This window comes from Mizuhopecten yessoensis, unplaced genomic scaffold (assembly GCF_002113885.1).
Source record: "Mizuhopecten yessoensis strain PY_sf001 unplaced genomic scaffold, ASM211388v2 scaffold357, whole genome shotgun sequence".
In the NCBI taxonomy this organism is placed as follows: domain Eukaryota; kingdom Metazoa; phylum Mollusca; class Bivalvia; order Pectinida; family Pectinidae; genus Mizuhopecten; species Mizuhopecten yessoensis.
In genome coordinates, this window is record NW_018403506.1 from 243,672 (window position 1) to 315,760 (window position 72,089).

At 35.4% G+C, this 72,089-nt stretch overlaps 3 protein-coding genes across 6 annotated transcripts in view; 1 reads left to right on the forward strand and 2 right to left on the reverse strand.

Moving 5' to 3' along the window:
* Positions 1–7,505: 7,505 nt before the first annotated feature.
* On the reverse strand, positions 7,506–21,886 carry LOC110446544 (FAD-dependent oxidoreductase domain-containing protein 2-like). Its single transcript, XM_021491744.1, has 10 exons — positions 21,700–21,886; positions 20,733–20,916; positions 18,116–18,262; positions 16,564–16,694; positions 15,745–15,865; positions 11,555–11,785; positions 10,269–10,435; positions 9,713–9,878; positions 8,514–8,758; positions 7,506–7,806 (listed from the first exon to the last, which is right to left on the reverse strand). The coding sequence occupies exons 1-10, from the start codon at positions 21,884–21,886 to the stop codon at positions 7,550–7,552; spliced, it is 1,836 nt and encodes a 611-aa protein (XP_021347419.1). The 3' UTR covers positions 7,506–7,549.
* A 21,891-nt stretch (positions 21,887–43,777) lies between these two features.
* LOC110446618 (bifunctional methylenetetrahydrofolate dehydrogenase/cyclohydrolase, mitochondrial-like) lies at positions 43,778–50,167 on the reverse strand. Its single transcript, XM_021491864.1, has 7 exons — positions 50,016–50,167; positions 48,503–48,690; positions 47,013–47,288; positions 46,401–46,508; positions 45,287–45,505; positions 44,818–44,973; positions 43,778–43,927 (listed from the first exon to the last, which is right to left on the reverse strand). Exons 1-6 carry the CDS (start codon positions 50,102–50,104, stop codon positions 44,855–44,857), a joined length of 999 nt encoding a protein of 332 aa, XP_021347539.1. The 5' UTR covers positions 50,105–50,167; the 3' UTR covers positions 43,778–43,927; positions 44,818–44,854.
* Positions 50,168–50,188: 21 nt separating this feature from the next.
* LOC110446600 (RUN and FYVE domain-containing protein 2-like) overlaps positions 50,189–72,089 on the forward strand; it is a 64,460-nt gene continuing 42,559 nt past the window's right edge. Inside the window, exons 1-7 of one of the 4 annotated variants that reach the window (XM_021491849.1) lie at positions 50,189–50,418; positions 64,178–64,348; positions 65,426–65,543; positions 66,090–66,194; positions 67,443–67,566; positions 68,831–68,901; positions 69,437–69,511. In XM_021491849.1, the coding sequence (XP_021347524.1) occupies positions 50,247–50,418; positions 64,178–64,348; positions 65,426–65,543; positions 66,090–66,194; positions 67,443–67,566; positions 68,831–68,901; positions 69,437–69,511 (836 nt within the window). In that variant the 5' untranslated portion in view covers positions 50,189–50,246. Of the gene's footprint in view, positions 50,419–58,782; positions 58,957–64,177; positions 64,349–65,425; positions 65,544–66,089; positions 66,195–67,442; positions 67,567–68,830; positions 68,902–69,436; positions 69,512–72,089 lie in introns of those variants that run through there. The other 3 variants (XM_021491823.1, XM_021491832.1, XM_021491840.1) reach the window with 3 other exon arrangements.

Genomic DNA, 72,089 nt, shown 5'->3' on the forward strand with positions numbered 1-72,089 from the left:
TAATAGTAAAAATAAAAGACAATTAAACCGCATTCTTAATGTTACCAATCATATTTTGTTTGAGTTTTGTCAAGGAGGAAGAGAGTCGTACTTCAACCGGTAAATTATTCCAAATCTGGCTCCCTTGTACCAAAAAGTGTTTGGAATAAAATGTGGTACGGTGTTTGGGTACCTTGACAGAGTTTTGGGATGCTGATCTGAACGTTAAAGGGACTTAAAAAAGGAATCAAATTGCAGACAGTGCTGCGAGTGTCATCTTATGCAATGACTTTCAAATACATACCATTTTATTACCAATCACTTTATCTGCATAAGCAAATTCAGTACCTCTCGCGCACTGACTTTATTAATAAAAATACACAACATTTATATAGCGCCCTACATAACTTGTAAAATTACTCTAAAGCGCTTTACGACGTGTTGAAAATAGTATTAGTCGTAATTGTGAAACAAAAATGGCTTACAATCACCATTACATATTAAGCAATACGATAATCATCACAATGTGCACATGCATGCAAATAGTCTAAAATACAGACGTGAAGAGGTGAGTTTCGATGTCCTATGATGTATTTGACTTGCTCTGGCAAATTACGAAACCATTTCGAAAGTTATAAGACTTTGCGACTAAAATACAACTACAGCTCGTTAAACACGAAGTTTGAATAAATTCTAGTCGCTGAGCTTACCTGATCCAAAACAATCTTTCCAAAACGGATTCAATGTTCCAAAAAGTATCATGGTCATAGCGATGTGATGGTTATTCATTTAAATCCAAGGTTGAAAAGTTCTTCTAGAAGTAAGATACTCTACTTTATAAACTGACTGAAACACTCCATTTCTTCATGAAAATAATATATACAAAATTCACTCGATGCTAACAGCTTCATCGACTGTTATTACAACTTTATCAATGCATCGTGAATATTTTATAATCGTTAAGATGGTGGTACAAATCTTTTGTCATGTGTATCGATCTCTTACCTGCTAATTAGTTGATTTACATACAGCGAATCTTCTCCTTTTTGTATCTCTACCTAATAACACCTTACTTTATGCACCAGTTGCCGATACAATGTATACGCATTACCTTCTGAAAACATAAAAAGAGTCACCCGTTATTCTTTCTGCAATCTGTGTCGAATTGTATTATTAATTTTATTTGATACGTTCGTATCAGGCAATATAAACTGTTTCAACTTTCTTTTCCATCATCACAGGCAAAATCCTGAAAGTCTCATTAACAATCAATATAATACATCAATCATACATTGAATGAATCTTTGCCAACAAAACAACAACAATGACCCTTGTAGTTTTTGTTATCGTTCTGAAAACGCAATAATTAGCCGAGCCAACGTCTGAAGCGGCATATCAATAATGCGCTTGTAATAATGCTCCTTTCCAAACCGCTTTCGTGAGAGTGAGAGGTCATCAGTACGCTTGAATTCATGTTGATCTTGAAAACTCTTTGTTGGAAGCGAGAGATCGTCTCTGCTTTTGTTGTGCGGTTTATTATAGTTGTTTGATGAAAGTTCTTTTGTCACAGTGAAAGTCATTTTATACAACGCGAGAAACAGGCATACGTGCTCATGAAGTTGATGTTAGCGAAAAATTGACATTTTTTTAACACGCCCCAGATATTATAACAGGCGATGTAATGAATACACATTATATTTCGTAAACATAAACCAAATTAACCGCTCAACTTCCTGCATTCCGTGATACATTGTATTTGCTTTGTGGTTATTGTACATTTTTGTATTTGCAAATGTGATAAAAATATTAACTACTTTGATATCTATGATACGTGTTGGTCATTTTGCCGATTTTATTGATTTCATTCCCGACTCCTATAATATCATTAAGGTTGTGGACTTGCGCCATAGGTAAAAAAACAACAACGTACCATTTTACAGAAATTGTCAACCTTCGGGATCAAAATACATAAAAGGACCTGTTACAGGAACAAAAGAATTTTGCCCACAAAGCAATGTAACCATTACTGGGTTATATTTGTAGCTCCCTTAGACACGACCCATGATATTTTTTTTTTTTTTAAAAGGTCCCCTGGGCCTGTGCTACGAACTATTTTGTGCCGCCTTCCAAAGGTGTACGACAAGGTTCACTTTTTTGTCCAAAAAACTATCAATACAATGTTTTTCACTTTCAAACAATATTCTATTATTTGAAGTAGGATCTGCTGCAAATTATGAACTCAAATATGTAAAAAAAAAACATTGCATAATAAAAAAGTTAAAAAAAATTAAACTCTTAAAATGTTGGTATTTTCATTCACTTTTTTGCTACATCAATTGTTTTACGGAAGTAAAACACCAATTTCCGGTTCGTGTACACCAAAAATCTTCTATTATTATTTGGTGCATTATGTTGAGATATGATAGTGAAAATTTCAGAAAATTTGAGAAGCGGTAAATTTGTCATATAAATGTCAAATTGTAGCAACGTCTATTTCCAATAAAATCCAACAACCTTATGACCTATAGTCATGTTTGATAATTTAACAATACGTCGCACCAATTTATTATCGCAACTGATCAAATTTTCATCTATAAGATCTGCTGCTCATGATGAGCCCAACTATAAAGCTAGATGTTGCAAAACAAAAAAGTTATGCAGTCTCACACACATAAAAGTTTAGTATGTTATGTTCATTTTTAGTTGTTTCGCATCTTTACGGAAGTGATAGACATATTTCCGGTTTGTGTACACCAACATACTTTGGATATTATTTGGCACATTATGTTGACTGGCGATAGTAGAAATTTCGAAAATATCGTTATTCGGTTAATGTGTCATCTTAAGGATAATATGTTGTATGACCAATGTCAAAATAAATCAAACAGGACACATAGATTCATATAAAAAGAGTGAAAAATTGAGCCAAATACACACAAAGTCTTTATGATTAATTTATTTTACATTTAACAATAATTTTGATCCGGATGAGAGTTGTCTACCTTGAAAAAAATCGGAACTTTTTGTAGAGGGATAGATTTTATACAATGACACTTATTTTCTTTACGACGGAAATATATTAAATTACTATATTTAATCGTCAATTTACTGTTCTTTTGTTGAACAAAATTACTCTCAATCATGTACACTTTGGACATCATTCCATAGTCCGCTTACGCATGGTAGATTAACATATCAGGTACATGTGTAACCNTGTAACCATAGGCTATCGCATGGTATGCCGTTATTACGTGCACGCACATGCACTTCCATTTTATAAGGATCTTGATATTTTACAAACCACTATTTTCATAGAATTATTGGAATTGCATTTGTGAACCGATTTAACTGACAGAGCGTAACTCGCTCGACAACAAAAGTCGTAGCGACCAAAGCTTGTGAACTACTGTTAGCACGTGATACGTACAGGTGAGGTCGGTAAACAAAACACATCAGTCTGCATTCCATGCGCCTCATATACGACCTTCTTGAAGTCGTCTGATCGTATGTCAGTGTTTTCCCGTGAGTTAATTAATGTCTTTGGATCATAAGCTTTATTTCTGAAGTACGTGTGATTACACATTTCAAAGTTAAGTCTCGATATCGGGTGTTGACATATCATCGTCACACACGTGTACTATTGTTTACCCGGTGTTACTATAATTTACACTACGGTAATGAAATGCCCGATACGCAATAGTACGGAAATGACGACACGAAAATACGACAAGAAAAACATGTGTATTACGAAGGGTGGGAAGTCCTTAACGCAGGGAAAATACCACGTGCACACAAATGATTTATTATACATGTATTGGGAAACACGATTATTTGTTTCTAAATCATGTTCCACGAGCGAAGCAGTTCATGTTGACGGAAATCCGCTGCTATTTTGTCGACGAGATGGTTGCAAAATAAGTTTTCAATTTCTGTTTGTGTTCAAAACAAACTAAGCCTTTATTATTCATACCAAACTGATGAATCTTATTCCGATTACACAGACATTGTTTGCTTTTTCCGACTTCTGCTGTCCTTTTAATTTCCAGTTCGCCTATTTGAAGAATAGGGGGCTTACTAGTCCGAATTATTCTGACGTTTTATCGACTTTTTTCATATCGGTCTGTCGTCGATTAACGTCAGAACTCCGGCCCTCTATAATATGCGGGAAATATGCGCCCCGCGCCCGGAGCGCACTTCAAACTGATATTTTAGAAACAAATCGTCACTTTCACACACATGTTGCACATGGATCGAACGATCTATTCTTTATGCACAAGATGAACATACATAACATGCCTCAAACAACTAATACAATCACTAAAAACATGTTTTTTCAAACTTACTCTGTTTTACTCTAGTTTTTTTATAGCCCCGCCTTCCAATGCCACGTGACTAAAATCTCGCCGGCCTACGTCATAACGTTGGGAAATACCTTCGGTAACGCGAGATCTCGTCAAGTCATGTGACATTACTCATGGCCTAATTTCCATAAAAAAAAATGGGTTGGTATAGAAAACGTTGGAAAATACTTTTCGTAATGATCTTTGAAACATGTTATTGATACCACCTAGTGCATAAAGAATAGATCTTTCGATCCATGTGCGACATGTGTGTGAAAGTGACGATTTTGTTTCTAAAATATCAGTTTGAAGTGCGCTCCGGGCGCGGGTCGCATTTTCCCCGCATATTTTAGAGGGCCGGAGTTCTGACGTTAATCGACGACAGACCGATATGAAAAAAGTCGATAAAACGTCAGAATAATTCGGACTAGGGGCTTATGTAGTCACCCCGGCGTCGGCGTCCCACTTACTGCGGTCTACTGAAGTTTTTGTGCAAGTTTTTGCCAGACAGTGTTGGATCATCACACTCAATACATTGTTGTCTATTATAAAGTTGAAGCATTTATATGGAGTTTAAGCAATGTGCTGAACCATATTTTCATAGTTTAGGGGCCATAACTGGTTAATTGGACTTGGTTAAAGTTTTTGGGCAAGCTTGCAGTTAAAGTTTTGGGTAAGTATTTTTGTGAAGTGTTGGACAACCACCATCAATAGGCTGTTGTCTTTTATAAAGTTGAAGTATTTATATGGAGTGTAAGCAATGTGCTGAACCATATTTTCACATTTTCGGGGACAAAACTAGTGATACAATGTTGTTTTATTGCCACCATTTGTTCAAAGAAATATTGACATTATAAAGGGGTTTGGCAATGAAAGAAATTCCTAATAAAAACATAATTAAGGGACCTGAAATATGTTGGCGGTAAGCGAGGTGGCAAATGATATGACGGGCAGTATATCAAGGTTGTACTGTACATGTTATTCTATTGATATTTTCAATCTTACAACATATATCACCAATAGGCGAGCTATGCTGTTCTCAAACAGCTCTTGTTCATTTTATATGTTTCATATTTATGAAATTTTATATTCCTATACCACTTCCCTATGTCGTGATCTTAACAGTCTGTGTCATTTTGGAATAATAAAATATACAAACACCTTTAAAAAAAAAAAGAAAAGATATTTCTATCATCGCAATATTCTGTATCCAATTTTCATCGTAATCCAAGGTGCTATGTGGTTGAAACAATGACGTCACATGCTATACAAACATAACAAGAAGTAATTCAACAACATTGTGGTATTTGAGTTTATTGTGTCTTTCGGGTTTGTCTTGATAATTACTTGATGGTACATTTGAAGGAAAGTCAATAATATTTACATGAATTTGAAATATTCACATCACACAAATTGTATGTGACATGGCATATCCCTTTAAATGTAATATAAACCACATGCATAACGTGTAAGGTAGCATATACCCTTAACTCTTACACAAACCACAGGTATAATATGTGAGGTAGCATACAACCTTAACACTAACAAAAATAACAAGTGAAAAATATAAGGTAGCATAAAGCCTTAACCCTAACCCAAATAACGAATAAAATATCTAAGATGGCATATATTTGTTAGGTTAAATGTGACGTTACCCTCAAATGTTGTGCGTTATTCCCGACTTTTCTCGTATCAAATGATGTAAATAGTTTAGAAGTAGGGAAATAAACTGTTTTCTTTGAGTGATATGAAGGTCTATGTTTTTATAATTCATTCATTCATTCATTCATGTATTCATTCATTCGGAAAATCACTTCACTAAGAGTTCCTAATAACAATAAGGTTTTGACTTTAAGCTTATTGGAAGATTATTATTAAATCTTTGAACAATAATTCTTTGTTCGGTTCGAATCTTGGAGCAATTAAGGCTTTGAAATATTTTCTAAACATTGTTTAGTACATGTATATACAACGTAGTTTCATAAGGGTAACCAGTTACGAAGATAACTGGTACTGGGTTCAGCCATCCATTCATTTGCTGTTGTCATTTATACTGTATGTTTTAATGACCTATATTTGAGTCTTGGTTCTCTAGTCATGAATATTTTCTGAAAATTGTTTGGTATGCTTGAATAAAAACAGTTTCATAAGGGTGACCAGTAGCTCAGACAACTGAGTTTAACCATCAATTCATTTGCCGTTGTCACAGAAACTGTATTTTTGAGTGACACATATTTGAGTCCTGGTTCTCTTGTTCATGAATAATTTCTAAACATTGTTGGAATGAAAAGGTTTAATGGGAATGACCAGTTATTCAGACAATGACCCTTATGTAATGAAAGGAGTATACATTTATTACTGAGTCAGTTCACCATTGATAAAAACTAATGTAGCAATGGACTAACATAGTATTTTAAGTATACGCAAAACAAAAGCAGTTTTAAAAAGCAAGTTTCGGTTTCTCGATTCACCCAAATATTTAAAAAAAAAATGTTTCTTTTCAATAAATTGCATTTTGGCATATCAGTTGATACAGAAATATTGCCATATTAAAAAAAAAAAAAACACTAGAAAAATGAACGTATTACACAAGTGAAATCTAAATTTTCCTCCCCCACCATTCTTATTAGATGCATCTGATAACCTTCTTCTGTTTCTATTCGTTCCGAATTCCTCTCGACTTTCTAACGCATGCGTTTTTTTCTTTTGTTTGTGCTTAACTATAACAAGCTGCAATTCTATTTCATCACACTCACAGATTTAACCTTTCATTTAGAGATAAGCACGTTTTATAAGCTCACCTGACCAGAAAATCAAAAACAGTATCCTGATATAAATTAAAATATCAAATGACATACATTTGTCCTACATCCCTATTGGTTGGATCAATATCACATGGGGATTGGTTACCTGTGATATTGACACGGTTGTTACTTTTGTTAAGAAACAGCAGGTTAATATGCACTTTTTGCCGTTATTTGCCAAATGCAGTTCTTTGCTTCGTACACTTTTCATACGTTCCATCTTGTTTAATGATTAAAAAAATATTTAGCATCAAATATAACAACTTAATGCTTTCATTTAAGTGAATATGTGGTTATATGGACAATGAGACAGTGATGTTGACCTCGACTTCGTATCGGTTAATATCCCTTTCTTAGGTTCATATAACCATATATTCACCTCATCAAAAGTCCATAACTGATCAATATTTTTGATGTTTGTTGTCTTCAAATCACTGAATGGCCATCAAGAAAATATCTGCAATTCGCTGGAGTTTTGTACATTGTTAAAGACACCAGAAGGCATTCTTGGTGGGAAATTTCGATTTCTAAAGGAATTTTCAGAAATTCTTCTAGGAATATGTAAAGAGGTTCCACGTGAGACTGTGGTCTGTTCCATTGTGTTGTGAAGTCTTCTAAAACATGATGAATCTCATTTGGTACTGGGAGAAATTCCGGATTGGTAATTGATGCCATGTCTTCTTCTAAAATTAGAGATGAAGTATCAGATACATATAGCGTATACAAAAAAAGAGCGTTTTTTCATTTATTTATATATATCTACAAAAGAAGTATATGTTAATACATAAAATAAAACCTCGATATAGTGTCCCTCCTTTCATTTTACTTCTCACACATCGTCAACATACTGTATTTCAATGTCCTTTTTCTCTTTTTCTTAAAAAAAATATATCTTTATATGGTTACCTCGATTTATTGTCAAACCCCCCTATAACGTCAAATCTTCTCTGGATAAATAGTGACAGTATAACGAAGTTTTACTGTATAAGCACAGTACATGTATAAAAGTCAAAATTAATATAAATTGACGGAATACAATGGACAAATTCCTGTTCGGGATAAACCCTATAGTCTCGAAAATAAGCCTTATTTCAAAATAGGCCAGCTCTGAAAATAAGCCTGGAATTCCTTGCAGTCAAATGTACTTTGAAAGTAAGCCGGCTTCGAAATAGGCTTGCCTTGAAGTTTCCGTCTTTCTAAGATGACGGTCTTTGCAAATCAAAGATCTCTTGCAAAAAAATCTTACTACGCAAATAACTCTCAGATTGATTGATTATCGTTGTTTTATCATCCTGAAAAACTGCAGTTATTAACGGAAAGGACTTGATAAAGTATTGATATAACACGTCTGATGAAGCCCTAGAAATAAACAATCAAGTTGTATACATACGTGTCGGCAGGACGTCGTAATAGTAGAGCACCGGATGAAGGAAGTTCGACAGTTCAGCGTATACAGGGTCGGTACTAGCTCTGTCTACTCGGAACACATCTTCCTGGGGCCCGTGATAGTCATGCCCGTACTGTAATACTACGACGAGTACCGAGGAACTCCCAACGGTTACACCCGTCAAATACTCTAAGTTGTGCAGCATTCCAAGAGAAAACTCCTCTAGATACTGAAAGTTCTGTTCCTCGCTGAAATTGTCAATCATAATATGGGTGAATAATATTGAGTATTAACTGTCTTCAAAGTATTAAGTGTAAAAAGTGTCTTGCTTTTAATTATTTACTGAAAACGTGTTCTTGCTTTTAAGTAAGGACTATTATATCGTCTTGCTATTCAGTAAGAAATGTTGATATTGTCTTGCTATTCAGTAATCAGTAATTAGTCTTTGTATTGTCTTGCTTTTAAGTAAGAACTGCTAAAAGTGGCTTGCGATTGAAAAAGAACTGTTTATATTATCTTCTTTTTCAGTAAAAGCTGTTTACATTGTTTTGCTACTTTAAGTAAGATATGTTTATATTTTCTTCTACTTAAGTAAGAACTCTTTATATTCTCTTGGTTTTAATTGACTGTTACTGTTAATATTGTCTTGCTATTAAGTAAGAACTGTTGTTATTGGCTTGCTTAACGAGGATAGATATGATAAATATTGAAAAACTGTATGGTTAGTATATTTCAAAAAGTATAATTACTGTAATTGATAACCATGGAGAAACGTTTCATTGAAAACATTTTTCTATATTCACTTTTTATTGCTAGAAATAAAATACGTCTGGTTGGCCGATGGAAGTGGCTCATATACAGAAATTAACGGAATATATCAATGGAATTATTTCGTATATGATAGCAGATTCAAGATAAAATAATCATATATAATCAGCTTGTCTTTTTTCATATTGCCACTTCAACATTCTGATTGGGTAAGCATAAGTGTGACAAGGTCCGTCAGTGGCACAAGGTCCGTCAGTGGCAAGCTCACGCTTTACTATGACTCTTTTAGCATTTTATTTAAGTCAACATTCAAGCTTATATACGAGATAAACCATGTAAACGTGTGCATATACAGGTATGCTATTTTGAAGATTGTTTTCTGATTCCTCTGCTCGAAATGATCTAAGTAAGACTTTAAAAAACCCAATACCAACCGATTAATAAGTACAATGTCGCCAAGGATACTAAACATCTGGTAGAGCCCGGATGCCTCGTTGACACGCTTGAGTATTGTTGTGGCAAGGTCCGCCAGTGGTAAACGCACACTCGGCCATGACTTATTCTTGTATTTTTGTCTTAGAATGTTGTATAGAGCTCGAGCTAAAACAGACATAAAAGAAATGAAATTTCTATTGAAATGTTTATTCGTATCCGAAACCACTCCGAAATCACGTTTCATACCGAAACACTTATAAAAGTTAGAATATGATATAAATGAAATATAAACGAAATGTAAATTATTTCACATATATTTTTCCTTATGTCATGCAATTCTGTTTGCAAACTTGAAATTAATCCAAGTGTGGTCTCCGATGAAAATCGCGCCATTATAAAGTAGAAAAAAGGTTATCAATGAGAATTATTTTCTTATTTTTTTGCTTACATATTTTTCTCATCTGTAGAATTTCTTGACGATCAATTTCTAAAAGATTCTTTATTTGGAAAAAACCCACTTTCATTTTGATTTGAAATCCTGCCTCAGACTTTTACCTGTGTATCTAAATCCGTGAACAAAGCCACCGGCGGACTTCCGATAGTCCAGTGAGTGAGCAAGGGTCCCAGCAAAGAAAAGCCCACGGATAGCGGATGCTTGGTAGTCAGGTCGTATTCGGGGGTACTTGGCCAGGCGTCCACGTCCCAACGGCACACAAGAGTCGCTGAGCATGCCACGAAAATTAGTATCGTAAAGTTATTTAAACATACAACAGAGTGATACACTTTCTACTAAAATAACGGTATGTAACATGAAACATCACATATTCAGGATGTGCAAAATGTACTTTTACAGTGGAGAATTACTAAATAAATTATTACTTTAAGCAACACAGATTCGATGAAACATCAATGAAGTATATCTTACAATAACAATATATGGGGCAAAGAAGTAATTCCAACAGTGTGGACAAGTTTAGGTTGTCAAATTTTCGGAGCGATCCAAATTTGACAACCCAAACTTGTCCCCACTGTTGGAATTACTTCTTTGCCCCATATATACTATTTTAAGTAATTCGTATCCTACGGGCATACCTCCATTAGGATCCAGTGTTGTATGGGATTTTACCGTCTATATTACTTCTTTGAACCATTACAATAATAATAGATATAATACGCGTTTTTGAAGTAGTGATTTCTTTGGAAGTATAGATATGACAAAACGTCATTCAGGTAATTTATTTCTACAGTATACATGTAAGTATAAGTAGCCACTATTCAGGTATTGCACTTCTATTTTCTAACAATCAAATATATGGTAAAGCGTTATTCATTTCTTTATTTTGATTTATGTTAATATTCGCCACAAAATATATTCTAGGCGTTGCACTTTTACAGTAATTTTTTTATAATATACAATGAGTTAGAACGTCATTTTAATCTGTTATCTTTATAATGTTAAGATGTCCTAAAATTCATTTATTCTACCCCCAACGTTAAAAATAGGAACAGTTTATTTTAAGATATTTATCAATTATAGACTTTTGTTGAGGTGAATCATTAAACTTAAAAAGTGATGATGACCCTGACTAATAGACGCTAAATATATTTTGAATCAATAAAAAAGATAGAAGTATAAATATTGTAATGAGGAAAGTACTTAATTTGGCAGAAAGCATTGTGACATAACAATTGAAATGACGTCATAATATGAATATTGACCTGCTGTTTCTAAAGATGGTTAGACCAATATCACAAAATACTGACCTTCACGTTATTAAAATACACCAAATGAGGATATGGAAAAAAATTGTATCGTCACACATTTCAAGTTATTTACTCACTTGTTGAAAATGGACTTATCAAACGTAAAACCGAGACACCTGATGATCTTGTCGTAGGGGGTGTTCAGGGGATCGTTGTCGTACGGGTGTAACATAGACGTATTACTTCGATCTCGAAGGAACAGCTTGCCTCCCTCCGCCACCACCCGAAACGCCGATACGTTATTGAACTCCATCAGGCCGTCCAGTGACTTGAGCTGGTACGTATCAAGTAAGCCATTGTTTACCGCCCTGTTCACGAAAACCACAAAAAATAACCAAATTACGTGTCGAGTAAGCCATTGTATGCCCTGTTCACGAAAATTACTAAAAATAACCATGGTACGTGTCGAGTAAGACATTGTATGCCCTGTTCACGAAAATTACCAAAAATAACCATGGTACGTGTCGAGTAAGACATTGTATGCCCTGTTCACGAAAATTACTAAAAATAACCATGGTACGTGTCGAGTAAGACATTGTATGCCCTGTTCACGAAAATTACTAAAAATAACCATGGTACGTGTCGAGTAAGACATTGTATGCCCTGTTCACGAAAATTACTAAAAATAACCATGGTACGTGTCGAGTAAGACATTGTATGCCCTGTTCACGAAAATTACTAAAAATAACCATGGTACGTGTCGAGTAAGACATTGTATGCCCTGTTCACGAAAATTACTAAAAATAACCATGGTACGTGTCGAGTAAGACATTGTATGCCCTGTTCACGAAAATTACTAAAAATAACCATGGTACGTGTCGAGTAAGACATTGTATGCCCTGTTCACGAAAATTACTAAAAATAACCATGGTACGTGTCGAGTAAGACATTGTATGCCCTGTTCACGAAAATTACTAAAAATAACCATGGTACGTGTCGAGTAAGACATTGTATGCCCTGTTCACGAAAATTACTAAAAATAACCATGGTACGTGTCGAGTAAGACATTGTATGCCCTGTTCACGAAAATTACTAAAAATAACCATGGTACGTGTCGAGTAAGACATTGTATGCCCTGTTCACGAAAATTACTAAAAATAACCATGGTACGTGTCGAGTAAGACATTGTATGCCCTGTTCACGAAAATTACTAAAAATAACCATGGTACGTGTCGAGTAAGACATTGTATGCCCTGTTCACGAAAATTACTAAAAATAACCATGGTACGTGTCGAGTAAGACATTGTATGCCCTGTTCACGAAAATTACTAAAAATAACCATGGTACGTGTCGAGTAAGACATTGTATGCCCTGTTCACGAAAATTACTAAAAATAACCATGGTACGTGTCGAGTAAGACATTGTATGCCCTGTTCACGAAAATTACTAAAAATAACCATGGTACGTGTCGAGTAAGACATTGTATGCCCTGTTCACGAAAATTACTAAAAATAACCATGGTACGTGTCGAGTAAGACATTGTATGCCCTGTTCACGAAAATTACTAAAAATAACCATGGTACGTGTCGAGTAAGACATTGTATGCCCTGTTCACGAAAATTACTAAAAATAACCATGGTACGTGTCGAGTAAGACATTGTATGCCCTGTTCACGAAAATTACTAAAAATAACCATGGTACGTGTCGAGTAAGACATTGTATGCCCTGTTCACGAAAATTACTAAAAATAACCATGGTACGTGTCGAGTAAGACATTGTATGCCCTGTTCACGAAAATTACTAAAAATNTTTTGACGGTGGACCTCTCGTATCCCCCTTGCGGGCGGGACGCCAAATTAGGTAATAATGAACAAGTCCCCTGTGGATTCATACATTTGTCATCACCAGGTTGCCCCTATAATAATACCATCTGACTTCTAAAACACGCTGTTGATAGAGAATTTGAATCGAAACTTTAATTTTCTTTCCAGTACACAAAAAAAGTCTTTAGGCCATACTTAAAATATGTTTTTTTTTCTTCTTGTTAATAAAACATAAAAACAATCCTCAGAACACGGGAAATCGCTTTTTTTGGGGGGGGGGATCCCCCAAAACCCCTTAAAGGAGGGGGATGACCCCCTCCCGTACCCTCCCCCTCCTCGCGCTACGCGCTCGGGGTGCTGACTATTGAGAAAAATTTCTCGAACCCCCCTTTTAGGAATTCCTGGATCCGCCCCTGATTGTTTTCCAGCATTTTCACCAAAACCACCGAGTTTAATGACTCTATCTACAGTCACTGGCCATAAGTATGGGCGCATTATGGCGACGTCATTAAGTGAATAAAATGTATTCCTATCGTTTTCAGCTGTATCTTTGCCCAAATAACACGTTTTCTTACAAAACCAGTACCGGAACAATTTGTAGGAGGTAGGGAATTGCGTATACACTCAAAAAGAGTTATTCCCCTTCTTATGTGCTTATATTGTCGTCTGCCCGTATATGGCTCAAAAAAGCCGTGAATTAACCCCAGCCGTTAAAGAAGACACTATAAAGCTGTCTAACAGTGGTCTTTCGGCTTGAAAAATTACAGGGTTGTTAGAACTTAAAGCAAGATCCGTACAAAATTTTTTGAAGCGATTCCGTGAAAGGGAAAGTGTCGAAAATTTACCAAGAAGTGGGCGGCCCAGAAAATCGTATTACAGGTCTGATCGTAGTATCATTCGAATTGTTAAAAACAATAAGAGGGTAACTTTAAATTATGTTACAACACTTTGTAATAATGACGCAATAGTTAATTTGTCATCAAGAACTGTTAAAAGAATACTCTTTGTGTTTGGATACCAAAGGAGAGTTGTTTCAAAGAAAATTACTATCGGAGCTGTGAATCAGGAACGGCGGCTTCGTTTTTGTCGGACAAAACTTCATTGGACAGTTGCAAATAATTGGTCAGATCATATTTAGTGATGAAACAAAAATAGAAATCGGGACTGACAGGAAAATGTATGCATGGGGTCGGAACACTAAGATATGTTGATGGAAACATAAACAGTGATAAGTATATTTCCAGTTTAGATGAAAATGTATGCCCTGTTGTCGCGAGACATTTTGCAATTACACCCTTGATTTTACAAGAAGATAATGCCCCGTGTCATGTCTCGAGGAGAGCTAACGAGTGGAAAACTGTAAATAATATTAGAACTTTAATATGGCCATCCCAAAGTCCAGATCTCAATGTGGTTGACATTTTTTGGAAAACAATAAAAACCCGTCTTTCGAAACGTTTGGGAGAGGTTCAAAACAGAGCAGATCTGATCAGAGTTGTGAACGATATATAGTAAAGTTTGCCTTTGTGCTATATTCGGAACCTGTATGATACACTACCAAAGAGATTACTACGTGTAATTAGAGCTAGGGGACAGATAACAAAGTACTGACAATTTCATGTAAGTACCTTCTTTATTTATTGAGATATTCCACTTTTAAATATTTCCTCCCTTATAAAATCTTAGCATAAACAAATATGACGTCGCCGATATGCGCCAATACTTATGGCCAGTGACTGTAAGTCGGGTGATCTACGCCCTACATCAATTTAATAAATTATTTTTATAAGAATCATCAAAATTCATAATGATGGTTGTAATCTGCGCATTGTCTCACAATTTCGTTTCTATTAAATATGCATTGTAATAGATATTCATTTACCATAGAAAAGAATTTGAAGATTTAAATGGTGGAACTGTTTTCACTGATACTGTTATTCTGAGAAACATATACTTGAGTCCTGGGTCTCTATTCATGAAACCGTTCTCATAATCAAGCGTGGATTCTATTCTAAACCCCATTTTCTTATAACTCACTTAAATCATGAAAAACACCAAACTGAATTTTCAAACCATGATAAAAAAGTTTTTTTTGTTTATTCATTTTTCGACATAACAAGATATTTAATTTAACCGTAGAATTTGATGTTGAGTATTAGATCGGTTTTATGTGAACGGGTCTGGGACTCAAATTTTCTGGACATCGTTTTGAAATCCCGCTTGATCTCGTAGTAACGACACTCACCAACATTCTTAAAATTATGATCAAGACTGGCCCGAAGGAAAAACATACAAGAATCATTGTGATATTGTACAAACAGAGTTTCTTTCACGACCACTAGATGTTTTCGCTCACGTCTCATTGGATATTCATCTCACATAAGTAAAAAAAAATCGTAAAAGACAAAGTAAACCTCGCCTTTTTACACAATTTGTAAATTAAATAGCTCGAGTTCGATTAATCAGTATCAACCATCAATCGTTGAGGAGCATCTATTTCTCACCTGATATCGCCGACGTAGTGGGTTTCCCATGCTAATCGAATTCTTCTCCGACCCACCATGTGGATAAAGTTCGTCTTCGAATAGATAGCGTCGGCCGTCTCAAAAGCTGAATTTCCTCGACCTAAAGGAAGACGGATAAACATCAATAAATATCCTTCCAGTACTAGAAATAACACTAACAGACTTAAACTCACAAAAGTTAATTCGACCACCTTTCGGCCATCTTGTTCTTTCGATCAGCCCAAAATATTCAATATGTACATTTAGAAACCGTGGGAAACCTACTTGTGAAATTCTCGTTTCTGAAGTATTAGATTTTTCATAAACGTATGGGGAAAACAAAGGAATTGCATTCTAATGGATTATTGCATACAAATGGTGGAAATATTCAAAGTTATCCAGACAGCATTAAATGTTTTATCAGTTTACACTAAGGCTACAGTTAAACATTATTAGAATATAAAATAGTCTCTATGAAGTTCTGCAACGTAATAAAAGAAAAATTTATTTTCCTCTTTTCATAAAACTATTGATGCTTTCATTGCGAAAATAATACTGTATGCCGGGAAATTTTCGCTACTGGTTAAAAGTTTGCACTTATCATCCCCCATAGTGAAGGCGAATTTATCATGGCGCCGAATATAGTGCACAACATACCGTGTAAAAGGCGAAAAGCAACACTGGACTAATATGGGTGAAAGACGAAAACTTCATTGGGAGAAATGTTCAGGTATACGGTAGCTTCTCTTCAAAATGTGTTCAGTTTTTGCCATATATTAGATGTATTTCAACAATAGCATGTTTAAGTTACTTTTTTACCTAAGATCATGACAGATTTAGCCTCATAGTCCTCCGGGTCTAAGGAGAGATCGTCGTAGCTCTCCGTTAACTCCAATCCGGGCAAGTCAGGAACAAATGGCTTCCATAATCCGGTAGCCACGATGATCACCCTTCAACAAAATTAAAATGAAGAAGAGAAAAGAAAGACAATTAAAACAAATATATAAAGACTTTTAACTGTTTAACTACACTGAATATATCGACATCAGTACTTTCGCCTCTCTTAATGTAATGCAACCAAACAACCAGCAGCATCCCTTATGTTTGTCTAAAAGCTTAGAAGCAGACGATTTGTATTGGATCATCCTTGAGTGCCGCTTTTCGAAACTACTGTCCCACAAGGGACTTCGCAGGGGATGCTGTTTTGATCGACTCTAGAGTCGACAGGCAGAGTAAAATAACCAGAACAGGACAAACTAACTACAATTTAATTTTAAATGCAGAGTTAAAGACGTGTAATGACTTTCCATCGAGCGTTTTATAATTGTCAGTTATATTATAGAAAGACTGACACATGTTGATGCCATTCGATAAGATCTTAACAAGAAACGACACTGGATTTAATAGCTGCAAAACAGCTATCTACATAAATCTAAGATCATTGAGAGATAATCTGTCCTTTTTTCTACTACGTTATTAAAATATTTAATGCATATTATTCCCATAATACTGTCAAAAACTGTAGCAACGCATTGGTATTACCGGTATGGCAATAGTTTGATAAAAAATATTCTGAAAGTTATGTACGGGACTTTTACGAAAAAATAAAAGAGATGAAACATAATCAATATCAGTGTTTTTACTATAAAACTTTCAGCGGTGGTTGACTGGGGTTCGAACACAGGACTTCATATTTTTAAACACGCGCTCGAGTTACTCAGGTAATATTTCCATTATTCGTTGCCTCTCGCGAAAAATCGGTAAGAACCTCCAAAATTAAGTTCCGAATGACTGAAGCTGACGACAACAATGGCGCGTCAACCTGATCACTTTTACTATATTGTGTTATTATCTTATTTAGACACAAGTACATATTTATCGCCCTTGTAAGTACACAAGACTCTTTGTTTCTTCGGAATAAATCATGTCACGAAGGTAATAAATGGACAGTATTATATAAATATACAATAAACTATTCTAAATACATGTGACTGTTTATCTATTACATTAGAAATATGATATATGTTTCATTTGACAGGGGTAACAATTGACCCTTGTTTATTTTATAGGTCAAACAGCATTTCTCTGAAACGTAAAACGCAAATTTCAAATCTCTGTTTAAACCAAAAACATATTTTGAATGATCTATCGAAAGCCCTGCTATAAACATTTTTTTCCCGTCTAATCGTTAAATCACATGCCTTTTATTATTTACATCCATCAAAAGGCATGGGATACCAACTTAATTAAGTCAGTTGTAAACAATACTTATCTGACAAAGAATCAACAAACATCAACGTCTGTAGCATCTTTGTATTATAAAGTCTGACGAAGCTGCAGAAATAAATAGAACAATGAATTCTACACATACCTGCATGTTTTTGTGTTATTGTGTTGGTCGTCCATTAGGAACACCTCGTGTCTGTTGTCATCCGTCATTGAAGCCATTCGGATGTTACTGATCTCTGTGTTGTATTTGATATTGAGGCGGAAATGTTTCGAAAAGTCGTTGAGGTATCTACATTTAAAAAGAAATCATTTGATATTTTCTATTCTGTAGGAGGCAATATGAAATATAGAAAAATATTTCAAAGTTGCAGGTGTTGAATGTTGCAATATATAAGGTGTTTGTGAAAATTACGTAGGTCTACGTTTGGCATTTTTACTTTCACTTGGCCAGTTAACAAAATGACCACATATTGGAAATGTTCGCTCTCTAAATGTATAATGTAAGTGTGTATGTGAAGACGTTTCTGTGGATTACATCGCTTTTCTCTATGTGGACACATCACTGTGTCTTGTGTGGGGACATCATGGCGTCTTGTGTAGACACATCAAAGTGGCTTGTGTGGAAAAATGCCTGCGTCTTGTAAAGACACAGTAATTGTTGCGTTCTTTGTTATATGTATTTTACTTTAAACTGTTCTGTATAATTATCAGTTTCATTTTTCTTATAAATATTAACATTTTGGTATGTAATGATTAAGCCATGTGTGGACATTAATTGCAAACATCCTAGCTGGGCGAGACATTGCCGCCAATTGTATAGATATTCCACTGCGTATTGTACAGTTGACATTTTACTCCGTCTTGTAACAAATTCAAAGCAGTTTTATTTCCGATTCCTTTCATTTACTTCTCACATACTTAGTTACAATCCTGCGTAGCACTTTTGTTGTGCGAAGTGAAACTTTCGTAATTTTGTCCTTAGAACAAATCCCGGTATACGAATTTAGTGACACACCATTATAGCACTTCCACCGTTCTTTATAATAGGGACAAAGGGTAAGCTGTATCAATAAGCCTATACATTTTTACTTCCTAGCTAATCCTCATCATGAATCACAATTAATGTTACATGTATTTGAAAATAATTGACAAAATAAAATGGATTACGAGCCATAACATTGAAACAAACTCGTGGAGAAGCATTCTTTGATGTAAAACGATGTGGGAGAAACTTATCCATATAATCCTTTCAAGCAGCAACTGCATCGCGAAAGGACTTGCTAATAGGAAGTGTTTATGACCCCTGTCGGTGTCAATCATCACGACAGCAATGAACATGCGTTAAGAAGTTACCGTCCCAAAAAGATCAATGTTCAATCATAAATAAACAATACAAAAATAATCCATTCCCCTCATGGCGTACGTGTAAGGCAGGGTTATTTTCTTGATGGGATAAATTTATTTTCATTTTAAGTTCCGAATGGGGACAAAACTGTATCCAAGTGGCGATCTAGGGGGTGCTGTTGAAACTGGTTCCCAAACGTTTTAAGGGTCAAGTGAGTGCTTAATATGGAGCATTACAGTGGATCATGATGACTACAACATAAACAGTTGTGACCAAATTACAATTCCAACATGTTACTTTTTTTTCAATCATTCAACAGTCACTTAGAAAGCATTCACGTAACCATTTCAGGAAGGAAATAAGAATATATCCATATTATTATATTAATCACTTCACTGCATTGTCACTATATAACCGTACTTAGATAAACACATTTACAAGTTTTCAACTGAAAGCTCAAATTTGATGGCTCAGTTTGTTATTTTATGATGATAAAATGTCATATTTGATATAGATATGCTAATATTATCAGTTCACATGATTCGGCATTCGTATTCAATATGAAAACCATGAAGTCTTTCCTGGAATTTGTCGTTTCCAGTTGGTTATTGGCTATGAACGCATGTCAATGTTTAAAAGATTTTGTTATCTTTATATCAAGCAAGTGTCAAGGGAGTGTACATTTCCAACCCCTACTATCGTTTTCTAGACTAACGAGATACGTGTATACAATGTACTAGCACGTGCTAAGAAATAACTATATTTTGAACAAATATCATAAAAAAAGGGTATCGAGAAATGAACCAATTTACATTTATAGAATAGGCACGTGGGAAATAGTATTTTACTGTCTCCGACATTCAACTATTCCCAGAGGCCAATGCCAAGAAAAACAGTCTGTAACTGTTTCATTTTACCAATGCAAATCAAACCTGTAGACTTTTTGTTTGTAAACGTACCTAATTCGCCTAGGGAAATACACCTGGTCGAAAGGAACCCAAAACCAGCTAGAATTGATGTTCTAGTCCTAAAATCACATACCTAACTGTTTTACGAATCGCTCAGCCACATAAAAATAATTTCCAAACCAAACGTACATTCATTGATAAAAACAAATTCAAAATCTCAAGTCCATCTGAAGCCAATTCCTCTTTTGTCTTCAATGACGTCTCAATCGATCAAAAACAAAGAAATTGTGGTGAAGGTCAAATAGTAGCACTCACCTGATTGGCTTGATTGTTTCGATTGTTGCAACAATCTTTTAAAAGCATTTAATGTACAATGAAATAGTCCTTAAACTATGGCACCGGTAAAATGAACTACATCCCCGGGAAATGAACATATATCCGTCGATTTATAATGTATTACCGTATAAAATATTTAGGGACAATTAAGCAATGATGATATTACTTACTTAATCATTGTTTCCTTGTGAGGAAATAAGTCGGATGAGTAATGGCGGAATAGAAGACTCTCTTCGTCACTGAGTAAAGAGTTCCAGTCGTGACGGAGGTTGAACTCTTTGTTACTGCTTCCGGTATTGCGTTTGTTGATGCTGATAAGCCTACCGTGACGTGGATATTTCAGAAAGAAACTCCCTGAAGTGCAAAATACATGTTCTAAAATTTCTTAACAACTTATCATTGACGTGTGTGTTACAATTGATATCAGTTTTCAAATACAACATAATATTACCATCCGTGTATATTACGATATCATTTTTTTCAGATAGTCTATATCTAATATATACAGGATATTTAATGGTTTCCCCTTCAATACCATTTTTTTCAAGAAAGTATGGCAAGATATCGATATTTTTCATGAGTGCGAAGAACGAGTTAAAATATTGATATAATCTGCCATATGAGTGAAATATATCTGTTCCTATTTATAACATTTTGTTAAAAGTCCCATGACGCAAAAAACGCACCATTAAATAGTGTAATACTTGAAGCCTTTTTTTAATGAAGTCGCGCTTGACAACGAGGGAGTACGTGACATTACTTTGACCTACATTTACATGGCGAGTATCGTCGATGAAACAGAAGGCGCTAACCTCCTTGAACATCTGGTCTTATTCTCCTTGTATTTTTTCAATGATCTCCATGAAAGTATTTACTTTATTCATGTTTTGCATAGGTTTTATATTCATTAGTTTGACTTATGGTTGTGTTGACACCTCGCCATTCTCTTGTTGTTCGTTATATAAAGCCTCGCTATTTTGAGCTTGGCCTATATCATGCAACACGTGTCATGACGTCACAATACTAAGACAATTAACTGTATGCTAATGTTGGTATATTGCTGTTGATAACGGCAATGATTGATCGTTTCATCACGTCTGAGAAAGTCGCCATTAAATAAAGTAAAATTAAACCTACCTGATATGTTGGAGCGTTCATATATGACATAGTCCATTCCCGATTTTTGGAAAAAGTACCCAAGTTGTAATCCAGCAGGACCTGCTCCGATGATACAAAATTCTGTTTCGTACCCTCTAGGGTGTCGATCAGTAGCGTCCGAGAGGTTCAGAATGAAGACAATTGTGATGAGACGAATTAAACCCATGTTGATGGTACGGTGTTCTCCTGAAAATGTATCGGATCTTAAAACTGTTAACAGCTGTGTGTCCCGGTTAATCTCTGTAATTAACAAAAGGACCCTGATATACAGTCTAATTGATTGAAGATACACATCTACATAGACATGATAAAACAAATATGTGTAGATTATGAACCACAGATATGTCCCGATGAACGCTTTGTAGTTGATTGTCACACTGTGCCCACGGGTATACTTTTGCATGGTAGAGATAAAAGCATTTTTTTGTAAAATCGTCTGAAAATCGTTGGATCGATACTCTATGGAAAGGGATAATTTTCTTTTTAAAGTATGAAATATAAATATTAACATAAATTAATGAAAATAAAAGTCAAATGATGTCAAGACGACAAAGGGTACGGGAAAGTAGCTACACATATGTATAACAGCAATGATCGGCGGTAATGTATTTTTTCAAACATTATACAAAAATTTACTTTGTTGAAGAAAGGCTTTAAGGCAGAAAGACACATATAATCGATTGTGTATATATACATTTCACTAGCAAAGTACAATAACAAAGTAATGATCTTATAAAAAAACCCGTATCAATCCTTAGGGGATATTCAATATGTAGGTAGAGAAAGTATTGTAGGTATTGGCTTCATAGATCTATAAACTGCTTATTTGCAGTAACTACATGGATGCGTTTGTTTTGAATGTGGATTTTCACATTTTTTAAAGACATTTATTTTGCCCAGTGAGTGCAAGAAAACTATCTGTTGCACCTAACACTATTCAAAATGACTTCATAAGAAGAAATGCTCACACCATTAGAGCGTATGTCTGGGAAAGTTCCTCCAATAAAAAGTATGTTGCTTTTCAATACGATGACTGATATTTCTAGAGGGAGCAACACTCTGCATGCTTTTCCGTTGTCGTCTCTACAAATTACAAGGTTAACTGCTATTTTATTTCCATAACGAACACATGAGAGTAATATAAAACTTGTCGTTTTTAAACATTTGTCGGTGCTGTGTCAACGCCGGTGAAACAAACACGACGGATGCCTTATCGAAACTTGTCATTATTCCAGCAAAGATTATACCATAATTGAAGGCAAATATGATGTCAAGCTCTCCATAGCTTTAAATCAATATACTAAAAGCTGTGTTGCACCCGTACCTGTCATGTCTAAGTAATTACTATTCCAATTTTGAATTTATTTAACTTTCTTAAAAAAAAAGGAATATTTACAAGAGAAAAAAAAAAAAAAAAGTGAAACATTCAATTATTGATTATGTTAATCTTATGTAAGTAGCATTTCGTTTTACTCGTCAAATTATCCTTTGGCTAAATCGGCTAAATGCAGATTTAAACTGTAACATTTGCGACACTAAAATGCTCTAAATGTCTCCTTATCCCTGTCGACTTGGTCTGGCTGCACTAATTACGTAATCAGTGTGTTCTAACGATGCTGACAAGATTAAACCAGAAGCCACGCGTCAGTTAATCTCGTTTCCTAGAACAGTTTAATTCAATGTAACACCCGACCACCTGCACAATTAGCACGATCTTCATTTCCTATAACCTTCGATTTTCTGAAGAATCACCTAGGAACGATTTAACTACTAATCAAATTAACATTGACAAGTTGGTTTGGCTTCTAAGATGAACGTAATACGCACACATGTGTTTGTCCCTTTTTGTGATAGATGCAGTATGCCAGGACTGAAATATACATTGCAGCATGCATGTAGCTGTTTCGTTCCTCTAGAATTCATCGGTAACACTAGGGGACACCAAGTTAGTCTAAATCACTGTTGAAACAGACGGAAAGTGCATAAACCCCTGAATTTGATGAATAATTTCAAACTATTGATAAGTAAAGTGTTAAAATTACTAAGTACCGTGTCACTATTCAAAGAGATGATTATGACCATCAGGTTTGGAGCAAAGATTGGAGACAAAACATTCCACCGGCAGAGTCTCGTTGACGATGCTATTTAGGGATCACAAAAATGGAAATCTGAATTAGAGTTAATAGGAAATTATTGATGAGCAAAGTATGTGCAGATACGATAAAAACCGGAAAGCATAGACTACCGCATTGTTTCTTGAGAGAATATAAGGCACTCACATACGGTTATACCTGTAAAAATTAATACGTCAATGCATTTTTTTGTGTGGTTTTAAAATAATTAACAAAGTCTGATACAATAGCAGGTGAAATACCCATCAAGACTCTCGTTAACTCATTCACTCCTGTAGACAAATTTACACTTTTCAAATTCAAAGGTTTGAAAAGTTCATTATGTTATTATTGTTATCCACTGGTCTAACGGACGAACTGAACCACGAGTTTTGTTTCAAACATTTATAATATGGAATCTAAAAAATGTATTATTTGTTTTCGTTTAAAATTTGTTTGTTATTGTTCGTTTATCATTTCTTGCAATATTTGACATTTTAGAAAATACGATTCTGTCGAGCATTGGAGTGGGATCGATTTTGAGTAAATACGATTAGAAAATTTTGGAAACAAATGAATAAATGTTTGTCTTTCGCTCCGACGTGAGTTTTCATTCCCCGCCATTGTAACAATGCATAGTAGTGATGGTACATCCGGGTGTTTCTTTGTATATCCGCCTTAGCTGGCGTATCCCACACAGACCAGATTAAAATCATACCCTGTCCGTTTATATTTTGTCAGATTCTGAACGTATATAGACGTTTTATAAAGCGAGGTCGGCGTTTATCCCAATGATAGCGGTCGACCTATTTAGTAATTGGAAGTGTGTCGATGTTACGATGGCCGAACACGCAATATAGATGGGGGACCGGGGACAGGGGACAACGTCAATTCCCTAAAGGGGTATTCGCGTTATTTGGTTAGTACGAAAATCACAATAGATGTCTATCGGCAGATTGCATCTGACTTTTTAGGCGCAAAATGGTTACAGTAGCGTGACTTGTCGACACACCTCAGCTCCCCCTCCAGTTTCAGCCTTATGTGTTCAGAGGGAAATCTGATAAGTATCTTTTAGATAATGTATGTATTAAGTTGATAATTTATCAAAAATCATGCCACAATCAAATATTAATTTACAAGAAGGTGAGCATTTGTTTATTTTACTACATATCATTTCCTAAATAGTATGTGTTAACGTGAACCTACTTAATTTACTTTTATTATGATTTGAATATGTCACTACCCAAATTCTCGATGTGAGGACGGGACAATACTTGGATTTGACCTAGATTTACATACCGGGTGTCGTCGATGATGCAGAAGACGCTTACCCTTCCGGAACACTTGGTCGTATTATCCTTGTGCGTTTCAAGAGTCTCCATGTCAATCTTACCTTTGTTATTATTTTCTCGAGCTTTATCGATTTCATGTTCGACTTATGGTTTTGTTGAAACTTTGATATTCTCTTGTGATTTGTAGATGTTGGAGCAAATCAAAAGGATTTAGCGCAGTGTCAATTTCGTTCAATCAAGATTAGAACAACAACATTTTGTCTGATTCTCAAATTTAATAGAACCTTTCATTATATCATGGCTGTCAATTTAATGATGAACGCAAGACACAACCTTGTGCGCGATTGCACCTTTAAATTTGGTAATAGATACAGTATGCTATAAAAAGATGTACAATGTACCAGACAGGTGTTATAGGGCTTCATGTTGGTGATGCTAGGACAGAAAAAGTTGGAAATCAAAAGCTGTTTTAAACTACTGCTGAAGCAAAACATGAGGTTTATATTTGATATTTTTTTTTTTTAATTTACACATGTTTGGGGCCTTCACAACAGCCATGGTCATATGAAGACAGGTGTACACATGTATTATAAACCCTGACACTACTCATAAGAGATTATTTTGAGATTACTTTGAGATTACAAAGTTACGGCAAACCTCGTAGACTTTTAGATATCATTAGTATGATCTAACATAGGGTGTTGAAAGCGATGTATATACCTATTTTCCTGACGGATATATAGATGTACCAGTATCACTTTTAGTTTAGACCAGACCAATAAATGTAAAACATTGATTTTGGTTTATCGTCTTAAGATGTCTAGATATATTGCAGTGGATCTGAACTGATTCGATCGCTCGACAGCAAGCAGATGATATCTCAAAATTTCGACTGTTGACGGACAAACTGACAGCAGAAAGATTTCGAGATATGCTTGCTGATGAAGACTCTGGGAAAGTTTAATAGTCGCCGGTGGTATCTCATTCGAAAATACTAGAATTATTTTTGTCATTGGTCGTTGTCATTCCCCTATCCTTCTTTGACGAAGTGATATTGCTTGGATTTGACCTAGATTTGCATGGCAGTTGTTGGCGATGAAGTAGCAGACGCTAACACTCTCGGACCACCTGGTCTTATTTTTATACCTTTCAAGACTTTTCAAGTGAATCCTCTTTTGTTGATTTTCTTTCATGGTTTCATCGGTTTTAAAATTGCATTACGTTTCTATTCCTTCTTCGGTAATCTCTTACGTTTTTGGGTTGAGCGTCCATTTAGAATTCCGTACTGGCCCGTTGGATTTTCCAGTCGTTTTAAAAGCTAGTTTATGTGATTTGGTTGCATATGTACAACCCTAAGTACACGGTGTTGTTGTTTGCGGTTTAATGTCATATCAACAGCAAAGGTAATTTAAGGACATCTAATTACATGTAATAAGTGTTATCAATAAGGGGATACGAGAACCAATGATGTAAATGACAGCGTCTTAGAGACGACGACGAGGAGAGAGAATTGAATACTTAAGTAAGTGTGGAGGATCAGGATTAAGTCTATTGCCTGTGACCAGATACAGCTCTTGTCTGTAGGTAGAACGTCCATCTAGAGTTAGGATGTTCCAAGCACAAAAGACGGTCGTTGCATGTCGCACCTTCTGGTATGTTATAAGTTAACTATTGCCGGTCATTCATCCAATTCTTCAATATTGATAGCATATGTAGATTGAATGTGATTAGAATTTAGTTGTATTTTAGAATTGTACTTAAACATGGGCGGATTGGTCGAGTGGTTAATACTCCGGCCAACCAAGCAGGCGGCCGTTGTTCAAAGTCGTCGTACGCATGGAATATTCACAGAAAGTGTTTTTCGCCTGCCCACACTACTCAAACAACCCGGGTGGAGTATAAAATGGTCTGGAGTGGATGTTGCGGTATCTGTGATGTGGCATTCAAGTGAGGTGGCACTATAAATGATACCGTTGGAAGTACGGTCCCACTACAAACAGAACACAATACATAACCAGCACACACGCACGCATACACACATAGGGAGATATTAGCAAGGTGATATAGGACTAGTAGTTAGCGCCTGATAAGGCAGTTCCTGCGGAATCCTCAATATTGTATTGATTAATGCATATGCTACTTGTATTCATTGTATTAAATTGTATATCTATGTACTGTAAGCGCTTTAGAGTGGCTTATGTTAGCTAGATAGGGCGCTATATCAAATGTTGTATATTTATTTATTTAAATAAACGCTTCCGTTAAGCAACATGAATATCGCTAAAAGGGCACTAACGGTCAATTACGTATGTTAGTATTATACAGCAAAGTCTACGTACATATATACGTGACTGAAATGCAAAAAAAACCCAACTAAACAACTGTAACTGTCCAAAATGGTGGCGCCAACACTGACCATTTGCCAGACAAACTGATTATACGCCTGAGTTTTCTCTGCGAGTGCGAGCGTTATTTCTAACCTTGCAATTACATTCATTAGCGATCCGAATAATAAAATAAGTTTAAAAGTACACTTTATTTAAGAAAACTGAATGGTGTATTAAGAACAATAACAATAGTTTCTCTAGTTCCAAGCCTTTGGGCTTAGCCCTTCATCAAGGAGAGATTGTCATCTCCCTTATGAAATATACACGCTTGCAAATTTCGAATTTCCAGTTGGTGTAGACACGATATCAGGTTATTTCAGATGACTAAAAATGGGGTAATTGACATAATTCACGTCGTTTGTGAAGGGGTTATTTCTCAAAATACGTAATTTCTTTAGTATTAGTTTTATATTTAGAGTTCTAAATTATTTTGCTTCAGGTGCTAAAAACGTACATACATGTACATGTATGTTAGCAGTTATCTTAATTAAGCGCTTTTTGCCGTTTTAGTATTGTGCTAAATTATAATCGCGCTTCTATATATTGTTTTCTGTTGTATGCTTTTTTGGTACGCAAATTCATCACATTCGAGCGACCGCTAACATTTGACTACGCTAAAAATTGTTCGCGTATAGTATCATAATTGATTTTTGGACTGCTTACCCATAAAAATCACCCCGGGATGTTTAACACTGGTGCAAATAAACAAACATGGATGTCCTGAAAGAAATTCATATAGGTTTATGTGTGAAGCTGACCTCATGATAAGAAGATACTGTCGTCATAATTCGTCGTTGGTGTTATCACAACATATTCTGATTGGTCACATTGAGAAGGAAAAATCAATATACAGTTTCCATTTTTTTGAGTTGGTTATTGGAGACGCAATACCATGGAGAAGTGTTAAAATATTGAATGTTTCATACACAATACAATACAACGAAAAGACATTTGATTTTTTGGCACAGCTAGTATTGGCGACAGTCGAGCGAGTATGCAAATAATTGTACATGTGTGTGTCCCGTATACGTGATGCATGTAAAATATATAATAAAGGAAAAGTTAAATCCTTCAGATTATGCCTGGATGAAAAATATTAAAATTCATATTTGGAAGTTTTTTTGTAATGCATTCTTTATAAGATGAAATAAACACAGAATGATTTTGTGTCGACGGCAACTTTTGTGGATTTATATGCGTGAACCAAAACCTTGTTAGCTGTACCTATATTTCCACAAATATACAGTATATAAAATTATGTCCTTACCTTCTAGCTTGACATTTGTCCTACGTCCGCTTGAGTGATACCCTCGTCCTATACTATGATCCCATGCTATCGAACACAGCAGCTGAAACCTGCCCGGCGCCCTAGGAACCACTCAATGTATGCATACATTTGCATGCATAGCAATCTATCAGACACCGTCGTGGGAGTTTCTCTGATTACTCTACCATCGACACATTTGGCAGTCATCGAGCTTTGTTTTTGTCAATTTCGTCAGATAATTATATCAAAAGTCTCCAGTTGATGTCTATAACTTAAAAGCCTCTGCCACAAATAACGTGTAAAATTCCTGGCCCTATTCACCAGGGTACCTCGGCGTTAAAAGTGGTGACAGTCACCGTCATGCCGCAGGCACCATTTTTTTACATGGGCAGCTTCATCACGTACATTTGTGTTTGGTTTGGTTGTTTGTTTTTGTTTGGGTTCATCGTCTTTACAACAGCCAATGTCTTATGAAGACTTGTGCTTAGGGAGATACCTATAAAATGAAAACGTAGAGACGCGAAAACAGAAAAGATTTAGATCCCAAGCGTTACCACTTTTATAGCATATCAATTTTAGTTTCTACAATACCCTCTGAGCAGACGACACAGAAGAAAATCCCCGATTCTGCAGTGGGGACCACGCAGTTTGAAGGTCGACGTTTAAAAATATGATTCATATTACTGAATTAAAATACACAGCTTAAAAATAAACCTTAAGTATATTACTTCAATGTTGTCTCATTCCTACGACAACGTTTAACGTTGACCAGTTCTTACATTTCATATTTGCCATGTGTCTTCTGTGGTACGCAACATGCTAACAATGCTTTAACAAGAATGGTTGAAAATAATAACTGAACAACCATATTGTCTAAGGAACTGCTGTGTTTTCTATACATACGTAATATATATGTGCAAATATATGTCTGTGCCTTTTTTGCACTAGTGTTACATAAATGGATTTTGATTTAAGTTTTTGAAAATGAGGAATTTTACGTTTCCTCATAGGCACATTTCTAGTGGTTAAGTTTGTTTTATTTTGTTTAACGTCCTATCAACAGCTAAGGTAATTTAATGACGTGCCTCCATCTGTGTTGTGTATGCGTGCTTGCGAGTGTGTGTGCAGGAGGCAGGGTATGTTGGTGTATTTACATTCTTGTGATAGCGCGGATCTGATGCCGACTTTATAGTGCTATCTGACTGAAATACTGAAGGCACCCTGCACAGCATTTGCCCGGCTACATTATTCTGATAACTGGTGAACCAGTTGTTTGCATTTCTAGCGGAATATATACACAAATGTAGCAGGTCTATCCCTCCCCGAAGCTGCAAAGGCAACTTCTAATGGGTGGCCCTCTTAATTCATATTACCTAATACGAATATTGATATTTAAATAATAATGATTTTTTCTATAATGGCATGTTAACGTTACATGAATAATAATATATTTTAAACCATGCAACAAGTAACCCCTGTCTTGCGTGGTGGACCTTCGTTTCATCTTGACGTCATATATCTCCATATCTTAATGATCGTTGGTAGTTAGCTTTTAAATCATTTCAATTAATCAATTATTTTAATCAATGCAGCAAAAATGATTACGAAACATCACATTTATGTCAGATACCAATTTGTCTAACGATCAAATGAATGTTTTCATCCAAAACACACTCACAATGTGTCCGTGTATCGTTACACACTGTCTAATTCACTGTCGCTCCCTAGTTCCGTGACTAAATGTCGTAAGGACCAATCTGATCCTTAATCGCCTCGGATCGCGTGCCCGTACAGATTGATGATGATTTTTCTGTTCTCTTTTAATTTCGAAAACATTGTTTGATGTATTCCACCGAGTGTTCATGCTTAAGTGGTTCAGTTAAAGTTACATCTTATCATCATTATGATCAGAAATGAACTTGGTCACTGACCAAGAGAATTGCCGTTACGAAATTTTGTGTAATTAGTTTTAGATAGAGATATCGTTTAAATCTATTAACAGATGACTGAATATAATATCTGTTTCGGCACTTTACCAAAAATTGAATATTACATAACGATTTATTTATCTTTTTATGATGGGGCTTGGGATGGGGCTTTGGGGAGGTGGAAAGATAGGTCCTCACAATAGCTAAAGTCAAATAAAGACAGTGTTACCACCTGTGTCACCACCTAGAGGCCATCTGAAAGTGCCATCTCATTACGTGAAATTCCAAAATTTTGACACGTTGGCAAGAAACTCTACCGAGTCAAATTATACTTACAACAGGCTCACTATATTCCTTATACCGCCTTCCATTTAAAGCCGAACATCAAGCATAGGGCAGTTAGTCCATTTCTAATGACTTCGGTTTGTCTCGATCACTAGAGGGGATACAACTTAACCTTCGTAGCTCAAATTATAAAAGACTATTTCTCTTTTAATTTCGTTTAAACCACATTTAACTCTAAATTAAGAGACCACGATTGGAAAATCCGATAAAGGGTTACTTAACACAGAGTGTCAGATAAATAAAGGTTTAGTTTAAAATGAGCAGGTTTGACTGTGCATTTATATAAGTATAAAGCCATAACTTACGGACAAACTATATATCAGTCAATTTTACGTTCGCGCAACTGCGTGGTTCTTTGGATGTATATCAAAGGATTGAACTGATATTCTTGTTTCATCTACAAGGTGGCGCACACTGAGCCTTCGACTTTGTTATGATATGTTCCAAGGGTGCAGAGACCGTTAACGAGCGTAACCCTTGGAGTATCGAGGATGGGTATGATGATACCAAATTGAAAACGACGAAAACTGGTGTTATACAGAAAGTCCAAAAGCTTATCAGTAAAATAAGCTCTGTTATCTCCCATCTACAATAACATGTAAACATTGAGAAAAGGCATACTGTCATTATGAAAATCGTCAATTCAATACATTTAAAATGAAGAGTACGGATCCCACCAATCACCTTGTTACACGTCTTTACTCTGTTCTGGGTATGACAATCAGCAAACGATCACAAAAGACGTTGATTTCGATTGAAATGTTTATGTAAAAATACTCCTTCAATTGAAATGTTTATATTATTGTCTAAGGTTATTATCACTTTTTCAGATTCATATAATATCGCATTGAGCTCTTTTAATGTCAGCAATTGTATTATATATCTTTATGTTAATTAAATGGTGAAGTGACTTCCTCAAACATTTATTCTGGCAAAGGATTAATTTGAAACGATTATTATTGTAAGTGGTATTTAAATGAAGTCAGCCTGATAGCATTCTATATACATTTACAGTCGAACCTGTTCATGCGACCACCTTTGTGTTAAGAGACCACTTTTCATATAGGCATATAGAAATATACATATGTACAATAGCGGAGAACATATGCAATAGATTCATTTCCATACATAATAATTACAAATTCATGAAATAGTTATAAGTTGGGAAAATAGCGGACTCTTATGAAGCAAAATTTAATTGTTTATGAAATTATACAAATACGCCTTTAGCTAGCCACATTTCTAGGAAATAACAAAACTTCAAAGTCAATCATACAACCTCAACATGAAGGTAGAACGATTACTGTATATTACATAATGAAATGAGAATATAACTCTTTGTTAAGTAAAAGACATAGATCTTAATCACATTGTACAGTAACAAGACGCTTATAGCAAGACTTTAATACATATTGTATATTCATAATATACGACTTCTTTTAACCGCTGCTTGAATCAAGTTTTAACTTTTGCTAGACTGTAGCTCTATCATTTTAAACAAAGAATGACGAATACGATAATATGGCTTGATATTAGATAATATTAATTCTAAAATTACATGACAAATAGAAATGAAATGAAACTAATCCTGGAAATCTCCAAGATCACATAAAGTACACAATCTCTGGTTTCAAGGCACTGCATTGTGTCTACGTGTCTCTATATTATGGTTATGTGCTTGCAAAATATATTTCGCAAAAATGCATTCATATTTTTCTGAAAAGCGGTTTTGTAAAATACCATTGTATATCAAAACGGTAAACAAACATTTTGGAGATATCTCGAATATGTTTCTCCTTTCCTGAATAAAAGAATCCTTCATACGTTGTATAAATAATAATAAAAAATATTTCTCATTTGGTACACATTGTGCCAACCAGACATCTCAAAACCCTAGACGTATGCAAATCACGTCTCGGGCGATAAATCCAATTTGCTTTACAATTTGGTTTCCTGTTATAAAGCTCTAAAAGTGCATCGTAATAGGCCCTCAAAATACAGTTACCAGTCTTTAATATTTGCAGCCAGTACTTAACAATAATAATCCTTGTAATGATCCGACCTGTAAGTCTTACATAGGAGACAATTTACCATGAAGCTTTACACATGACTTTACACTCTCGTATATAGATTTGATAACATTAAGCAACCGTCCTCTTACACCCGACTTTTAATGCCCCCATCCCTCCCATATTAGTGAATTCATAGTAAAAAACTGAAATATTGTATTAATTTTATCAATTAGAGACCACTTATGTTAAAAGATCGCTTTCTAAATTTCCCAATGGAGGTCTCTTAATACAAGGACAGTATAACCCCGATATACCGTCACCTTCCGTTCAAAGACATTTTGGCGGTATAACGAGTTTGGAGGTACAGCGAGTTGTCTCTGTTAAATGAATGGTAGATGAACGCTTGTTTGCACACAGCCATCATTTAACAATGAAAACTCAAACATACATGTATATATATATGCATTTTTAACATACACAATCGTGTTTCGTATAAACTTGAATGTATATATAACTTGTTATGATAAGGGACTTCCACTTGCAAATAGTTGATTATATCAACAATTGGAAAACATTTTACCAGTCATATTGTGATCAATATAATACTGATACACTAAATGCACACGCGGCCAAGTTATAAATATCAACTCCCCTGCTGTATGTATTATTTTGTATGACCTCTTTGTATATTATATTTGACATTTTATTGTGTAGCCAACGTTTATTTACAATTCAAGTGTTCTCTTGTTCCTGTACAATGTACGCATGCTGCCTATGCCTCTACAGTCAATGATACCAACATGTATCATCAATAATTCACTGGCTATGAAGCCTACAGGTCCGATTTCCCCGACACATTAGGTGTGTAACTTGTGCACGGAATATCTATTAGCATCTAACGCTGTACGAACAGAAAATGCCCGTATATATATAGAACGATTGTCCCCTTTAGAAAAACAGTTAAAGGCCCAAAATCTGCTGGATAAGAAAGAAATCGTCCCAGTATGTTGTGCAAGTATATGGAAGGAGACGTGAAGGCATGTAGACGTTCAGCGGCCTTCTTCCCCGAGGAATCTATGGATGTAATAGGAACAAATTGCAACAGAAATCATTTAGATTTTTCGAGTTTGGAAAAGGCTGTAAAATCACAGAAAAGATCATTTTTTGTTAATAAAAGTGTTAAAGCATATGTATCAGTGAATGACGCCACTTTCTACTGTAATGTTATATTAATACACTATGCATTGATAAGTCAGCTCGCCAACTATCAAAATATCAATTTCCTACATGAATACCAGCAAGTAGTTCCTGTCAAATTTCTTATATCTAAATAAACGTTTCATATTTAACACTAAATGCATTCTACAAAATATATGTTATTATATTATGCAGTGAAAGAGAACAGAAATTGAAGGACCCGATAACAATAAAAAAAAAACGGACATAGAAGCTACGGTTCCCGCAGCTAATCAATTTTCTACCTTACCCTTCCTGATGATTTGCAATCTGATTCATGTTGCGGCGAGAATTCTCCTTGCTATTTCTGTATTTGGTGAATCACTCTAGGAGTGTATTACTAAAGTCGTTTGCTGATACTAGCGTTGGTGGTAAATCGTTGCGGATATCTCGTGATGATTCTAAGGGCTCACACAACTAAATCATTTACTATATGTTATTACTAAACTTTTGAGCAAATAGCGTTAATATTTGAAGTTCAACACTAGTGACAACTGTCTAGATTCACAGATGCATAGATGACAAATGCTTCAAAGGGTACTTTTTGGTGAGTTTAGTTGCATATAAGAGATCTACAGGCGTCTGCTTTTGACAACCGGAAGTTTACAAGCCAAACCGGTGAAGTGGGAGGGGAACGTCCTCCATATCAATCCGCCATCACATTTCAAAATGTAACTTTACATTTTCTAAAGTTCAATATCTGTAGATTTCATTCAATGTGAAATATGTCAACAATTACCTATTTAAATTACTCAGAGGCACTGTATTAACTCGGAACAAATGTTGGGTAGGGATTACAATCGTCTCAAGCCTTTGTCCAGCTTTCTGTAGTAAACTACCTGGCAAAGATTTACTAGTTTTCTCCGGTCTGATTAGCTCTTATTCATCACCTGTATCAGTACCGTTGTTGAGAATTTGAAATCTTTACCTAAATGAGTTGCTGGATATCGAAGGTGTTGATAGCAACAATTTTCCCCAATGCTGAAAATTGTAACGTGAAAAATAAATATATTTTCTGTTTCAACGTCTTTTTCTCAAAACACGCATGTTCCTAACGAGTACTTAAACCAATATTCCCTACACAAACTACAGTATTTGTGTAATAATTCACAATTACCACTTACCACTGTCAACAATTACAGACTTGTCAGCAGTAAAACTACTTGTAATGTTCTGAATTTCACCAGTATCTTCACATAATTCATGTCGTTTACCTCTGGTCAGATTTTCATTGGCTGTCCAAGCACATGGACTAGGAGGCATGGTAGGCTAGTGGTAGGACGCCGGGCTCGTGACCGAAGGGTTGGTGGTTCGAGTCACGTCACGACACTGTGTTGTATCTTTGAACAAGATACTTCACTCCGCTTGTTCCAGTCTACTCAGCTGTAAATAAGTACGTGGTTGGGCAGTGCTAGAACTGTTGAATGTTATCTGTGAGCGTCGTAATAGCAGCACCGTCTGTATGCCCCCAAAGTAGTTGAGAAAGGTATTGGCTTGTTGCAAAGGCCCTGTATAACCACTGAGAATAATCTGTGAACCGCTTTGAGACGACCTACAAACTAGGTTGTGATAAAGCGGTATATTAGAACCTCGAATGAGTATTATTATCCCGAGTTATGTTGAATGTAGATTGGTTTGTTCATATAGAATGGAGAATGCCTCGCGTTTAACCCTATCCAACGTTTCATTAAAATCGATAAAAATAAAAAAACCAACACTAGGCTTATTGTTGTCCTTCTTAGATTTGTAAAACTGCAAGATCGGGCGCTATTCAGGTCAAAAACGGGAAAGGACCACATCCGTTGAAGAAAAAAGAGAAGACTTTTGAAGAGGATGAGATTTTGATAGTTTCTAGTAAATGTGCTGCCGAAAAATCTTAACATCGATTGAATGTGGTAAGGAAATCGAAGTTTTAAATTGTTGCATTGTGTATTTCACCACCCAAATTCTAAATGGTAAGTAGTTGACACGTTACAGTAAAAATTAAACAACAGAAAATACTGGGAAAGTAGACAAACAAAACAAACTCTTCAGACAATTTTATAAACATCACTAGTAGAAATAGTTCTTAAAGAGATCAGACCTTTTATTTGAATCCCATTAAGCTCAAATAAATTTTGATCAAAAAAATAAAAAACAAAAAATAAAAAGCCGTTCAATTTTTTAATGTCAAAAATACTAAGATCATTGTTTATACTTCATGTACATTGTATCAATCAACTTGTGTATAATGAACTATTATTTAATTGCAGTACAGTATGGTTCTGAATGCTGTGTGAAGAACACTATGTGTCATACATAGCGAAGGGGTTTAGATATTAAGGTACGATGTCTTACAACAGAGATGCATTTAAAATGCAGAATGTGAATAACATCCGAAAAGAAATGCATCCGACTAAATTATGACTAGAAGTGCCAAGTAATGCATCACCTTATGAATTCTATGTAGATGCAGAATATCCAAACTAAGGTAACAAGTAACAGCACCATATGGAGGATTTGTCAAAATAGAAGACAATCCAAAAGAAAGGCAAAAACTGCATGAATCGTCCATAGCGATGTTTAGGATCCATCAGTAAGTCACTATGAAAGGTGTGCCAGGGGACCAACACGACGTTGACACCTGTCTACTGACGAACTGAAAAGTTCCACCCCGGGGAAAAAGGTGAGCTCTGATACTGAAAACAATGATTTCAGGCAGATTGTTTTGTGTTGACTCCATAAAATTGTACAACATATATTGAACAAATTTAACGGTACAAAATGAAGAACGAATTGACTGGTAATTTTAAACATGTTACGGATGAAAGGAGAAATTTACAATGTCATATATATCCGGACAATTAACACGGAGGAGAGAATCTTCACTTTTGAATGGAAATATATATAAGACATCGGTCGAAATCACTCGTGATGGAACGTTGGGGCTATAGGAATATATCAAACTGCAAATGACAATTGATTTCAGAACAGAAGATCAATGTATGTGAGACTACACGCGGTTTCATGTAAGAAAACGGTAAGTATGAGGTACGTTACATGATTAGTATAACACATAATCACTAGTGGAATCTTGTGTGTGCGTATGTGGTTTATAATTAACTCCCTTGCAACAGCCACCAAGGCCAAACAANCACGACGTTGACACCTGTCTACTGACGAACTGATAAGTTCAACCTCAGGAGAAAAGGTGAGCTCTGATACTGAAAAAATGATTTCAGACAGAATGTTTTGTGTTGACTCCATAAAATTGTACAACATATATATTGAACAAATTTTACGGTACAAAATGAAGAACGAATTGACTGGTAATTTTAAACATGTTACGGATGAAAGGCGAAATTTACAATGTCATATATATCCGGACAATTAGCACGGAGGAGAGAATCTTCACTGTTGAATGGAAATATATATAAGACATCGGTCGAAATCACTCGTGACGGAACGTTGAGCATATAAGAATATCAAACTGCAAATGACAATTGATTTCAGAACAGAATATGAATGTAAGTGAGAGACTTCACACGATTTTATGTAATAAAACGGTAAGTATGTGATACATTACATGATTAGTATAACACACTATCACCAGTGGAAACTTGTTTGTCTGTATGTGGGTTATAGTTAACTCCCTCGCAACAGCCAGTAAGGCCACACACAAAATATTTGATGTTTCCGGTAACCCTACATATATTGTACCTTATTTTTTTGTGCTTAGCCTAAACTATTTACGGCAATTTCCAAAGAAGCACTGTTAAAGTCAAGACCACTCTCCTATATAAACCACATAAACTTATTTTTAAAATATATGTTACACTTATCACCTAGCTGCGCATGCCTACCCTAAATTTTTCCAATATGTTACAGGCAACACATATATTGTTTTGTCTGACCTATCATATATAGAGACGGGTGCTTACGGAGACACCGGCGAAAAGAGTTCGTTCATATAGTTCATATTCCGTCTTTGCGTATTGCAGAGTTATCTTCTCTTATCAGCAGGTATTGATTGTTACGCCATTTGTTTGTGAGAATAACGTCATCAATTTTTGAGAAAACGACGTAATTTTCTCACACAAACCAATGACGTAACAATCAATACCTGCTCCCAAGAGAAGATAACTCTGCAATATACGCAAAGACGGAATAGCGATGACGCCAATTGAAAGCTGTGAGCTTATGGCGCGTTTGAATATATATGTTAAAATAGTACTAGTTAGTAGGGAAAATAGAAAAGAAAACCGAAAAAATACAGTGTAGCAATGGGGGTAGCAGTTAAATTGTTTTTTTTTTCAATGTCCTCTTACAAAAACATGCAGTGGGGTGTAGCAGACCAATTCTATCCCTGTACCTTTCGTGGCGTGTTCCTTTAAGGGTAATAATTCCACGATATTTATAGTTGCTCTTCGTTTCTAATCTGTAACCATACCAATGCTATAGCTGTGTATTATAAGACTATAACCCTGGAGAGGTAATCGTGAATCATTACAATTGTGACATAATAATTATAACGTTGGCCATAACTGGACGGTAGTGGCCATGGTTGTTCTTCATTTAATCAAACATTTGTACTTAAACTATTTTCATTGTAAATATTTGGATGAATTTCGAAACATACAAAAACTCTTTTCAACTAAAACTCATGATCAATGAACTTTTCGTCATTGAACAAGTCTCGCAACAAAAAGTTTCCGTTGTAGGCTTTAGGATACTTATTGTTAGCTGTGCGTTGTGACTGTAACCCTAGAATGATTATCGTGACGTCATTTGAAATGTGACGTCGTGATTTTAACGTTGGCCTTAACTGGATGGCACTAGTTGTTCTTCATTTCATCAAACATACGAGCAAGAAAACTAATTTTCATTGTTGAGTGATGCATTACGTAACATACTGTACCTTGTTACAAAACACTATCAATGACCTTTTCGTCATTGAACCAATGTTTTCTACTTTAGCCTTTAGGATACTTAAAACGTTCACTTCAGCCTTTAGGATACTCAAAATGTCCATTTCAGCCTTTAGGATACTTAAAACGTTCATTTCAGCCTTAAGGATACTCAAAATGTCATTTTAGCTTTTAGGATACTTAAAATATCTTCTATAGCCTTAAGGATACTTAGAACCTTCACTTCAGCCTTTAAGACACTTAAAAAACGTCCACTTAAGGCATAAGGACACTTAAAACGTCCACTTTGGCGTTTAGGATACTTACAACATCCACTTTAGCCTTAAGGACACATAACATGTCCACATAAGCCTTTAGGATAATTTAAAACCTCTATGTTAGCCTTTAGGATACTTAAAATGTCCATTTTGGCATTTAGAATACTTCAAACGTCGACTTTGGCGTTTAGGACACTTAAAACATCCACTTTGGCGTTTAGGACACTTAAAACGTCCACTTAAATCTTAAGTAAACTTAAAATGTCAACTTTATCCTTAAGAAGACTTCAAACGTCCACTTATGCCTTTAGGATACTTCAAACGTCCATTGCGACAATAACAAAACACAGTCATGCACGCAGATATAATATATTTTATTTCTTTTGAAATCCAGAATGTGATTATTGAATAACGGATAAAGTGGCACTTGTAGATAGTAAAAAAAATTCTCTCAAACATCAAAACTCAAATTATTTCTGTAAAGAATGTGACATAAATTGTAACTATAATTAAAAAAATTGTTTAAATGAATATTTAACATTACTGAAATATTTGACAGTTTATCCAATTTCTATTTCCTTATAAACTACAGAGGAAAATAATGAAAGAAATCAATAAATAAACATAAATAATTCACTAAAAATGTTAGCACTCAAATTCTTAAAATAATTTGAATAGTTGAACAAAAAAAACATTTGAAGACAAAAGGAAACGAGATTCGTTTTTTGAAATAAAAATTGTTGTGAATTTGTTCAAACATATGAAACGTAAATGAGTATCTGTAATTGTAATCAAGATTAAATAATTATTATCTTAAAAAATTCCAATACCAAAAACCAAGGTTTTCAACATGATTGAAAATGTCACAAGTACCAGCAATATATAAATATGCATGCCTTTACCTTAATATATAAATCTCATCTTTGTGTTGATGCAGGTGTTAATATATATCAAACATGTATTATCACAACATACAAGACAGTGGTATCAAATGATTCGTTCATATTTCGAGTTTGTCATCTTGAGCAATCAACATTAGATCAGCCCTACACCAATCCAAAACATGTCCTATGTGTATCAGTTTTACATCCTGAAGCAAGCGTTCTCCTTATGAAGTCTAACCTTTGATATACTGCCCCACCTTCTTTTGCGTTTGAAACCTGGCTTACCGCCAATATACCCAATCGGCCTCTTTTTAACAATTCCTATATATGTTTGTGTGTTACGTCCTATGAACAAACATGGTCATTAAAGGATGTGTTTGTGGAGGCGGGCTGGAGCACCTGAAAAAAACCTACTAACCAACAGCCAACAGTACCTGGCAACTGCCGAACGTATAAGCCCAGTGGTGGAGGGCTAGTGATCGTAGACAGTCAGACGCCTTAACAACTCGGCAACCGCGGCCCCACAAAAAAAGATGTATATGTTCATATATTGCCAAAACCAAAAAAATGGTGGCAGTATATATAATAAGGTTTTAGTGCACATGGGCCTGTATTTACACCACAACAGGCTCTTGCAGAAAATTATAAATGATAAACAAAGATAAAACAAAAGTCTATTGTAAGATTACAATCCAACTATTTGAATTAATAAAATATGGGAGGACTAGTATATGATATGTGGACAAAGCTAAAATACATGTTTAGGTAGGTACACATGGACCGTATATAAAAACAGCAGGTACATATACATACACTACAAAGTGTATAATACAATCGAATTATCTGAAATGATAAACATTTAGGAGGCTAGATATTTGTAATATAAAGTAGGAACCTGAGAGGAAAAGCATGCCAGGACTAGTATGATATGTCGACAAAACTAAAATACATGTTTAGGTAGGTATTCATGGACCAGTACATAAAAACAGCAGGTACATGTACATACATTCTTTAAAAGTGTACTTCTTACACAATCAAAATTTGTCAATTCGATACTGTGAAATCATATATTTTTGTGGGGCCCAAATTTCATGGTTTTCCCAAAAAACACCACTTCATGGGTACATGAATTTTCGGGTTACGAGTCCCCACTGAAATGGAGAATTGCTGTATATCAAACTTTCAGACCTCTGAATTTGTGGATAAAGATTACCCATGAAATCAACAAAATTAAAAACCCAACAAAGATAAGTGATTTCACAGTACTAGTATGTAAAAGGAAATATAACCGGACAAATTAAAAAATAATGAAATTAAGAGTATACAGGTAAAATGTAGAATTCATAAAAACACACCGATAGATTTTACTGTAGATCAAAGACCACACATTATTAATCTCACTTTCATAGCTTGTGTAAAAAAAAAAAATATGCTCATCAAAAACGTTTTGTTGCTTTTATATCTTTACAACAATTATGCCACAAATTTCACTATTTTAATATCATATCAATCAGTCTAGTTGGTCTGGATAGAAGCACTTTATATCATGATAGTCCCATTAGAATTGCTTTTATTACATCCATTGGCGTAGCAAATCAATTTTTCGAAGTGTATGCTTAATTACAGAGGGTTGAGCGTCCCAGGCGGAGGGGAGGGGGAACATTGTTTGAAAAAAAAATGAATTCTACTAGGCCCTAAAAGAAATCACTCGTATTCTGGGAACTCCTTTTAGTCTGACTAAGTAAAACCTGACTTCTATATGAACAATATCTGAATTTTGTTTTTCAATGAGGTAGTTTTTGATATACATAACCCTTTGAGATTGATCATTACATAGCAACACTATTTAAAGAGACTAAAATTTTCAAGAATATTTTTTTTTATCATTTTCCTTTTTATGATTCATACGGACAGTCCATATCAAATCATAAAAAAGAAATTAATAAAAATATCTGATTACAAAACATCTTCTTGAAAATTTTAGTGAATGCTTACAGGCCCAGTGGTGGATGGCTAGTGATCATAGACAGTCAAACGCCTTAAACAACTCGTGTGCCACCGACATCGTAAACACCTTCAATTCACACTTTTATTTAACACTTTTGAAACTTCATCATTTTAACTCTAGTCATCTTATGACATTATTTAATTCCCTTACCGGAGTATGTTTATAATTTCTATATATACTTTGAGTTGTTTCAGTATGTATGTCCTGTACAACAATAACTCTCAATAGCCGAAAAGATAATAATTCGAGCCCAAACACAGCACTACGAGTAGAAGTAACAAAACGAACACACAAACTCATAAAACAATGCGATCTACATATACAGTCATATGTAAAACTGATCATAATGAATATTAAAAACACATTTTAGTGAATTTAAAAACAAAACATGGCTTCATAATAATGCTGCAAAAATAAACAAAAAACGTCTTTTCAAAAGGCACTTGTTCAATGATACAAATTTGTGTGGAAGTCAATTTCAAAAAATCACATGGCACAACAAAAGTAGTGATGTTCCGAAAGCACTTTTTGTACGAAAAATTGATCTAGAGATCGTTAATTTCTTTAATTACCTTAATTAACAATAAATTCACATTTCTCAAAAATTCAAAGAGAGTATTTATTCATTGATTTATGCATACTTATATCAATTTAACTTAAAAAATAACATTAAAGAACCCAGTTATAAACAAAGCCTGCAGATGTCAGCGGGAAAGATTCATTTTAAAAAGGAAATCTGATAACATCTATTTTGTTGTTTTATTGATCTCTTGTCCTTATATTGGTTCCATAATAAAATGTAATTTTATGCAATGTGGCATTGAACAGTTCAAGCAAGATATTACTGAATTATCTCCCTTTGTTGAATTTTTTAATTAGTCACTGTCAAATTTATATCCAATAAAATTAGTTCACTTTCAAGAATAATCTACAAGCATTAGGGAGCAGATTATAATTGTGAATTCTTTGATGATATTGAAAATCATAATCACTTTGAATGAAATGAAACCATTTAACAGATTTTACTTCTCAGAGTAAGAGTAAATTTGAATTAAAAAGTGATATAGTGCAAGAATGACGTCACACAACACTTTGATAGTTCACACTGACAAATTGATGAAAAAAACCCCAATGATCACCAGAAATCACAAAACACAAAACAATTCTGGGATAAACTGATATATTATATTCTGGCAACTTTGATGTGAATGAAAAAATCCTGAAACAAATCTGTGAAAACCTTGCCATGCTTCATCAAAATATACATTATACTTCCCACCAGTGAGAAATACCAGCAATTAAAAGATAACACACTAAGGATATATCTATACAATCTGTATGCTCCAATAAAATACTTAATATCTTAACATAATGCCACATCACCCTGTAACCAACACATCAAACATAACAAACTTTTTTCCGCATTGTCTGAAGAGTACAAAACATTTGAACCTGATTATGTGTGCAGTTTTGCCATTTTCTTCCTTCCAGCATATTTGTGTTGTGTGTGTATTCTGGATACATTTGTCGGAATAATGCTTTCTTTTTTTCTTTAATTGTTCTTCTTTTGGTCCTGAAAAAATATGCATTAACCACTGAACTATTTTATCAAAGCACAAAACACTTAAAAAAATATTTTGTTCGTCTGAGCACACAAAGTATAGAACACATATACCATCTATTTTAACCTCTACTAATTTAAGGATACCTGTCTCACTGCACTGTGGGTTTTTTTCATATACACAGTAATCTCCCCTTAATTTCGTTTTGGATATAACTCTAGCAGAGTTGGGCTACTAGGATACTTCTGTTGACCAGGTAGCTCAATCGTTAGAACGACAGGATAACAATCTGAGGTCCAGGGTTTGAGTCCTGGCCTGGCCATCTTGTTTTGTTTTTATTTACTTAGAAACTGTTGGTTAATATATTTGCTGAAGTATTATTGCTGTATTGTTTTTCATTTAAGTCCTGCGAGGTATGGTTTCCTTTCAGAAATTCTTGATCTAAAATATAATAATGCTGGAAAAGTATGCTTCCACAGCATATTTGCATTATCCATTTATGTACCCTTAGTTGAATAACTTGGACGTTTTGGATATCTCTCCCAAATATTTCTTAATAGTTCTTCAAAAGTTTGTGTTGAATTTTGGACATTTTGCTTGCTTTTTTTCCATTCATTAAATAAGCACAAAAATATCCACGAATTTTTCTTTATAGATTATGTATATATATAAAAGATATCTAGAATATTTAGCAATTCGCTAATCTATTAAAATTTGATAATACGCTAAACTTTTAGTGCATAAACACCATAATACTGTGTTATTACACCGTAACACTGTGTTAATTTTTGTGGTATATATAGAAATCACACATGTTCTTTTCTGTTAATTGATATCAACATACATATGTACCTAACAGTTGATCAACATAAGACTGATATTCTGTCTGAGGTTCACCTACCGTGGAGAACGTAAGTCTAGGACAAAGAGAGCTGTCATCATTCAAAAGTGATCTCTTTCTTGTAGGCAGTCAGGGTGTTCTTCATCAACATGGCTACAGTGATTGGTCCCACACCACCGGGCACTGGTGTGATGTGGCCGGCCACCTTAGACACACCTGTAAAACAACAAGATACAGTGATATACCAAATCACTTATGCTGACTTGAATGAAAGTGTACAGAGCATATTAACGTAGGAAGAAACCTGTGCACCCTGAGAAAACCCACATGATCGACCCAATACTTTTTCAGGTCTGATCAGGGGATCAAAGCCCAGCCGTTTTAGTGAAAGGTAAGTCTGCTATCTGCTGCATCATTAGACCACCCAAAATACATTAGAAAGCATGTGTCTATAAACAATATAATATACACATCCAGTTCATCAATAATAGTAAACATTATAAAAAAGAGGGTATTAAGGAAGGTTTACCCTCAAAGTCAACATCCCCAACAAGTTTCATCTTGCCAGTTTTCTCATCCTTGACCCGGTTGATGCCGATGTCTATGACGGCCACCCCCTCCTTCACCATGTCAGCGGTGATCAGTCCTGGGATTCCCACCGCCACCACCAAAATATCTGCTGTCTTAGTGAATAATTTCAGCTGTTCTGGAGGGGTGTATCTGTGACATATAGTGGTGGTAGCATCACCTGTAAGATAGGGAGAAACATATAAACTTACTTTATTTTTTTACAACAATTATGAAACAAGTTATTTCAACTTAAATTAATCACTCTTGTTGACTTGGCTTTAAGCAGGGGGAGTCTTAATGTGGGAGGAAATAGGAGTATCTGGAGAAAACCCACATGGTCAGGCAGGTGACCCCACCCCGCCTTGGTGAAATTAGCAAGTCGATTTCCACTGCGCCTACCGACCACCCAAAAAGATACGGAGCACATGTCAATTATTAAATGTTAATTTTGATCAATCCATGATCTTATTGCTCCAATCAAAATAACAGTATTGAGCAAGAACTAATTAGTCTAATTGAACAAAATGAACATGCTACAGTTCTTTAAATCAATTTTCCATCAAAGTAAATGATTTACAAAAATTCATGTCAATATCATTTATTTTTCCTATTCTAAACAACAGCAAAACAAACAGAGATCTATTAATAGAATCAAAAGATTTACGAAATTCTTTTAGCGTGCATAATGTCTTTTTGTAGGGTATTATCTGGTTTGTCTTTAACCAATATTCAACAATGCATTAAATAACAATGAAAAATATTAATATTTACAGTATAAATTCTTATATATTCTTATATTTACTGCATAAGCTCTGTAGGAGAATATTCACTTTGCAGTCTATATATTTACTTGTGCAATATCCCTTTATCTTAAAAGGAAATGCTCATAAAACTGTCCAATCAGGTGTTTCTAGTATATTAATTGATGTCTTTCTGTGTTTCATGTGGCGATATTTCTTCACAATTTAAGATCCTGATATCTATAACATTATGCTCAATATTTCAAAATCTTTTTAGGACATTTCTAATTCTCACATTCAATATACCCGAGAAAATTAGGTAGTACGACTCACCTGCCTTGGTTTCGTAGACACCATCAGCATGCAGTAACATCGCTAAAGGCATCCCAACATTCTTGGAGCGCCCACAAACAACTGCATTTTTGCCAAACGTCTCTATACCTAGTTCAAAATACAGAATAATAATGCGTTAGAACTGCTGCTGAAGAAATTAAAATAATCAAAATGGTTCACTAATAAATAAGGCCATAGATGACACAATGATAAAAAGAATTGGAAAACAGGATTCCTCAGCAGAAAATAGGATTGAACAATGATTATCAAAATATTTCTTTTCCAATAAAATCTTTACAGTAAATTCACAAAGAAAGCAAATATACAAATGTCGTCAAAACTGCATGTAAATCATATCATTATCCAGACTGATAACGAATGTTGTAAAACAATATTTATCAATATGACATTTTTCCTTTTTTTTATCAAGACAAACATGTATCCTGTCTACATCTCTTGCAACTTAATTCCAGAAAAAAACACCTATAATCGTAACAAAAAAAATGCATCTTTCAGAATATTTTTTAAATTTGAGAAAAAATAACTTTTATGCTTGTAGCTACGAATAGTTCCAGTTTTTGGCTGGCTAAAAGCTACACCAATCTTACTAACCTGACCTCCGGAGAATCTCCATAACCCCAGCTGGTGTTGCTGGCACAAACGACTTCTGGTCTGAGCAGAATTTGCCGATGTTGATGATGTTGAAGCCGTCAACATCCTTACTGGGATGCACCGCGTTACACACCTTCCGCTCCGTGATGTGTTTGGGGACGGGGAGCTGGACCAATAGACCGTCCACTTCGTCACTATCGCTCTTCTCCTTGATCAGACTGAGCAGGTGTTCCTCCGTGGTCTCCACCGGTAGCACTATCTTCTCACTTGTAATCCCTAGAACATCACACAAGTCAGATATCTTTGCATATAACGAAAAAGTGTTAAATATAAGAATTAAGAACATATTGCTAGATAAACATCTCCGACCTTCTATTTTCAATTTCAAAATGTTTATTCTACAAAGTATTGTGGCATCCAATTGCATACCAAAAAATCAATGGTGATTTATAATTTTTTCATAATCATTTAACTCAAGTCACCCCTGATATGTTATAATGAACTATTCCAACCTTTGAATTGGAAGAGTTCAAATGTGTCTTTAGGGGTGAATGAGTTAAATAATAAGGTATTCGTGATGGTTTCAATTAACAAATGAAAAACCAACAACTGTATTTTGTATCCAGTTTCATTTAGCACTAGTAGTGAAATGTTTGTGTGTGATGTTTCAAAGACTGGTGTGATATGTTCTCTGTCACCTCCATCAGACAATTGCCTGGTTTTGTGTGTTGAATGTGTCAGAGAACAGACATGTATTGAACTACCAATTGAAAATCACAACTATTTCACTGGTTGTGGTCTATGAGTCTCTATATCACTTCCAACCTGAAAAAGTATTTCGAACAAAAGGGGGAAAAAACATGTGACTAAAAAAAAAATCAAAATATTTGAATAAATGCACAATTCTCATCAAAACTTATGCAAAAGTTTCAATCTTGCGAGTTTTTATCCAAATAAATGTAAACCTCTGCAAGTTTTCTGAGATGAGAAAATACTTTGTATCCGAATGCATGAACATATTATACAATTAATTACACAGGGTATCACAACACTTTGGATATAATCATGTACTAGATGTTTCTGTTCTTTAGGATAAACTCTAGAATCGTAAACAAACTATTCAAATGCATTTTTTTTATACCACATTATAATTTAGCTGTCAGAGCAAGAACAAAGTCTTCAAAAGCACTGGTCCTTCAGGCAAATGGGTTTGAATAAGTACTTGCCTGGAGGGCTAATACACAGGTCCCAAAAATTATAAATAAAGGTACACTTCATTGATTTTGGCCTTAATAGCATTAACATTGTATTCAACAGTATGCTGTGAATGTAGCTGTATTCAAAAGAAAATTCTGTTCTGATCTGTCTGCCGGGCATGTCAACACATGTTTCCACTAGACCACATGCATGTAACAGTGACAGACAATTTATTGGCCCCTGGCCATCTAACATCAGATTTGTTTTACTGTGGTTGTGGAGCGATTATTTACCTGTGTATTTACAAGCCTTAATTTTGTTGGTAACATAGGCCTTGCTTGCTGGATCCTCTCCCACTTGTATCACACACAGGTTAGGGGGGCGTCGTCCTTCAGCTACAAAACCCTCAATTTCTGCCTTCACTTCATCCTTCATATCTTTTGCTATGGCCACTCCATCTAAAATTTTAGCTGCTGCTAATCTGGAATAAACAAATTATGTATTTGATAAAATTGTAAAGATGTAATCTTTTAGTAAAAAAAAAAAAAAATGTTGTATAAATACACTTGTTTCGATGGGTAGGTTGGACAGGGGGAATCATTTATACTGCAAATACAGATTTATGATACCTGTACACAGGGTGACTGTCTTTTTTCCACCTTGTATTTTCAAATTATCTATTAAGGTATATTGCATATTAAATGTTTAGGATAAGAACTGTCTGTCAGTGTTTTGTATGTCAAGTCAAAGTGGGGAAAAAAACGTTGTTTAATATTTAAAAAATCATTAATTATTAATGTACTTGAAATCCATTTTTAGTTAGTAAAAAGAATTAAAAAATAAAAATAATTAGATCTTGCCAGGGACGTATAGTGATACTGTCCCTGGATCTTGCATAAGAAAAAAAAAGAGCTAATTAAATAATGGACATATGTAAATAATGTAACATAAACAAATATTATTATTATAATTGTTATTGAAATTCATTCTAAGTTTATTTTATTTTATTCTTATGGACAACAGGGAGCAAGCAATATTGACCTTGTAGGTAACTATATATTCATCTGTAACCCAAACCTAATAATACTTAATTACAAGTCTGGTTAGCTTGATGAATCAATAATGTGATGTTCCATCTGATGTTATTTTCTAATGAGGATACCTTAAAAGTGTTTTTTTCAACAATTTCTGTACTCAGCATATCATTTTACCTTTAAATATCAAGTGCAGATCATATTAATCAGGAATTTTCACAAACATAACTGTTATACACTATTACCAAATAGTTATATTAAGCTGTGTATTTTTCTTTGGGGTGTTAAGCTGTGTTAAGATTTCAAACACCTAAGTCTTGGTCATGGACTCATTCATGTTTAATCGCTATACAAGGAATTTCTTTAACATAGTATGATAATGCCTTTAATTTATTTTAAGAAACACGTACAACACCACATGTACATATGCTAATCATTAATATGAGGACCATGTAAAGGGAAGTAACTCGTAATTATTTTATGACTACAAAAAATATTCCATTACCGCAATGGAAAGTTTTGAAATTGTAATACATTTAGAGGAGAGATCAAAATTCCTAAAAATAGCTTTAATTGCACATTTGTATAAACTGTAAGATGCAATAATAAAACGTAATTGTGAACTGGGTATCTATAAACAGCAACTGAAAACATCGTTCACATTTTACGAGACTACTGAAAGTAACCGTTGTGCACGTGTCCAAAACATTCAATATAAAGTGTTCTAATGAACTTGATGCATTTTCCTCGCGATTATGAATGCATTTCTCACCTGCTTGATGTACATATTGATTTTTGAGAGACCGCATCCATAGATTTGCGGCTAAGCCTGCAAAACGTCTGTAAAATCTTCCTTGACATCTTGTGTATTTCTGCAGGGCAACCCTATTTTTAGATCTGGAAACGTGCCGTTTAACAGCAGCGTCAAGTTGACGCTATCATTGTAAAATACCATTCAAAGCAAGCGTATCGATGACCACAGAGTTTGACAACTCCTACAATAATGGCGACTTCCGTATCAAAACAAGACGACACATCTTCATATGATGCAGACAAAGATGCACCATCATCGACAGCAAATGCAAAGTGGCCCGAACCTGTCGTATCATCTAGCATATCAAGTATTCTAAGTATGCTAATCGAGAAAAAACCGGAAAGGAAATTAAAACGTCCACGTAAGTGTTTGATGTTGGCACAATTTTGCTGTCAGTTTTTAGAATGAATAAATGAATAATCCAATGCTAATCTTTAACTTTAGTTACTGCAATTAATGGCTAAACCTCAAAATGACAATATATCTGCCACGTATACATACGGTCGCAGCTATATTGTGCACTTCAAATGATGCACAAAAGCCATTTTGGTCTCTATAGATCTAGAGTATAACAATAATAAGTATACATGTCATGTGTACTGTAAGTGTAACTGTTAGCTGGCCGTGCTCATTGGTATTCTGAGACGTGCAGTAAGGTTTTATCCGTCTAGACTATTTATATTAGTTTTAATCAGAAATGGTTAACCTAATGCATTATCTATTCTTAAATATATATATATGTACTGAAACGTTGCACACTGGCAGCTGAATTTTACTGTATCAGTGTAAACAATTACATTCTTTTTATCAGTCATGTGACAGTGATTGGTCGATCACATGGTCAAGTTAAGGAGTACTTAGGATTTTTTTCTCACTTCTTTCTTTCTAGAGACTCCCTAATCATTTCCTATTTTTGTTTGATAAATGTTTTGGGTAATATCAAGTGCTTCTGAAATGTATGATGAACACATTTCTTAGATAAGAAAAATCAGTGTGTATATACATATGGACTAAGATAGTAAAAATACTTCCTCAATTAATTATAATATGTAAATCAAATTTTAAGATAGCAAAAATACTTCTCAATTAATTATAATCTGTAAAATAAAATGTAATTTATAGCGATCTAAATAAGCAGTCAGCACATGAGACACCAGAACTAAATGGCTTTTTGCTGCCTGTCATGTATTTATCTTTTATATGAGTAGTCTCCCTTGAACTACTGTTGCTGTGACCTATATATTCTAAAGTACATATCTGAAATAATAGTTGTGTACCTATGTATACCATTGATAGCTTTTACATTGCTGATTATAGTAAGAGAATTTGAAGCTACTATCTCCCACCTACTGTGTACTTTTCACGCTTTAAATATTGTGCTAAATTATATTGATTGCCTCGAGTGAAGTCCCTGTATCTTATTTTCTATTACTTATTGGGTGTGCTAATTCATCAATGTGCTAACATAACCTGTTAAAATTTGATTGCATACTAAAAATTGAGTGTGCTGAAATAAGTACGCTGACAATAATTTACCGGCCAAAAAAGCCAGTTTGCAGTCTGCACTGTATGACTGCAGAAGTCAAATGACACCAGAGGAATCCCAAAATGATATAAACAGCTCTGCCAAACAACTTAGATAGGAGAGTTCAATAATATACTGTAAATTTACAACATGAACAACCAACTTTGTTGAAGACACTGGTTGTGTTCCATTTATTATACACAGTTGAATATTCACTGATTCTGATATATTCCAAACACAATCTTTATTAGAAATATAAGGCTCTACGTATACCTACATGTACCTAGCAGTCATAAGCTAACATTCAGTCCAATAACTTATTATCATCTTTCACATTATGTATGTGGTCTTGTAGTTTCTGACTGCACACATGAAGGCACAGGTAAACCCTGCAATCCCTTCATTTGACAGTAGAGCCCTATCCTGTAGATCAGTTTAGCTTTGTACAATAATATATATGTTTTTCTGAGACTTGAAAAAAAAACATGTTTTTAGACAAGAGTTGTTCCCCTTGATGCTCCAATGGCTCATGTAATCTTCATTATATAAGAGATTGCTTTCAATCAACTAAGATATTGCAGGATCAACTAATACACAGGTATTTTCAGTGTTCATTATTGCATAGTTATAACAGGCTAACAGCTGCAAGCCAAAAACTTTTTTTTTTTTTACAGAATTTATAAAAAAAAAAGAGTATTATCCCTGTAACAAATGTCTACCTTTGTAATACAATTGTATTGTAACAGGAGAAAGAGAAATGACATCGCAAGACCTGGGTTCGAACCCGAGACCCTCCAAACTCTAGACAATCAACCCAGTCCAGTTCCGCTACATTCCCCCCTCCTGTAACAAAGTCTTTGACCCCGAAAACACACCAGACCCTATACTACCTTCTGTGTGTATATTTTGTTGGGCGCTAAATTTGTAACAGAAAAAGAGAAATACAACAGCCAGACCGGGGTTCAAACCTGGGACCCTCCGAACTCTAGATGGACGCTCTAATCAATTGAGCTACAATATTGTACCTGGTCACTGGCGATTGACCCAGTCCAGTTCTGCTGCTTAACAATATTTTGAATACAATGGCTAATCAAGAAAAGTTTGCCCTTCCCTCCATGTAATTATACAAAACTCATTTTTACTGTAACCCTTATCCTTAAAAATTACTATTTTCCCAACTAAAATTTTCAAGCATTGAAGCTGGACAGTGCTGCAGCCAGCAAGTGACTGCATGTGTGTGTGTATACTCAGGCAGATATTATATATACCTGATAGTCATAAAGGCTAGTTAGCTTTCTCAATATATTCATGAAGAAACTAGGCAGAAGACTTTATGATGTATTAGAGCAAAGGTTATTAATTCAATAATATGTCATTTGTTTACTAAGAGCTACCATAATGAATTTCTAAGCATGTTGCTGTATGAAATTAATAGCGAGCTGATTTGTGTCTCGATCCATTGAAACTGAATATTACGCCTGAACTAGCGTCTTCTATATAATGTAAACTTTCAGTAATTTTTTGCTATAACTTCACTTTGTATTTGTTATCTTTGAAACAATTACAATAGTATTTCCATTAATTGTGCTGATTTGTACTGCACAATATCTTAAATAAGAAACCAAATGCACTAATTTAAAAAGTAAAAATTATTTATAAGTTTACAAATATTTACCTGGGTTTTTGGCCATGCAACTGAGTGCTCTGTGAGCCGTTCGTAATTTGATATATGACTGCAAGATCAAGGACTACCACAGCCTGAGTTACCTCTGGCCCTGAAACCAGACTTAGACAATTTGACGGATAGATGTCTGGTGTGAGTCCCCAGACGTCTATCTGTCAAAATGTCACAGTCTGGTGTAAGGGCAAGAGGAACCACAGGCTAGGAGTACCAGTAAAGCACAGGCTTAAATCCATTAACTAAACTGAAATCTCAAGTTCTACAAGTATGATTAAAATTTTATCATGAAATGTAGAATTACGTCAGCACTGTGGATAGAGTCATGATAACTATGAACACCATCATGCAGGTATCCAACCCTCATTCCTCCCACATTGGAATTGACCCCATTGCAGGGATTTTAAGTCCCCACAGCCCCCCTCCCCCATCTTGATTCTCTGTGAAAAAAGTCGGGACATCAGATATCAGATCAATAGTTTGTTGGTGTGGTGTTTTTTTTTTTCGCTACATAAATTTCAGTTTCATTTATAATGAACATATTTATAGTTGACATATTTTGTTGACACCATATTATTCAATCTGCTTATGAAAGAAAACAGTATGCATGATTATCCTAGATCTGATGAACTTTTGATGAAAGTTTTGTGTTTTGGAAGCTAACAACTAGTGCATGTAAAAAAAAGAAATTAATGAAAAAAAAAGGTAAGAATGTTTAGACTGCTTTTGTTATATTCCCAAGTGTCTATGTCTTTCCACTATCAATATTTAACAAAGAACTGACTTAAGTTCATACTTTGCTTGGTAACGAGTATATGGGCCTCCCTTGGTTTGATATTGAGCGTATTACCACTCTTGGTATTTACATTGAGTGGATTACTTCCCTTGGTATGAGATTGAGTGGATTACTTCCCTTGCTGTGAGATTGAGTGGATTATTTCCCTAGGTATGAGATTGAGCGTATTACCTCCCTTGGTAATAGATTGAGTGGAATACTTCCCTTTGTATGAGATTGAGTGGATTACTCCCCTTGGTATGAGATTGAGGGTAACCTCCCTTGGTATGAGATTGAGCGTATAACCTCTCTTGGTATGTGATTGAGTGTATTATCTCTCTTGGTATGAGATTGAGCGTGTATTATCTCTCTTGGTATGAGATTGAGTGGATTACTTCCCTTGATATGAGATTGATAGGATTACTTCCCTTGATATAAGATTGAGCGTTTATTACCTCTCTTGGTATGAGATTGAGGGGATTACTTCCCTTGGTATGAGATTGAGCATATGACCTCCATTGGTATGAGATTGAGCGTGTATTACCTCTCTTGGTATGAGATTGAGCGTATTACCTCCCTTGGTATGAGATTGAGCATATTACCTCTCTTGGTATGAGATTGAGCGTATTACCTCCGGTTGTATGAGATTGAGTGTATTACCTCCCTTGGTATGAGATTGAGCATATTACCTCTCTTGGTATGGGATAGAGCCTTTTACCTCCCTTGGTATGAGATAGAGCATATTACCTCCCTTGGTATATCATTGAGATTAATATAATCTCTAACCCCCTTGGGGGTGAGATAGGAGAATCTCAACCCGAGGCGGAAGATTCTTAAGTTAAGAATCTTTCCCCGAGGGTTGAGATTCCCCTATTTCACTCACAAGGGGGTGAATGATTCTTTTTCTCTTACCCTGTTCTCCCATTGTGTATCATATACACAATTTAATGAAAATGTTACATGATTAATTCAGGGTTGACGTGACCTTGATGGATTGTTGAAGTGAAGTCACTGTATTGTTGAAGTGATGTCATACTATTGTTATGAATAGGGGAATCCCCCCGTCTCAACCCTAGGGTGAGACAAGGAAATCTCACACCAGAGAAAGTGCCGATAAACCTGTCCAGGATAAGAGAATGAGCGTATTCCTTCCCTTGGTATGAGATTGAGCGTATTACCTCCCTTTGTATGAGATTGAGCTTATTACCTATCTTGGTATGAGATTGAGTGTATGACTTCTCTTGATATGACATTGAGCGTATTACCTCCCTTGGTATCAGATTGAGCGTATATTACCTGTTAACTGGTTAGACAGTCTTAACACTGAGTCCTGCCATTAAAAGTAGTCCTAAAGGAGTCTACCAAAATACTAATATCGAAATTGATTTTTTTTTTTATATAACTCTTCATTGAATTGTGAATGCCAGCAAATATTACATTCTATTTTGATACCAGTTTTTAAGCTGAACGACTGAGTGATTAGGCAAATTATTCAGATAGAGTTGCTTATTATTATTATTATTATTATCAACTCTCACCATTAAAACCATCCATAAAGCGCTATGTTGTACAGATACATACCTCAGACCTTTGTAACGTCGAAGGGGTTCTCAGTATAATGTAGTCGCTGTGTACATAAATACAGAGTCGATCTTGACAGTGTGTTGAATTACCTGGTAATTGTATATATATGTAATTATGATGACTTGTATGTCCCAGGGGTGCTGTTGTCTTGTACACCTGATAGTGTAACCAACAGCCTATTCAACGTAAAGGTGTCTGGACCTCGGGAAATTCACTGCTCAGATGCGTCGGGGTGGGTCATAAACTGTATTATGTTGCTTCATCTTCCATCGTAGATATATAACTCACTGGTGCAGAGACTTTTAATTTAGTTTAGCTGACAGCATCACTTTATTCCAAATGTTTATATCATGACTGTTCTGTCAAATGCCTTTTAGGTAGCATTTTTATGTACATGTACTTACGAGTCATATTCATATTATAGTCATTTTGATATTGAACTTTTGAACATTCATCAACTTGATATTAAAGATGACCCACAACTGTTCATGATTTCATACTAGAACTCACTATTTGAAAAATTGAAAAAAAAAGGATTTGAGGACTTAATATTATTAAAAAAATGGGCATGTAATGAAAGAGGTATAATAAACAAGTTAAACATGTAGAGATTTTAGTAAAAAAGGCTTAAAAATTTAGGATTTGAAGCAAATAAACACTGTGTTATATTTGCTTATGTAACTCTGGGCCTTTAAATGTCATTTGATTTTAATTTTGTTCTTATATACCGCTTTATCACAACCTAGTTCGTAGGTCGTCTTAAAGCGGTTCACACATTATTATCTATGGTTATAATAGAGCCTTCGCAACCAGCCAATACCATTCTCAACTCCCTGGGGAGCATACAACCGGTGCTGCCATTTCGGCGCTCACAGCAAGCATTCAACAATTCTAGCACTGCCCAACCACGTACTCATTTACAGCTGAGTAGACTGGAACAAGCAGAGAAGTGTATCTTGCTCAAAGTTACAACACAGTGCCTTGACGTGACTCGACCTACGTACTATCAAAGTTTTACTTGATACAAAACCAATGTACGTATCAATCGTGTTGCAATGTTTCAAGACAACTGGTTCCTTTATCAAGCTATGACGTTGGGAGTGGGACATATTTGATACATACATTGTTTGTGTATAAAGTAAAACTTTAACCCTTTCACCCCTATGTAACTTAAATAGACTCTACCATGTATTGATCTGGATGAGTCCATTTTGGTCTACAGTGGTGAAAGGGTTAATATCACGTTCACTAATGTTCTCTGCACCCTTGGAGTATGTCGTGACGAATGCTACTCATTATGGGTAATATTATACAAGAAGACGACTTTGATTCTTAAGAATCATGCAACATCATAGCGTTAACATTTACAATGTTTTAAAGGCAATAGTGTCACTACTCTGTAATCTTCAAAGAACGGGTATCAGCCTAGTAATTAGTCACTTATTTTATATCGAATGCAAATCAAATAGCAAACTTAATGCCTGTCGATTTTGCCATGACATATTCTAGGGGTGCATAGAATGTAAGCGAGCGAAACCCCTGGAATTTTGAGGATGAGCTGAGCCATCTGCCAGCATTATTCAATGACACCCATAATAATGATGTCATCAATCATTTTAACTAACTGCGTAATTTTTTATAGTGCACACGCTGTGTCTGCCAGTGGTGTTTAGTTGGTTTCTATTGGAGGAAGTGTGGTGTCAAAGAATGTTTATAATTGCGGTATTATTGTACACATCATAATAGTTCTCATGGAATTAAAATGTATGCTAGAATGATTTCCAGAAATTCACTCAAATATTGATTTTATAAGCTCTGAATGCAGACCAAACTGAAATTATGTAATTATTAATTCATTTAATTTTTGTGATATTAAATTACCTTGGTAATGATTTAATTCTTTCTCTTCTGAACATAGAACATCATGATACCTTGGAATAATTTGGCAGGTATTATGTCTGAAAGATTTTTTGTCTACCTACAAAAGTATGGTAAATTGATGTATTTGCAGTTTTTACAGTACACAATCATTTTGTTGTGTGCATTTTCTTTTCTATTTATTTTACGATCAAGATAAGCTCTGCAGATCAATGTTTAGATATGGAGATCTGAAGTGCACAATTATGGTCATTGTTAATATAAAATATCAGCTGTCATACATGTTTGTTAGTGTTCATACAGATTTTAGTTCACAAGGTCAAAGGTAAAATACTAGCAGTCATACAGATATGTTAGAGTTCATACAGATTTTAGTGCATAAAGGTCATTGGGAAAATATTAGCAGTCATTATTTTCATGTTAATAATATTGTTTAAAAATTTACTACACTTGTGTATGCATTTATCGTTAAAATCTAATTAGCAGTAAATCAATTTATACAGAAACACTGTTTAATTTATTGTCATGTACTGTATCAGTTTTAAAACAATTTTGATATTGGATTCCACAAATGTGGGAGTTTTTCAAAATATACATGGGTTGTATACAGTGTGGGTCATTACAACTACAGCAATAGAATTAACTTATTCACCCCTGAAGACACATTTGAACTCCTTCAATTCAAAGGTTGGAATAGTTCATTATTAAATTTCAGGGGTAAATGAGTTAAACAGTCCATATCAGAAACAGTTAAATGAATTTGCAAAGTAGATAAACTTAATTACAGCAATGTCTCTTATTCTTAAGTCTTACACCAGCCTAGCATGTTCCTACATTCATTAGAAAATTTAGCATTATTTTTATTGAAATTCGGAAGATTATCTTTCCATCATTACCGGGAAAAAACACACCTTTTTTGCAAGGGGAAGCAGCGCTAGCCTGTATTCGGCAGTAAAGCAAGATAAAAAATATGATTCAAAATTAAGAGGTATACAATTTTTGATGTAAGAAATTGTTCTGATATGGAATTATAACATATTGTCACACTTGGCTATTCAATATAATGTAATATAACAGGCTCTAGCCATTACAGAAATACTGAAAACGTCAATATGATGAAGACAGCATTTTTTCCAGCTTTCACTGATGCGTCTGTGTTAGAATGCTCGGTGTGTGCCAGTGCTGTCTGCTGCAGTGAATCAGGCTCGCTAGAACTCTCTGGTCCAATGTTCACTGTGTACTGGCAAACACTCCATGCTACTGCTTCTAGCTAACATATTGATTTTTTTCTTCTGGTAATATCTATCCAAGATGGCTGAAGAGACAATATATCTGTGCAATTTTCGAGTGTCTGTTGATGGAGACTGGCTTTGTTTACGGGAATTAGCCGACGTCCAGTTACAGGTGGACGACGATGATTTGGTGTCTCCCGTTCTGACGCCTGTGTCGCCCGACGACGGTGAGAATTCCAATGCTCCGCTTCCAACATGTGGTTGGATACAAAAAAAAAGCTGTGTGCAAGCATCTAGCCGTATCCTATAAAATATTATCATAATGCTGGAATCTCTATTCAATATTTCTGCAAATTTCATGAAAATGTGAACAACATTTTTTGGGATAAATACTGCTGCAGATTTGTAATTTATGAATGCATGTATTTCGGTAATGATAATTTCTCTGCCTGTCAAATGCGTGCTCATTAAACTTCTAACATATTATCATCGATATCGGTTATTTATTGAATTGAAAAGGTCAACCTGATGTTTCATTCGGAGACTTTTATATGTACCGGGGACACATTATTATTTATGCATTATAGAATTGTTGACCTTAGCCATAAGGACCATGCTTGATTGATTTTTTTATCACGGTTGGCCGCAATGACTAATAGTGTTGTTGTTTAGCTCAATGTAAACATCCTGATTACAGTGTTAAATTACAACTTGATACGAAAATCAATTTCTTTGGCTACAGCTCAGCTGATGGTGCTGGAGATAAATGTGTTTTATAGCCATAGACACAAAATCTTAATGGTATATATAACATACATGTATGTTTCACGAAAAGACGTCTGTGAAAAAGCATTTGTATGCCATGCGAGGAAAATGCCAACAATGTAGTCTGTTCACTCACAGACAATATGGAGTGGGGGTTCCGGAGGTTGGGGTTGAGGAGGTGTGTGATTGTATAGGCTAGAAAAATGACTTGTGCAGTAGGTATTGATCGAGGTTAAGAATTTTAAGACAATGGAAATTTCAGGTATACATGTATACAAAAGAAATGCCATGGTTTAGGCAAATAAAACGTTACTGGTGTTTCCACTATCTTCCTCAGAAAATATAGGGTAGCAATATAGCATTTTTTTTTCATATTTTGGAAAATATTTTTACTTAATGCTTATATAGAGCAGGAGTTCTGACTTGAACAGTGCCTAACACTAAATGCCAATAAAAACTTAAGGGATCATGCACAAAAATCTACAATAAGTCGGGTTAGTAGAAACCCAAGATTATTTTTATTTGAACCAGAATTGAAAAAAATATTTTTTTTATTGCATTCTTACTGATTTTTTTCCGTTAAACTGTGTACAAAATATGTCTTATTTGGCTTTCACCTGGTGGTGGTAAATTTAATCTATTTTCCAAAACCCATTTACATGAACACACAACAATTGTTAAGATTTAAAGAGTCGAAACCTGTCGAAAGAAATAGTGTGACGTCGCATATACAAAGCATTAAATGAACCTGCAACGTTGACATTGCATTAAGTATAATGAAAGGATCAACAAGGTAAGAGAAAAAAATTCATTCACCCCCTTGAGGTGAGATAGGGGAATCTCAACCCTCAGGGAAAGATTCTTAAGTCGCTTAAAACACTCGGCATTAGCCTTGTGTTTTGCAACTTAAGAATCTCCTCTCGAGGGTTGAGATTAATAGAATCTCTCACCCCCTTGGGGGTGAGATAGGGGAATCTCAACCCGAGGGTGAAGAATCTGATGTTGCCAAACACGAGGCTTTCCCCGAGGGTTGAGATTTCCCTATCTCACCCACAAGGGGGTGAATGATTCTTTTTCTCTTACCCTGTTTTCCCAATGTGTATCATATACACAATGTAATGATAACGTTACATGCTACATTCAGGGTTGACGTGACGTTGATGGATTGTTGACGTGACGTCATTGTATTGCTGAAGTGATGTCATACCATTGTTATGAATAGGGGAATCCCCCCGTCTCAACCCTAGGGTGAGACAAGGAAATCTCACATTGGTAAAAGTGCTGATACACCTGACCAGGGTATAAGAATCCGCTATCTCACCCCAAAGGGGGTGAAATTTAGATTCTATTACTCTTCCCCATTATACAGTACAGAGATATCCACAGTTCCATTCTGGAAAATGTTTTTCTGTCGGCCAATGGTATGTAAGCATACCATTCATAAATATTGTATGACTTCATGTCAACAACTGCAGATCACAAAAGATAACTCCTTGGATACGCTGCAATCAATATTAAATTTTGTGTTTCATAAAATTATATCTCTTATATTTGGGGTAGGAGAAAAAAAGCCTTTTCCCACTTTCGGAGTAAAACAGAAAATCCTCTGCCCTTCAGATAATATTCTTAAAAGTCTGGTTCTTGGCAAATAATTAGCCATGGGCTAGACATTTAAGAATCTCACCCTTCAGGTTGAATTTTTTTCTGTCTCGTTCGCAGGTGGGAAAATATTCTAATAGTCTCTTACCCTGCATGGACAGGTGTATCCACACTTTTACCGGTGTGAGATATCCTCATCTCACCCTAGGGTTGAGACAGGGGGGGAATCCCCTATTCATAACAATGGTATGACATCACGTTAAGTCGTCAACAATACAATGACAATGACGTCACATCAACAACCCATCAACGTCACGTCAACCCTGAATTTTGCATATGATAAAAAGTGGCTGAACAGGGTAAGAAAAAGAATCATTCACCCCCTTGAGGGTGAGATAGGGGAATTTTGGCCCTCGGGGAAAGATTCTTATGTTGCCAAACTCTCAGCAAAGCGTCATATTTGGCAACTTAAAAACCTTCCTGCTAGGGTTGAGGGGAGGGGATTCCTCATAAAAACAGTAGGAGGTCACAACGGCAATGCATAATATATCAGACAGGATCAGCAGGTTTAAAGAGAAAAAGAATCATTTATCCCCTTAGGGTTGAGATGGGGAGGAAGGGGTCTCAATCTTCACAGAAAGATGCTTTAAAGTTGCCAGTTGGATGGTCAGGTGGCACGTACGTGGATAACCCACTCATCTTTCACCAATGCAAGATGATCAGGGATTTATTCCCCAGTCGTATGTGGAAAGGTATGGGGGTCACCTGCTCAACCATGTGGGTTTTGTCTCGGACCTCCAGTTTCCTCCCACATTAATTAAGACCCTCTGCGCACTAATATCCAGGCCAAAATGAGTGATTAATATAGGTTGTTAGAAGCTGTTTCGCAAATGTTGTAAAATGAATATATATACATGCATGTATATTTTTAAGTTGCCAAACACTTAGTAAGCCATATGTTGGCAATTTAAGAATCTTCCCCCTCAGGTGTAGATTCCCTATCCCTCCCCCAACAGTGGAAAAGATTCTGTAAGTCTCACTCTAGAATTATGACAAAGGTACGACATCACATCATTGCATGATATATGTATGACAGGACTAAAAAGATAAGAGAAGAAGAAAAAAATCATTCCCCCTAAAGGGGTGAAATAGGGATCTAATCCATAAGAGGAATTTTCTTCAGTTGCTAAACATTCCACACGACGTTTGTTATAAAAGTACATAACAATTTTCTTGTCCATGCTGAGATCCTTACCTCAGCCCTAAAGGGGGTGAAAGATTCTCTTAATCACGGTGTGTACAAAGAATTTGTGTGTCAAGCAATTTAATATAAGGCTTTACGTATTGCCTCCGAGGTTTTCACAAAACCTTATCATTGCAAATAGTCAATAATAGAAAAAACAAGTACCCAGGGTTTCTATCAGAAGTCTTTGTCATCTAAACAAAACACTTTTAAGTAACTGCTAACAAAAAAATACATACTTGATCACTTGTCTGTATTTTCACCAGCTAGGTTTGCTATATTTTCCATTTTAAGTGAGCTTATGCCAATACCGTGGCGTCTGTCGTCCGTCGGTCGTTCGTATGTCAACAATTTCTTCAAACGACTTCTTCTTCTTAACCACTGATTGGAACTTAACTAAATTTGACAGGAAGCATTCTTAGGTGGTGGGGATTCAAAATTGTACAAATGGTGGGGCTGAGGGGCGGGGCCAAAAGGGGTCAATTTGGCTATATTGCTATAAACGACTTCTTCTGTAGAACTATGCACTGGATATCAATCATATTTGGTCATAAGCATTAATGGGAGGTGGGGATTCAAAATTGTACAAATGGCTGACCCCCCGGGCTAAGGGGTGAGGCCAATAAAAGTTTATTACTCTGAAATGGTTGAGATCCCCACCCTATAACCTTATATACAATTGTTGAGTATAAAGAAAAGAATGTGCATATGTTCCAGGATGGTCATGGAGTCTGGCCCCACCCTTGGAGACAAAGTCCCTGGGTCATTACTTTGAAACGGTTGAGATCCCCACCCCAAAACTATATATACAATTGCTGGGGATAAAGAGACAAATTCAGTCATGATATTTGAATAGACCCTGGGGTCTGACAGAACCCCTAGGAACCTAGTTTCTGAGTCAAAGCTTGGAAACAGTTGAGATCCCCACCCTATAACCATGTATACAATTGCTGAGTATGAAGAGATGAATGCACATATGCTTCCAGGAGGGGCCCGGGTCTGCCCCATGCAACCTTGGAGACTTAACCCCTGGGTCATAACTTCGAAACGGTTAAGATCCCTACCCCAAAACTAAATATACAATCGTGGGCATAAAGAGATGAATGCAGTCATGATATTAGAATTGACTCCAGGGTCTGCCCTGCCCTTGCAGACTTAACCCATTGGTCATAACTTTGAAACAGTTGAGATCCCCACCCCAAAACTATATAAACAAATGCTGGGCATAAAGAGAGGAATGCAGTTATGATACTAGAATTGATCCTGGGGTCTGGCCACAACCCTAGAGACCTAGTTTCTGAGTCACAGCTTGGAAATAGTTAGGATCCCCACCCCATAACCATACATAAAAGTGCTGAGCATGAAAAATTCAATACAGATATGCTACAAGGATTGGCCTTAGGGTCTGGCCTATTCCCTTGGATCTCTTATGGAGAACATTTTGCCATGATTGCTTAGATATCTAGGTGAGCGATATAGGCCCTCTGGGCCTCTTGTTCTAAGTCTTTGCCCTATATATACTATATGTACAACCCAGGTTTGGGTATCCCCTTTCCTAAATGTACACCCGATGCTTGAAACAAGGGTTGGTAATATCGCCAATTTTGTAACAGGAGAAAGAGAAATGCAATGGCCATATTGGGGTTTGAACCCAGGACTCTTGAGCATCCTTCTGTATTTTCATTGTTTTTCTGTAATTTATTCCTGTTTTATAAGCATCTTTTATATTTTCAGTTTCGTTTTTCTGTCATTATTCATTGTATACCATGCATGTTTTCTGTCTTTAATTGTTCCATATCGTAAAAAACGTAATGGTGGGTATTTTTATTTTTTCTCTTCAGGTCGTGACCCCAAAACCATAGAGCGGGCTAACCTGTTGAATATCTGTAAGCTTGTCATCAAGGAGCTGCTAGACTCGTCAATTTCACAGGGACGCATGCTGGATGATGAACACGTACCCCTGCAGCAGTTCTTTGTCGTCTTGGAGCATGTCCTCCGCCACGGTATCAAACGTAAGTCCGCTGCAGCAAATGTTTGTCTTTGAGTATGACCTTATCTATGGTATATAATGTAAAACTTCAATTAAACATGCATATAAAGTCAATTTCACTTAAAGCTGTGTGGAATGATAAACTGGGTACTTAACCCTTTCACCCCTATGTAACTCGAGTAGATTCTACCATGCATTGATATGGATGAGTCCATTATGGTCTACAGTGGTGAAAGGGTTAATTCACTTTGAGTATTGGATAGGGAAGGGTATGTATCAGGTGGATGGTTGGATAATATAATTACAAATAGAGGGAAGATTTAATACTTTCACCCCTATGTAACTTAGTAGACTCTACCATGTTTTGATCTGGATGATTCCATACAGTGGTCTACAGTAGTGAAAGGGTTAATCATGACATACTCCAGTATCACTATCTGATGATACTTCGGAATGCTGCGATTAAACCTCCTTCTAAACAGAAGTATGAATTTACATGTGCTACCATTTGAAATAACTTTAAACATTTCCTCCTATGTTCCATTGGGTCAAGCATTTTGTACTTGACCTCTTTCGAAGGTCAGTTGCCCTTGGATTATAACTTGGACATGGTCACAGGGGTGAAATGTGTTGAAATTTTCGAACTACTTCTTCTGAAGAACCAAGAGGCCCAGAGTGACAATGGTGACCAGTCTAAGCCTGCTTTGTAATGAATGACATAGACCCACTTCTACGGCACAGGGGTCAAATAAAGCAAACCAAAGAAAAACAAAATAGCATGTGGGCATTAAAGTCCTATTGTGAATGAAGTCTGTCAAATTGTTAGCTAGCAATTTCTAGTTATATACATCATAAGTAGAAATGGTTACTTAGAGAAAATCTTATGACTACATATTTTTCCATACAAATATACATATGTTTTCATTTTTTAAATTATTTAATCTATTTAGTAAAACAGTTAACACTTGGTGTTTTAGAAATAATTACTAGGTATTTGTGGTGTAAACATTGGGTCATGATGCAATGTTTAGAAGAGTCTGAACTATTTGTGGTGTTAAACAGCAGCATTGCTGAAAATAATGTTTAACTGTTTAAACAGCTAGAAAAGGTATCCTTCGGGACAAGAAGGACTTCTGGTGTGTCCTGGAGATGGTGGAGAAGTTGGTCCCGGAAGCCTCGGAGATCAGCACCAGCGTCCGGGACATGCCCCATATCAAGTAAGGGCTTTGTTAAATGTTGTAGCATATCCAATGCCAGGGTTGTGTTATTTATTTAGAGACTTTGTAGGCGGTTAATTTCAATACCTGTGAGGTTGACAACAGAATATTAGTCAGATGAGTTTCAATTTGTAAAAAATATCAGGAAAAGAGAAAATCTATCTTTTTGTCTCGCCGCCACGAAGTTGAAGCGAGACTAAGGTGTTGCTTTGGCGGCGGCATTAACATTAAGTTTTGTGTTAATGTAAGTTTCCCTGAAAGTATAAGTGATAGACCAACCAAACTTAGGTAGTACATCTCAACCCAAGCATCAGAGGCTGGATGCGGCCTACCTTTCATGGTCCATTGACTTTATGGTCATAGCGGGGCATAGGCGAGACATATCAATCTATCCGGATGGCTTGTTTAATAAAACAGTGGCTCGTAAGTATTTCGACCCTTGTTGATAAATATATATCAAGTGAAAGGTTATTGGACCATTTTAGTTCATATCAACAGTAACCGAGTTTTACAGGGATTGTATTTACCATCTCCTTTGTGTTACAGAACCCCTCTAGGACGAGCTAGGGCCTGGCTGAGACTGGCGACCATGCAGAAGACCTTGGCTGACTATTTTAAGGTGTTGATGGAGAAGAAGGATGTAGTTCTGAGGTATGTGTAGCTGTATATTGAAGGCAGTACATTGACACGGTAGACAAGGCTGACTTTGTCAGAACGGTAATATAGTATTCCAGATACCCGGCTGGTCAGGTGGTGCAGTGCATAGCGCACTTGCCTTTTACCAAGGCGGCCAGGGTTCAATTCCCTGATCGGACGTGAAAAGGTTAAGGGTCACCTGCCCGACCACTTGGGTTTTCTCTGGGTACTCCGGTTTCCTCCTACACTAAGACCCCGGCACGCTAACATACGGGCCAACAAGAGTGATTAATATAAGTTGAAATAACTTGTTTCATAATTGTTGTAAAATAAATATAGTTTATTATAGTATTCCAGAACATGAGCAAGCAAAGAAAATGATTTCAGAAATGTGTCTCCTGTGAGAGGATATGTACACATTATATATATAAAACTATAAAAAAAAGTAAAAACAATAATTCAATTTTTACAAAATTCCTGATATTTTAAAATGTTTGATTGAATGGTTATTCATTTTATTTCCATTATGGTGTCTTATTTCAATCTATTAATTTTACTACCGGTAAGCAAGTACTGGAAATATAACAGCTATTGATTTAGAGTTATCTCCCCTTTTTGTTCTGAGTCATATTAACATTCATCAATCTTAAAGTGTAGAATTAAAGTGTTTAAGGTTATGTTTAACTACTGTTTAAAAACCATCTTGAAATGCACAAGGTAATGAATTGTGCTTCCACCAAGGATTGAACTCGCGACCCCAGACTTCCTAGTAGGATGCTCTACCACTGAGCTTAAGGGAAATCCTTACGTAAAGCTAGAAAGTGACTGTGATCTTATGTACAATTAAAACCTGCCTCACATGAATATTGAATCTGATGTTAATAGATTTCCTTCTTGTGTCCCTATCCTAAATGTGTATATACATACTGTGTATATATGCTTAAACATAATCTTTATTTGGGGATCTGCAAAAAAAAGTAAGAGTGTCGAAATTGAGGTAAAATGGCTTTAAAATCTTTTCAGTCTGATAATAATAAGACCCTTAAATTAACTCATTCACCTCTGAAATTTCATAATGAACTATTCCAACCTTTGAATTAGAAGAGTTCAAATGTGGCTTTAGGGGTGAATGAGTTACTCGTTTTTATTTCTGTAAATATTATTGTACTATGCATGTAGATCTCAGATCTATATTCCGTTGTATAAGGAAGTTCTTTTTAAGGTAAGTGTGTTTTTCAATGCAGATACTATTTGTGTTTCTAGTGAGTTTTACGACCCGGGGGCGATGATGGTGGAAGATGAGGGGATGGTTATCGCAGGACTGCTAGTTGGACTCAATGTCATCGACTGTAATATTTGCGTGAAAGAGGAGGATCTAGACCAACCTGTAAGTTATTTAACTCATTCACCCCTGAAGTTTCATAATGAACTATTGCAACCTTGAATTCAGGAGTGAATGTGTTAAGTGTCAAAATAAATTATTTTTTCATTGTTTACTATTTCCAAAAAGCTTCAAACGTCCTTTGAAAACCATTTGTGAATTTCTGTCCAAATTTGAATTCAACAACACAACATGATTAGTTCCCTTAAAGATAAAGATAAAGATGAAATTTAAAGGGAGATGACTCCTGCAGTTTGACAGGGATCCTTAAGTGAAATTGTAATACCTGCAGGACCAGGTTGAAAGCATAAATTTCTAGAATGTTTACATGGTATGTTCATAAAACGGTACAGCATACTTGAAACATGTTGACATCTTACATTGTATGCTGCAATGTTAGCTTTTTGTAAGTGTCCAGAATATTTACATCAAATATGGTTAACAGACTTATATATACAAATGTCAGGGTTACAGCATAGAAACAGCAAGAATACAGCATACACACATCAAAATTATAGCATACAAACAAAAAGAATACAGCTTACACACATCAAAATTACAGCATACAAACAGAAAGAATACAGCATACTTGAACATCAAAATTACAGCTTACAAACAGAAAGAATACAGCATACACACATCAAAATTACAGCAAACAAACAGAAAGAATACAGCATACACACATCAAAATTACAGCATACAAACAGAAAGAATACAGCATACACACATCAAAATTACAGCATACAAACAGAAAGAATACAGCATACACACATCAAAATTACAGCATACAAACAGAAAGAATACAGCATACACATCAAAATTACAGCAAACAAACAGAAAGAATACAGCATACACACATCGAAATTACAGCATACAAACAAAAAGAATACAGCATACACACATCAAAATTACAGCATACAAACAGAAAGAATACAGCATACACATCAAAAATACAGCAAACAAACAGAAAGAATACAGCATATACACATCAAAATTACAGCATACAAACAGAAAGAATATATCATACACACATCAAAATTACAGCATACTAAAAGCAAGGATAAGCATATACACATCAAAATTACAGCGCAGTTAATGATTTTTGACAATTAACTTACAAAATCACTTAAAAATGATGTGCAATATCAATATTTGAATCAAGTTCAGTTTTTTTCGCTTGATGATTTGTTAACATTTTTTCTTCTTTGAAATTGTATTCTACGATGCTTTTTAACAAAGATTAAACACAGTTATTGTTATTCTGTTGTAGATGGGTGTGATAGACTTTAGTTTGTATCTTAAAGACACACGGTTACACGACCAGTCTCCTGATGAAGACAGGTAAAAGGCCAGCTCGACAGATCTCTGATCTCAGTCTCTTGAAAATAAGTTTTTTTCTTAATTTTTTTTTCCAACTGTTGTTTCATTAGTGTATGAACATGTGTATTCGGTATTTTATATTTGTTCGAAATTTTGAATGAATATTTATATATGTTAATTTATTTATAAATGTGTTAAAATACTTTTCTTCTATAAAATATAACATTTTTTCCAGGTGAAGTCTTTATAAAGATTTGTTCAAATGAGTTTTTCTTGATATTTAAATCCCTTCTTAAATCACCAATAAATCTGGAAAAAAAAATCATCTATTTCTAGATTATAAACAGTATAAATTTATAATACTAAATATTGATAAAAGGAATATTTCAAAATTTCTTATTTGGATATTAATACCTATTTTTCAGATTTAGCTCTTCAGATTTCCTAGTTCACTGTGGAGCCAATTCATTTTACAAAAAAATAAAAAAAATATAACCTGTTAAATTCTTGTTTCTGTTTCGAAATATGTTATACTCAAATTATTGTTTCTTTTCAGTGCTGAAGGAAAATCCAAAATGGCTACAATTTTAGATCAGAAAAATTACCTTGAAGAATTGAATAGGCATTTGAAGTAAGTTGCATATGAATCATAGGGCTGCAATGATGTTCATGTATATCGTGCAATGATATCTCACGATATTTTGAATAGGGTACGATACACAATATTTTTTTCCAGAGGTTATGATACGATATTTTCCTGATTTTGTCATTTCTGAATTTAGTCTTCTCATATTGGTTCCAACATAACAAGTGAAAGCTGCCGTTGGCAAGCACGTCAAAAGGCATGAATTGTGTGAAAATTTAAAATCATACCCATTTTGGACCAAGTCTGTTTCCTGTTGTAATATTGCCATTACAAATCTAAAACATAGTACATATCTTTTCTCATTGCTTCTTCTGTTGCTATATGTATCGTGATATGTATCGTATCGTGATACGTATTGTATCATGACCACAGTATCGTGATACGTATCGTATCGTGACCACAGTATCGTGATACATATCGTATCGTGATACGTATCGTATCGTGACCACAGTATCCTGATACATATCGTATTGTGACCACAGTATCGTGATACGTATTGTATCATGACCAAAGTATCGTGATATGTTTCGTATCGTGACCACAGTATCGTGATACCTATCGTATTGTGACCACAGTATCGTGATATGTATCGTATCATAACCACAGTATCGTTATACGTATTGTATCATGACCACAGTATCGTGATACGTATTGTATCATGACCACAGTATCGTGATACGTATCGGATCATGACCACAGTATCGTGATACGTATCGTATCATGACCACAGTATCGTGATATGTATCGTATCGTAACCACAGTATCATGATACGTATTGTATCATAACCACAGTTTCGTGATACGTATTGTATCATGACCACATTATCGTGATACGTATCATAACCACAGTATCGTGATACGTATCGTATCATGACCACAGTATCCTATCATGACCACAGTATCGTATCATGACCACAGTATCATGAAACGTATCGTATCGTAACCACAGTATCGTGATATGTATCGTATCATGACCACAGTATCGTGATACGTATTGTATCATGACCACAGTATCATGATACGTATCGTATCATGGCCACAGTATTGTGATGCGTATCGTATCGTGACCACAGTATCGTGATACGTATCATATCATGACCACAGTATCGTGATACGTATTGTAACATGACCACAGTATCATGATACGTATCGTATCATGACCACAGTATCTTGATACGTATCGTATCATGACCACAGAATCATGATACGTATCGTATCATGACCACAGTATCATGATACTAATCGTATCATGACCATAGTATCGTGATACGTATCGTATCATGACCACGGTATCGTGATACGTATCGTATCGTGACCACAGAATCATGATACGTATCGTATCATGACCACAGTATCCTGATACGTATCATATCATGACCACAGTATCGTGATACGTATCATATCATGACCACAGTATCGTGATACGTATTGTAACATGACCACAGTATCATGATACGTATCGTATCATGGCCACAGTATTGTGATGCGTATCGTATCGTGACCACAGTATCGTGATACGTATCATATCATGACCACAGTATCGTGATACGTATCATATCATGACCACAGTATCGTGATACGTATCGTATCATGACCACAGTATCATGATACTAATCGTATCATGACCATAGTATCGTGATACGTATCGTATCATGACCACAGTATCGTGATACGTATTGTATCATGACCACAGTATCGTGATACGTATCGTATCATGACCACAGTATCATGATACTAATCGTATCATGACCATAGTATCGTGATACGTATCGTATCATGACCACAGTATCCTATCATGACCACAGGATCGTATCATGACCACAGTATCATGAAACGTATCGTATCGTAACCACGGTATCGTGATATGTATCGTATCATGACCACAGTATCGTGATACGTATCGTATCATGACCACAGTATCATGATACTAATCGTATCATGACCATAGTATCGTGATACGTATCGTATCATGACCACAGTATCATGATACTAATCGTATCATGACCATAGTATCGTGATACGTATCGTATCATGACCACAGTATCCTATCATGACCACAGTATCGTATAATGACCACAGTATCATGAAACGTATCGTATCGTAACCAAAGTATCGTGATATGTATCGTATCATGACCACAGTATCGTGATACGTATTGTATCATGACCACAGTATCATGATACGTATCGTATCATGGCCACAGTATTGTGATACGTATCGTATCGTGACCACAGTATCGTGATACGTATCGTATCGTGACCACAGTATCGTGATATGTATCGTATCGTGACCACAGTATCGTGATATGTATCATGACCACAGTATCGTGATATGTATCGTATCATGACCACAGTATCGTGATACGTATCGTATCGTGACCACAGTATCGTGATATGTATCGCATCGTGACCACAGTATCGTGATATGTATCATGACCACAGTATCGTGATATGTATCGTATCATGACCACAGTATCCTATCATGACCACAGTATCGTAACCACAGTATCGTGATATGTATTGTATCATGACCACAGTATCCTATCATGACCACAGTATCGTAT

Coding starts and splice junctions, on each gene's coding strand:
- LOC110446544 (XM_021491744.1), bottom strand. CDS start 21,886: ATGGGTTTAATTCGTCTCATCACAATTGTCTTCATTCTGAACCTCTCG. Junction 11,786..15,744: donor CACTACGTCGGCGATATCAG/GTGAGAAATAGA, acceptor TTTCGTGAACAG/GGCGGTAAACAATGGCTTAC. Junction 8,759..9,712: donor GACATTGTACTTATTAATCG/GTTGGTATTGGG, acceptor TGACAATTTCAG/CGAGGAACAGAACTTTCAGT.
- LOC110446618 (XM_021491864.1), bottom strand. CDS start 50,104: ATGTCAAGGAAGATTTTACAGACGTTTTGCAGGCTTAGCCGCAAATCT. Junction 47,289..48,502: donor TAAGGCTTGTAAATACACAG/GTAAATAATCGC, acceptor GTGATGTTCTAG/GGATTACAAGTGAGAAGATA. Junction 46,509..47,012: donor GGAGATTCTCCGGAGGTCAG/GTTAGTAAGATT, acceptor ATTTTGAACTAG/GTATAGAGACGTTTGGCAAA.